General features: G+C 36.7%; 2 protein-coding genes, 2 long non-coding RNA genes and 1 other non-coding gene across 6 annotated transcripts; 3 read left to right on the top strand and 2 right to left on the bottom strand.

The window, feature by feature from the left end:
* The first annotated feature begins 14,246 nt into the window (after positions 1-14,246).
* Positions 14,247-16,940, top strand: LOC120282725 (putative disease resistance protein RGA4). The gene is made up of 2 exons (XM_039289577.1): positions 14,247-14,711; positions 14,824-16,940. The coding sequence occupies exon 2, from the start codon at positions 14,832-14,834 to the stop codon at positions 16,938-16,940; it is 2,109 nt and encodes a 702-aa protein (XP_039145511.1). The 5' UTR covers positions 14,247-14,711; positions 14,824-14,831.
* Positions 16,941-18,460: 1,520 nt separating this feature from the next.
* LOC120282626 lies at positions 18,461-22,969 on the top strand. Of its 2 annotated transcripts, none has more exons than XR_005543001.1 (3): positions 18,461-19,150; positions 19,249-19,372; positions 22,662-22,969. It is a non-coding gene; the product is annotated as an uncharacterized LOC120282626 (long non-coding RNA). The 2 variants fall into 2 exon arrangements; XR_005543000.1 differs by having other exon boundaries at positions 18,461-19,158.
* Positions 22,970-26,520: 3,551 nt separating this feature from the next.
* On the bottom strand, positions 26,521-27,738 carry LOC120282724 (secreted RxLR effector protein 161-like). Its single transcript, XM_039289576.1, has 2 exons — positions 27,389-27,738; positions 26,521-26,587 (listed from the first exon to the last, which is right to left on the bottom strand). The coding sequence occupies exons 1-2, from the start codon at positions 27,736-27,738 to the stop codon at positions 26,521-26,523; spliced, it is 417 nt and encodes a 138-aa protein (XP_039145510.1).
* Positions 27,739-44,178: 16,440 nt separating this feature from the next.
* Positions 44,179-45,995, top strand: LOC120281830. Its single transcript, XR_005542811.1, has 3 exons — positions 44,179-44,273; positions 44,645-44,734; positions 45,795-45,995. It is a non-coding gene; the product is annotated as an uncharacterized LOC120281830 (long non-coding RNA).
* A 6,214-nt stretch (positions 45,996-52,209) lies between these two features.
* LOC120283162 lies at positions 52,210-52,316 on the bottom strand. Its single transcript, XR_005543162.1, has one exon. It is a non-coding gene; the product is annotated as a small nucleolar RNA R71 (small nucleolar RNA).
* Between the last annotated feature and the right edge of the window lie 19,773 nt (positions 52,317-72,089).

Here is a 72,089-nt window from a genome sequence, read left to right as displayed (position 1 = left end):
TTCTTTTGCTTTTGTTTACACACATATCACTCCACTTTTTAGGCTATTTTTCTGATTTAGGATTACTACTAGTATTCACTTTCTTCCATGTGGACTGACACTCTACATTTTACTCACACTTTATTATGTGATTAGCGCGTACACTTGCATTCGTCCCCATCACATTCCTTTGCCATTTCACAAATCCTCCTCTGATTTTATTTTTTGTGAATTTACATATTATATTTTTATAAATTTAATTTTTTTATAATTTATATTTTATATTTAGTTTAACAAACTATACTTTTACGGGTTGTGCTTTACAATTTTTTTTTATACATTATTATATAATATATATATATTAAAATATATTTTTAGGAAACATACTTGTTAAAAATCTATTTGGCCCTCTTTGGCTATGGTTTGGCCCTTGCTGTTTTAGTAGTTCTATTATAAAATTTTATAAAATATTTGTGCCTTTCACAAAAAAACACCCGGTACATTGCTTAGTACAAGAATGGTCTTCTCATGGTTTATTGTTGTGGATCAAATGAAGCTTTCAATACAGTTTCCCAACAAAAATCCATGTCTAACCAGGTGTATTTCCATCATTAAGTAGCATAGGCCCAAGACAATCAAAGACGTTTGCCATATTGAGAGATATTACACTTTAAAAATCAAGCCAAAATATAAAACCTAGTCTATCAAAAAGATATTGCAAAGGGATCTATATGATTCAAGAACTCTCTGATTAAGTCAAGCCATAAGCTTAAACATCTTTATGAGATTCTCTTTTATCAAAGCCTGCAAAATCCACAACCAAGGTGTGATATGTTTGGAGAGGCACATTCCCTGACATTGACATCTTTGGTTGCCTTGCTTGTATTATGCATTCAATTGGTTTCCTCTCATATATCATATTGAAAGTTATTTATTTATTAAAAATATTTTATTTTTAAAATTAAAAAAAATTATTTCGTTAAGTAAGAGAGTATAAGGAAGCCCTCTATTCGTTAAAAAGAATGATTATAAGTTTCAAATCTCATTCCTCACTAACTAAATATATAGCTTCATGTCTTAATTTATCTATCACTCATTTCAGGTGTGATCATTCATGCCATAAGAGTGTTTTTTGAGGAGATAAAAATGGTGATTATGCTTTTGAGACTCACACTTATTCACACTAAATACATAGCTTTGTGTCTTAATTTATATTGTTTTTGAGTGTTTTTATCTTAATATAGATTGTCTTTGCTTAGAATTATAATAAGGTAACATATTAACCCTCACCTTCTAAATCAAAAAAGATAAAAGGAAAAAGGCCATATAATAATGACTAAAACTAAATTTGTAGATGAAAATAGATAAAAATGAACATCTACATGATTTTTTTTATATTCAGGGAAAACTATAATGTATATAATCTTACAATTTTCTTATATTTACGTCATGAGTTTTAAGTAACATTTGGTAATTTTGGTTGATTGTAATTGGCTATCCAAATCTACATATCTAGTAATGGAAAAAAAAACTCTATTATTTATTAGGAAAAATTTCAAAAAAAACCTTGTAGTTTCATGAATTTGCAAAATGAGGCCTGTGGTTTAATTTTTTTCATTTTAATGTTATGTGGTTTCCTAGACTAACAAAAAAGAGAAAAACTGATAACGTCCTTCATCCAATGTTAAGTGGCAGGAGCAAAGCCGGTATTTCGTCCTATGTGGCTTAAAAAAACACTAAAAACAAAGATGCCCTTTCTCTCTTCCCATTAAAGCTTTCCCTTTTCTCTCATTCAACCCAACCTTTGAATAATGAAGTCAGTATATTACAAAATGTGACCCTTATAGTCATTTACATCCAAAACAGCCGCAAACAAAAAATATGGAAAACTTAGTATCTTTACTTCAAACTGATGCATCTCTATCTTGACGATGGAATAGGTGGTCCTTGTTGCCTTGATGTTTTAGTAACCCTTTTTTGTGTACTCGAGAAAGTAGGTGCCTGCAACTTTGATATTCTGCTTGCCTGTAGTGCATCATTACCAAGTGACTGCAATTAGAGAAAAATGAAGTGATTATGCTCCATTTCCAAATGGCTACGAGTATTATCCACATAGAAATAAAAGAAGAAATTTGGTATGGAACAAATGTAACATATTCTACTTACTTGAGGTTGTGTAGTTGCCCTTTGCTAATGAAGTAAAGTTTGTTGTACATTTGAAGTTTGTGGTACTTTCACTGTGCTTGTATTTTTCCTTGGTCTCCCTTTCTTTTTTGGTGGACCCTGAAATTGAATATAACGTGTACACATTAGCCATTAATATATTAGGCATTCAACAAAAAAAAAAAAAGACACTAAGTTGCAATTCAATATAACATGTACCTGGCTTGGAACATGTGTCCAGCTTCCTTATCTTTTTAAATTAGACTCCTTCTTTGCCATGATGTTTCTCCTGTAACTACTGTTGTAGAGCCTCTTACATTATGCCCAGGTTTATGACAATTTCCACATACTACATTCCCACCTGCTCTAGAAACCTTGTAAGGGTTCTTTGGCTCATTTGGTTTTCTTGCCCTCTTTCTCTTAGGCCTACCTGGGGGTTTCTTCACAATCCATGGATGGATATTAGGCAAATTTATTCTCTCATATGCATCTTGCCTGGGAATAGGCTGGATTGAATGTTTATATTATTCAAATATGTTGTTGTTGTTGTGAAATATTCATGAACATATTCTTTTGCCTTGTCCCTGTTAATATAAATGATAGCAATGACATGCTTGCAGGGAATCCCTATCAGTTTCCACATCCTACAACTACATGTTCTAGCATCCAAATGCAGCTGCCCAAAGTAATTTCTTGTATTAAACTCCCTTGAATTTTTTGCTTGTAATTTTCATACATGTGTTTAACACAAAATTTGTGCTCCATATTAGGCATTAATTCTTTGAATGCTTGTATCAAACCCTATATATTAAAATAAAGAATATTAAATAGCAAGAACAAGTATATTAAATTATAAGAATTAAGTTATTCACTGAAAAGATTAAACATATTCTCACCTTCTGTTGATCAGACATGAAAACCCACCCAGTTTCTTCTGGCCTTCCAAAATCTTCACAAAGAACATTCACGAACCATGGCCTTGACTCCTTACACTCAGAATCAACACATGCAATTGCAAGAGGCAGCATATTCTCATTTCCATCCCTAGCTATTGCACACAACAAATGGCCTCCTAATGAAGTCTTGAGAAAGCAACCATCTAAACATATGAGAGGCCTTATACCTAAAAAGTAATACTACTTCTGAGCCCCAAGTCTCATGTACATGAATTGGAAGACAACAATTTCCTTTGGCATACTTGTCATTTCACCATCTGCCTCTGTTTGCCCTTGTTGATTCCTATTTTTTTTTTGGCATTAAAGAAGTTTTAAATTTCACTAAACTCCCAGGATTTGTTTTCCTAATAGTTTATGCATAGTCATAAAGACTCTTATATTGGGTTGATATGTCTCTTGATATGATAACATTGGCCTTTGCTTTAACCCTATAACATTTTGATATGTGAACATCTGCTCCATAGTCTCTGCTTATCCTTTTTTGCATTCTTGCTGCATTTTAGTGAGGGTCATCTCTGATGTCTTCAAGAAATCTAGATGCTATGTATTTTGATGGACTAGATTCTTTTTAGGATAAGTATGCTCTGGCCTAAAAGTTATGATTTGAAATGAAGATGTGTCCTTATACTGTGAAGCATGGATTCTGAACCCACATTTTTCTTCAGAGACAGTAGTGATTCTTTTTTTTGTTATTCATTGTAAACTTAAATGAATATCCTCTTGCAATAGCCCGTTCTCGCAACGATTCTCTAAAGCCACGATGAGTAGAAAATTTCATGCCCTTTTCGAAATGTGAATTTTTTATATCACCTTGTTCATTGTACTCAGTATATGCATGTCTTCTTTCATTGTTAGAACTTTGTATACTGTGTAGGTCATCTTCATAATGTGTACTTTCATTAAATTAAGCCATTACATCTTCACCCAAGTATGTATTCTCAGAAGGTCTTCAACAACAATCCACATTGGCAGCATTAGCATTGTTCATTCCACTATGTTCTTGATGTGGATCGTTTGGCATGTTTGGAGTAACTGTAGGCTCATTTGGGTCCAAATTGGCACCATGATCTGCTCCCTCACTATTGAATATGTTATCTCATCTCCCTCGAAGTCATCATATAACCAACTTGCATTGCTTAAGTCTCGGTCATTCCCAATTTCTACATCTCCTGACTGCCCTGATGGCCTGTATGTTTCATTTGATAATTCACTGCTGCTTTCATTAGGTTGAACAGTTTGCACTCTCTCCCCTTGATCATGTCCTGCATTTGCCCTGTTACTGTAATTATTTGTATCATCATCAGTACAGAAGCTTTGTTGCCCTTGCATTCTAGTTTCAGTTTGCTCCCCTTGATCATGTCCTGCATTTGCCATGCTACTATTATTATTTGCATCCTTGTCAATACGCATCACTCCACCATGTGAAACTGCTAGTGGAACCTCGTGCTCTACCATGAACACATCAATACTATCATAACCCTTACTGTACTCCACCATGTTTAGAGTATTATCATCATTAAGGATCTCCTCTATTCCCTCATTTCCAGAAAGGCCATGAATATGGAACCACATTCTTCCCCCTCTTCGACAACCAACATATAAAAAAATCCCATAATGTGATGTAGGAAATATGGTCAACATCTACTGACTCTACCTTATGAACATTACCACCCTCATAAACCATCTCATCCTAATAATTCCATTTCTCCCCATAGTGTAGTATAAGATCAAAATAAGTCCCCATTATACTGCATTACAAGAGAAGAATATCACTGTAGTTATTGTCAAAGAAATCAGCAATGGAAATAATCGTCATTACTCATCTACATCCTCAAATTCATGTTACCATAGTGCTGGACAATATAAAAATAAGATATGATAATACTAAACCATATATCTATACAAGAACACATATACATGGTGAATGAAAATGTTGTTGTATGCTCAATGAAAAACAGATCACGCCACCCCTAGACATCAATCAGACATCTTAAGCAAATCTCATACAAATAACACCAAAATTCAGCGGTTCATATCAATCCATTTGAACACAAATTCCAAAGAATAGCAATACTATAATCTGAGCATATCTAAATATAGAACGAAAAAAAGAGCATTCAAAATATTTAAAAGATTTGGTGAATGGGTCACTTCTGAAATCCTACGCGATATATAGAAGAGCGAATAATGCAAACCTGGGAATCAATGGTTGATGGAGAAATCAAACAGCTAGGGTTCATCCATGAGCTTTTCTTCTTAAATCCTTGTGCTGATGGAGAAATCAAAAACTAGGGTATGGAAGTTGTGCTGAATGATAACGGGAAGAGAGAAAAGGCATCTTTGTTTTCAGTTTTTTTTAAGCCATGTAGGACGAAATACCGAATTTGCCCCTGCCACTTAACGTTGGATGAAGGACGTTAACGGTTTTTCTCTTTTTTGTTAGTATGGGAAACCACATAAATAAAATAAAAAAAATTAAGCCACATGCCTCATTTTGCAAATTCGTGAAACCACAATGTTTTTTTTTTTTTAAATTTTTTTTACCTATTTATTATAAAGTATTTCTTCTTAATTACATGGTATTTGATAATACAAAAACAATTCTCATAAAATGTTTTATATCTTCACTTCTAGCAACATGTACATATAATGGGAATAAGTTGAAATCTTAATTTAATGTTAGGCTTTTTATAGTAAAAGTGATACATTTGATTTTTTTCCGTTGTTTATCATCACATATTTTAAATATTACTATTACTATTTTTCTCCAAATTTTATTTCTTCTTATTTTTTTTATAAAATCTTAATTCTTTGTTTTAATATCATCATTGAGGATTGATAAAGATACGCTCATTTGGCTAATAGTTTTTTGGCCTATTAACACCTAATTCTTTATATAAGGTGGTCATTTTGGGAAGGACTTTATATCAAACCTCAAAGCCCACGCAAGATGAATGCACGAGTGCATTGATGTATTAATACCACTTTTTTGTTTTATCTTCAATCATTAAGACATTATTTTATATTGGTTGATTTTAGTTAAAATTGAAAATTACAATGGTATAAAACTCGGTTAAGTTCACCGTCTTATTTATATAGTAAAGATAATAAGTGTGCTTACATCCATGACACACAATCAAACACAAATTTTAAAATTCAAACTTTCAAAATTTTCCGAACAAACAACAATTGTGTAAGCAAAATTTCCTCACCAAAACATAGATACCATTATCTTGAAATGAATTTCCAAATTGATGTATATTAATTACACATAAATACAAATCCATGTTAGTTCCAACTACTACCAACCAAATGCCCTTTAGTGAAACATCAAGAGTAATTTTGATGTGATAAGCATATATTGAATAGATGCTAAATAAATTAAAATTATTGAGAATTTTTCTATTGGATCCAAAATGTTAATGTTGAACATTTAAATTTTCAATATTACAATAATTTATGGCAATACTATATTTTTTTCGCATGAAATACTTTTTTATACAAAAGTGGGTGGAATGTGGCTTGTTAGAAAAATAAATTAATAGTACAATATTTTGTAATTACTATCATTTTTTAAACAAAATAAGAGATGTGGTATTTAAAGAAATCAATATGACAATATTTTTGTCATTATCTATCTGCGTAATAATATTCTCTACACAAAAATAAGTCGAATGGGGACTAAACTATCAAATGCCTTTTGGAATTTATCAAATTAAGCAAAATGTTAATCTTGTAATATCTATTAAAGAGTAACCTCATTGAGTCATAGAGGGGGCTACTAAGAAATCCTTTGAAAGATGTGTAATTTATTTTCATCTTCCGGTATGTTTGTTTAGAGTCTATGTTATTGACTACTTTAGTTATGTAAATAGTGGTGGATCGTGACATTAATTATCTTGAGCGTGCAAAAAAATTTAATAGTAAATAATAAAAATCACATGAAATTAGATATTAAATAGATGAGCAAAGAAAAAATTCACATGCACTGAAATTGCAAGCAGTGTTCTTTGACCAACACAAAATCTTGAAGAATTGAATTTGGGCTAAATATCTCAGCAATTTATCTTTCGATGTTGACCACTAAATTATCTGCTAGAAAGTCATCTTCCATCTTGTTTCGTAGCCTTGTTTTAAAGATTTTCATAGCTGAAAATGCTCACTCACTAGTTGTACGTTGTAGAAACTAAAATAGTTAAAATAAATCATATCAATGTGTCAAAAAGATAATAAATATCCAATTTTCCTCTATCTTTCAAAATAGTGCATAATTGTGAGAAGGAAGATAGGTTTTGTAGCTTCTCATCATTTTGCTTATCATATTCAAAATGCTTCAATTGAAATTTCAAGTTCAACATTTCTTGCTCACTAAAATCAAGAGCGTAATACTTCTCTACAAGTGTGTGCAAATATCATCAATATTAAATGATTTATACTTTTATCTTGGATCCAAAGCAGTGTTGAGTGTCAAAAGATCCATGGCTTCCACATTGAATGTACTATTTAGCTCCTATAATTGAAAATCAATGACTTCATTAGATATGTCAAAATGGTGGTGATGCTCTATAGTGATTTGACTTTATTGGTGTTGGCGCTAACCTTCACCAAATTGAGAACTCAAATTTAGAGCATTCAAATCATGTTTCACAAAATGATAACACATTCTCGAGCAATCTATTCCAACCTTCTTCTCTCAATTTTTGAATCAACATTTTTGTACTTGAAACTAGTGGCAGAGTCAAACAATTTATTAAGTGGGATCAATGTATAAATATAATATTATTATCTACAATGCAAAAAAAAAAAAATCATATATGCATATACAATTATAGTTAAAAAAATATAAAAAAAATACAAATAAAAAAATAAAACAGAAGAAAATTTATATGTAAAAAGTATCTCAAATAATTAAAAATTAAAATTGATATTTAGAGCTTTATCAGATTCTTTAATGTAGCTTGAAAGGTAAAGAGGAAAAAATATTGCCTTCTTAAGAGTTTGATTTTTTTTAATTAAAAAAAGACTAAGGTTTTGATGTTGTTTTCGTTAGATTGGATAAAATAAAAAGAAATAGCTTAAAACTATTGAAAATGAAGAGGATAAAAGGTGGTTTTAGTTTTATGTTTTCTAAAGTTATTATAAAAAAAACACAAAGCAAATATATAGGAATTAAAATACATGCGCTTTTAAATTTTTAATATTTATATAATAACTCACATATTTCTTATAATTTTTTTCAATATTGCATATTGACCCCTAATTGTTTAATTTAATAGGATTAATTTAACAAATTTTCCAAAAGCATATATATATATATATATATATATAATACACATTTTTAAAATTGTTGTGTGGTTATTTGACCCCACAATTCCATATGTAGCTCCACCACTACTTGATACCAAATGCGTAGCATTCAAAATGCCTCGAGACTTTTGTTGCAAAGCTTGGCATAATATATCAATAATAACCATGATCACTTTCATTAAGTGCAAATTGAAAATGAATTTAAATGATCATATCATCTTCAAGGCAACACTAGCTTCCCTATTTGAGAATAAGTAGATAGACTGAGCAAGTAGTAGCATACATTCTTATAAGGCTGCATATAGAATAAAAATCAGAACCCCAATGGGTATCACCTGCTCATTTAAAGTGCTAATTTGATCGGCACATTTTCCGGTGATAAGCTCATTAATAGTTATCAAGCTTGCAATTTTAGTTGCTTAAGCAATTTGCAACTCTTCACTACATTTACATGTGGCATCAATAGAATTTATAATAAAAGTCAAATTATTGAAGAAATCATGAATAGAGTGCACCTCTCTAGATGTAGCAATTGGAGTCAAACAATGCACATAATAAGCAAAAGGATAATCATTAAGAAACAATGCTTGCATTCCTTTTCATCTCCACACATATTGCTAGCTCCATTGAAACCTTAACCATGAATGTTCTGAACATCACGGGTGTGATGAAAGAGAATAGCACATATTTTATTCTTAAGAGTTGATGCAAATGTATTCTTAACATGAATAATATCAAAGAAACACTCTCGAATAGTGCCATTTCCATAAAAAAATCTCAATATAGTAGCCTTTTTTTTTTCTTTCTTAGATTTATCATGTGCCTCATAGACTACAATAAAAAAAATTTTAATCTCCAATATCTTCCTGAATCTTGTTCCACACCTAATTTGCAAGAATGTGCAAAATTTCTTTTTGAATTGAATGCAATATATACTTTATAGATTTTGGAGCACTTTCTAACGCAACTTTCTTAAATTGATCATTCTAAAAAGCCAAAAGTTCAATCAACTCAAGAAAATTTCCGCGGTTCTTTAAAACAGGTGTCTCGTCATGACCTCTAAAAGCATAAGCTTGAAATGCTATCCATTGAACAACATCAATTGAACTCTTTACTAGTACTTGATTATTTAAAAATTTGCTCTTAACTTTACTTATGCATTACTTTATCAATGTGCCACATTGCCTTTTCAATTCATCACTAGATCTAACAACATTATTGTGTGGTGAACAAGGATCATCTCCAATATGATAAAAAAAAGCACAATCTTTTTCTAGAGTTAAGTCTTTTTCCAATTTCTAGATTTTGTAATTGTGAATACATCTCATCTAGGTCGCCAGTCCTCTCAATGCTCTAACGCCCTCACCGGATATGGACCAAACTGTCTCACGACGTTTTGAACCAAGCTCACCTACCACTTTAATGGGCGAACAGCCCAACCCTTGGAACATACTACAACCCCAGGTGGCGAAGAGCCGACATCGAGGTGCCAAACCTTCCCGTTGATGTGAACTCTTGGGGAAGATCAGCCTGTTATCCCTAGAGTAACTTTTATCCGTTGAGCGACGACCCTTCCACTCGGCACCGTCGGATCACTAAGGCCGACTTTCATCCCTGCTCGACGGGTGGGTCTTGCAGTCAAGCTCGCCCATTGGGTTTCATGTTAAAAAGGTAACATGGTAGACAATATGCAACATCTTTTGTTGGAGAATTCTCAAGCAAGCAAACCAAGAATATTGAAAATGCCTAGGATGTTTTTTTAGGAAGGTGGGGGATCAATTTCAAAATTGGGGTTGGGGGATGGGGGGTTAATGTCAAAATTGGGGTTGGGGGAGGATATCTATACATAACAAGTGGAAACTTTTCAAGATTTAGGCCCCCACAATTGCATACTATGCTCCGCCATTGACTACCGCATTGCCACACTACTATATTCAACCACACTTTAAATATTAAGCCAATCATACCTATTTATAGGCTTATAGTAGTATTCAAATATTCTAATAAAATAAAGATTTACTTTGGCTAAAATTTGAAGGTAGCTTGTATATGGGATAAGCTCTACCCTAACTAATTTATCTAAACTAAGAGTTATACTCAGTTTATAATCCTAATTTGACTGAAATTAATATAGAATCATCTATTTTTTTTTATTTCTTTTACTTTTTTTTGTTGTTGATGTTCCTAACATAAAATCTTCTGGCTTCACTACGTACCCATTTGCACAAGGTTAGCTTTACATCTATTAGCTCAGTCATCAACTAAAATACTTGTTTTGCTTGAAGACCATTATCTCTTTCTCCATTACTTTCCTCTGCTTGTTGCTTTTGAGTGCTTCTTAGCAAGTTACAAGTTCTTCACATGAGCTCTTCATAACTATTGCAACATTTGCATACTTTAGATTTGGATGCTTAGGTCTCGAGTACCTTTGTAAAGGTGGAGGCATTTTTTTTCTTTTTACAGATACATAAGTGTGGATGTTCTTCTTCAGTTTCTTCTTGAACTCCCATCTTCCATAGGCTCTTAGGCTCTTGGTCTTTGATGATCTTGAGCTTTCGTCTTCTTTATTTATAGGTGCTAGTGTCTTATATCTTCAATCTCTGCCTTGAGATCTTTTATATCTAGTAGGATTGAGTCTTTGGATGGCCACCATATAGAGACTTTGCCAATGACCACATTCCTTAAAGTGTGGATATACCCCGTCATAGGATCATAACATCTTTATCTTTTTTGTTCATTGACATAGACAATGAAGATGAATTATAATACTTTCTTTGAGTTTAAGATGGTTTGGTAGGAAAACATGCACACATATTTAAAGATCCCAAAATAACTTACTGTGGTTTAGTCTTCCATATTTCCAATGGAGAAACAAAACCCATCTTACCTCAACCTCGTGATAGACGTAGTTGTAAAGATCTAAGGAGAGGAATGATGTGTTGTTATGCAAGATCTAAGGATTTCCTATAAAATCCTTATGTTAAACTAGATATTCAATAAAAAAAACATATTGGCGCAGATCTAACCTTAACCTCGAGATAGAACGGAGGAGAATTAATGAATGATGCACTTGTATAGTTGCTTTAACTAACAGAGATAGAGAAAATAATGAAGTCGGAGAAGGTAAGGGGATGAGAAAGAGCAGTTCATTTGAGTTATGGGGTTAGCATACTCTTCCCAAACCTTGCTGCAAGCCTCACGTGATTCACTTGAAGCTGGGATGTTGCTCAAATCTGGACTTACATCCAATTTGAGTGTAAGTTCAAATACATCCTATAAAGTAATTTGATTTATTTGAGTGTATTAATAGTCTCCAAATCAAACACATGGTTTTAAGAATGGAGTATTTGAAGTTACAAGTAACTTCAAAAAACTTCAAACAAACCAATTTTGTAAAAACTGGACCGGACCGGCCGGTTCAACTGGTTGAACCCGGAACCGGTCGGTATACCGGTCCGATTAGTCACACAAAACACCAAATAACCGGATCGGCCTGTTCAATAGGTTCACGTAGTGAACCGGTTGAATCGGACCTGCCGGTTGATTTATTTATTTTAAAAATTTAAAGTAAAACCCATTCCAAAAAACAAAAAAAAAAGATATTATATACTTGTATTTTATTTTATTCCTCATTTTTATTGTTGTTTTTGTTGTTGTTGTATACTCATACTTTATTTAATTATTTATTTTTGAATATTTGTTGTATGGTTGTATCCTTGTATCTTTGTAATTTGAAAATTTCAATTTTATGTAGAGTTCACACTTTGTGACCTTATAAAGGCAATATAACTTTGCAATATGTAATTTTGTATTTTTTTAAATTTTTTCCTTATTTTTTTACTTATTTTTTAATTTTTAAAATTTTTAAAATTTATTTATTTGAAAAATATTCAATCCGGTAGAACAGGCCGGTACAACCGGTTCAACTGGTTGCCTAACCGAGTCAACAACCGGTCCGGTTTTTAAAACATTGAAACAAACACAATCTAATATTAACTGTGGAGCTCTTTTTGCAAGAGGAAAAAAAAAATCTGGGCCTACATGAAAATTTAATATAATTAATTTATCAGTATAAATGCATGCATTTTTAACCATTTAAAAAAAACAAAAGATCACATAAGCAAGCCCTCCAAAAACTGAAAACTTCAAAGGGTTAAATGAATAAAACCCTCTTCCCAAAATTGCACAAAAATATGTATATGTGTAACAAAAAAAAACCTCAATTAGGGGTTTGAGTGTTAAAAAAACCGCAATTTCAGAGTAGCTTGACATCGCGGCCCACTGTGCCAAGTGATGCGGTCAGAATACGGCTCGCACCTCGCCACGCTACGTTCGGTCACGCTAGTTCCTCCCCTACTGTCCCAAATTCCCAATGACCTTCCCCTCTGCCCCACTAGACATGGGCATGGGCCGGTTAACCGGGCCCGCCGGGCCCGACCCGGTGGGTCCGGATCAGTCTTTGACCGGCCGGTAACCGGCCCGTGCAACAGTACTGACCCGCCGGACCGGGTTGACCCGGCAGACCCGGCGGGTCACGGGTCGGTTGAAACCGACCCGGACCCGGCCCGGTAGTTCCTCAAACCCGCCAGATTCGGGCCCAACCCGCCAGGCCCGGCGGTTTTTTTGATTTTATTAATTATTATATTAAAATATTAAAAATTCAAAATAATTGAAATGGAATCGAACCTGGGCCACTTCATAAAGTTTCCCACCTCCTAAGTCCTAACCATCCTTTCAGCAATGTTTTTCTATCATGGTTGTTAAAACAAATTAAATTATATTTTATATTAAGTTTTTTAAATAATTTTGAAAAATAAAATTCTTATGAATTAGATAAAGTCAAGACAACTTAAAAAATTTGAAAATAATTTTGAGCAAAAAAATATTTCATTAAATTCATTTATCTATCTAATTAAACTGTTTGTACAATTTTTTTAATGTGATAAATATTAGTTCTTTAATTTTTTATTAGAGTTGTCACACACTTATTTATCTATATATCTATTAAGATCTATCTAAGTTTTACTTTTGGTCTTGAATTCTAAGGAGTTATTTTTTATACTTATTTATGTTTGTCGATGAAAAAAATAATAAACCTCTTGTCTAATGTACGGAGTGGTGAGGGTTCTAATATTCGTTGAAGAAAATAATTCAAGAGTGATGTTGCACCCCGCATTGACATGCCATAAAAACATATGCTCGTCGCCCTTTTTTTTTAAAAAAAAAATAATACTAAAACACACTTTTAATTATTTATATAAATTTATATTTCGATGAAAATAATTAAGAATTTGTTAAGTCCAACACATGTTTACTTGTGTTAAATGTATGTTTATAAGCACAAAATACACATTAATGTGTTTTACAATTAATGATGTCTAACAATTATATAGGTATATATATAAATCCATAATGATGGTCAACTAATAAAACTTGGTGGAGTTGGTTTATGCATCACTTAAAGTTAATAGAGGTGAAGGGTTCCAATCTGTGGAGAGGCAATTTTATTATGAAATTTTTTTGAGAAATAATAGCAACCCGGCGGTTTGACCCGTCGGTTCACCGGGTTGAGAAAACCGGACCCGCTACAGTGCCATCCGGTTACGGGTTGGCGGCCCGGCCCGCCGGGTCAGATGACCCAGCGGGTTTGGCCGTGCCGGTTCCGGGCCGGGCCAAATGACCGCCCCCCTGCTTTAATTATGTGCCAGTTGAGTTGTTACTTTTGTCAACTAATCTTTTTTTCTTTATTTTATTTTATATTTTATTTTATTGGATACTTTCGTGTATATAGCAAGCTGCCAAGCTGTCTTCTTCTGTGTGCTTTTCGTATTTCTCCTTGACCATTAGCCCTAGATACTTGTGCCATGGTCTCTGGAATTGCATCATCTCTCGCCGGAGCATTGTGTGCTCCAGTGTGTCAATATGCTGTGGACAAGCTGGCCAATGGTGTCATTAATCATCTCTCCAAAGACAAATCATCATCATCATCATCATCAAACCATGAGAACGATAATCAACAAGTGTTGTATGCCATGGTGAAAGAACTGCAAGATGTGAGTCAGAAAATCAAGGTAACTCTTCGTGTGGCCAAGTTATTGCGCAATCAAAATGAGAGTATGCTGTATTTCTGCAAACAACTCAAAGATGCACTTTATGAAGCAGAGGACATTGCTGATGACTTTGAGTATCTCAAGCTGGAAGCACAAGTGGAGAAGATGAATAATGATTATGAAGCTACTGCCTCAATTCACCTGTCTAAAGCATAAAAGCCTCGGATTTCACCTACAAAGCCATTGGAGCTGCAAGGTTAATTTCTATTCTTTGCTTTTATATTTTACCTTTTTGTTAACTAGGACTTGTTGTCTCTTAAGTTTGTTTTTGTTAAAAATTAGTGAGCTATATGGAACTTCTTGTGCAGATGACACCATGATTACTAATATAAGAGTGGTTATTGGAAAATTAAATTGTATTAATGATGATCTCAGTTCTGTTATTAGCATGGCAAGGGTTTTTATGGAGTTGGGAAAGAAAGATGATGATAACTTTGGGGTGGTGCTGCAACATTCAAATCAAAATCCAAGAGTGACTACATCTTCAGTTAATGTGAGTAAAATTTGTGGCCGAGATAGAGAACTACAGATACTGACAAAATTACTTAAAGAACAAGGAACCAGTGTTGAGTGCAATGTAAATGTCATCCCAATAGTTGGGATGGGTGGGATTGGCAAGACAACTCTGACTCAACATGCATTCAATGATGAACAAATTGCAAAATTTTTTGATGAAAAGGTGTGGATTTGTGTGTCAGATGATTTCAATCGGTTAAAGATTCTTCAAGACATGGTGTGCTCTCTTACTGTTTCTAAATCTGAAAAATTCGCTCACAACAGAAACTTGGACCTTTTAGAAGGTGAACTCAAAAGAAATTTACAAGGGAAAAGTTTGTTATTGGTGTTGGATGACGTGTGGTCTTCAGAATGGGAAAAACTCCTCATCCCTCTGCAATTTTCTCAAATGAGGCTGGCAAAAATTGTGGTAACAACCAGAGAATCAAAATTATTGAGAAAGCAAGATGAAAAAAATAAAATTGTGCTACAAGGTTTAGAGGATGATGACTTCTGGGAATTTTTTGTTTGTTGTGCATTTGGTGGTTCAGAGGCTGATGAACGTCAAAGTTTGCAAATTATAGGTAGGCAGATTGTAAAGAAATTGAAGGGATCACCTCTTGCGGCAAAGACAGTAGGAAGGCTATTACAACAGAACATGAGCAATGAGCATTGGATGGATGTGTTGAGGAGCAACTTATGGGAATTAGGAACTAGTGCAGATGATATTATGCCAGGTCTAGCACTAAGTTATAATCATCTACCTGAGCATCTCCAACAATGTTTTGTTTTTTGTTCTACATTTCCCAAAGATTATAAATTTATGGCGGTTGATTTAATAGAAATGTGGATCGCACAAGGTTATGTTGTTGAATCAGAAACTAGTTCAAAAACAGTGGAAGAGATTGGACATGCTTATTTTAATGAACTGCTATCTAGATCGTTTTTTGAAAAGAGTTATTTCTCAATGTACACAATCCATGACTTATTGCATGATTTGGCACAATCAGTTTGCTTGGGTGAGTGTGTTGTTTACCACGGTCAAACTATAAAAGAGAAGGCTAGTATTCGTCATTTGTGTTTGCAAAGCATAGTCAACCTAAGATCGATATGTAACATTGAGAGCTTGCGGACACTTGTGGTATCCAAAGGTGAACTACGCCAAGAAGATTATGAAACTCTGAAAAGCATCCGAGTATTGATCTTTCTTGATTCTCAAGCACAAAACTGCTCATATAGTACTGGTCATCTAAGACACTTGCGTTATTTGGAAATATCTGAACCTAGCATCAACTTGTTTGATGAATCACTATGTAAGCTTTACCATCTAAGAGTGTTACCAGATTTGGATGTATTCCCTGAAAATTTGCATAATCTCATAAATCTTAGAACTTTGAATTCAGACACATATCGTATGTACACTAAATTTGATCAACACATATTGATGAGATTTGCTCGGTGGACAAAGAGGCAGTATATGATATCACAATTGAGAAACATGAAAGAACTAAGAGGAGTCCTTTGTCTAAACGACCTTGAGAAAATTGAGAATAGGGAGGAAGCTGAGAAAGCCAATATAAAGGAAAAGTGCCACCTTGAGGTCCTTATCTTAAGTTGGAATGATTCCAATTCATGTAACAGCTTTGCCACTGCACATGAAGTGCTTGAAGCCCTAGAACCAAATCCAAATCTTAAACATCTTTACGTAAGGGGATACAAGGGTTACACAAGTCCTAGCTGGTTTATGCCATTTACAGTTCATAATCTACGAATCTTAGAGTTAATGAATTGTAGAAGCAAGCTATATCTTCAATCAATTGGCCAACTTACATTCCTCTTACGACTGCGCTTATATAGAGTGGATGTTAGAATTGATATTAGTGATGAAGTGACCATACTATTCTCACCGAGAGAAGCCTGGAAATTGTGAATATCAAGAGAGATTGTCGAGGGTGCATCATTGATCGCTTCCCAAGTGGATCATTAAGTAATACCTCGTGCAAAGACACGAGGATCGTATTCCACGGGTTAAGGATCTCCTATTACCTCCTTCTCGAAAGCATATCTAGCAAGATCTTAAGTGATGGATTTACCTACTAAATACAAATAAAACTAAACACAAGATTTGCTAGCAAATTAGAGAGAACAAGCAATAAGCAAGCAAGAGAATAACGAAGTGCAAAGGCCTATGGATGTGGATCCCCTTGAGGGGGTTACCGCTGTAACATGGATGATGATTTAAAGATGCAAGTGTAACTGGACCAGTTTAGATTCCAAGATTGTAACAAACCCCAATTTCTCAAGGACAACCCTAATCCCATACTAACATAGAGCATAGTAGAAATTCTCCAAATCTATATCTCTAATGATCATAAGTATACAAGGAAATCATTAGGAATAAACCTACTTCTCTTGATTAAACCTACATGGTGAGGGCTACCAGACCCAATTTCTGCTGTGATGATACAAGTATCCCCTCTAATCCATTCATGACCTAATACATGCGAGCAAGTCACATCTACATGCATCATTCATAAAAGAGCTACGGATTTCTCCTTGGTGTAACACTTAGCATGAAAACAATGGATTAGATCTCAAAATTACCCAAGCATAGAATTAACAAGTAATCATCCAAAATACATGATAAACCCCCCCAAGGTTGACCAACACCCGGTGGCCTTGGGGGTCTAGTGTGTCATCATCTCATAACAAACCATACAATCAAGCAAATCATGAAATACAAGCATAGTAAGACACTCCCTAGATGAAATGATGAAGGAAGAGGTAAGAATGTGCCGAATGACGCTTCCCCCGCCAAAGGAATGCCGAATGACGCTTCCTCTAGCCGCGGGTCTCTTTCCTTCAAGTCGTGATAGATCTCCCCTTGAATGATGTTGCTTTCTTGCCTTGAGAGCTTTGGACCTTGGGCTTGAATGATCTTCTAGCTTTCTCGCCCTTCTTCTCCTCCCCAAGATCGCCCAAAATCTCCCAAATGATCTCCCAAAAGTCGGCCAACAAAAAGTCCTTTTAATCAGCCCTAAAAGTGAGTATATATACCCCCCGAGGCATACGGGCCGTATAGGGGTCGTATGGGGGTCGTATAGCACTACGAAAACCCTAGATCCGCTGCTCCATACGGGTGCATACGGCCTCCATACGGCCCCCAGTATACTGGGTAGTATGGAAATCGGACGTAACACCAAATCAATCCATCAGCATACAGATACATGGCCCCCATACTTGGGTAGTATGGGGGTAGTATGAAATTCTGCTTTTCTTCTCTTTTTGCCAAAATGATATCTTCTTGTTCTCCATGGCTTCCATATGCCCTACAAAGCAAATAATAGACGATTAAGCGCGAAACGGGCATCAAACCTCACAAAATACATGCAAAGTGCATACGATATATATATGAAAACACCTACATTTAGACACTTATCAATCATTATCGTTGTCCTCACAAAGACACAGCAGCTTCCCCTGCATTTCTTATATCCAATATCAGGATTGTTATGGAGATGGATTTGGATTGCCCTGGGACATGTTTTCAACTGTGAAAAATCTACATATAACCTGTTCTCAAGGGCTCTATCACCATTTTTCAAGAAGCTTGATTCTTCTTAGGCAATTGACTATTCATTCTGAAACAATGGTATCATTCATTGGAGAAATGAGCACTTTCAAGACATTGTCTCACCTATTCATCAGTCGCTGTCAGGAGCTCATTTTCATTGGGGGTTTACATTTTATGCCCTCCTTATGTTCCTTAGAGATCAGTTTTTGCTCAAAATTCACATCCTGGTTGAGCAAGGGAATGGAGCAGGCAGCATTGCTACATAAGCTAGCTTATATCTATATAGAAAGTTGCCCAAAACTGGAATCTCTGCCTATTTGGTTACCTCATCTCCCTGCTCTGGAGAAACTGGAAATCGCTAATTGCTCTTTGATTCAGTCATTGCCAGAGAATGGCTTACCTTCTTCTCTTAAATCATTGCACATCAAAAAATGTGACCAAAGGTTCACCCAACGGTGCCAAGAAGAGGGTTCTCACGAATGGCTCATGATCCAGCACGTACCTGATCGGAAATTTACATAAAAATGATTGACATATATGCTTCAAATTTCTGCTTCCATTTGTTGGTATGAATGTAATGCAACACATCTCTCTTCTTGTCTTGGATTTGTTTTCACATGTTTTACTAGTTAAAGTTGATCATTTCCCCAATCATTTACTATAGGGAAATTCAAGGAAGTGCTCTTCCCACGTTAGCACCAGTTAGAAAGGACTTCATGGGTTTCTAACTTTTAATACTCATTATCTGCGAGTAATATCCATTTTCTTTGCTTCATTCAACCAAATCTGTAAGTAATTTTTCCCCTTCAAATGAAACATTTAAATTCAGTTATATATCTGCTTATGTTTTTCATACCTATTGTTTTCTTGGTCATACAATATTCTTGGCCTTGCTATGTATGCATGGTTATGCTTGTAATAATAAACATATATCGTGTAAGTATGCTTGATGATTAGCTTTCACCATCTACTTGGTAAGGATTTTTATTATTTACATTATGCATTCTTATTCCAGTGATCTAAGTTCCTACCTCAACTTAATTTCTTTGATCAATGTCTGACAAATAAATTTATATCCAAGGTTGTTGGATTCTGGTTTTTTTTTTTTTATGTCTTCCAGATTTTTTCTCTCTGGTTACCGTCATAATTACTAGTTCAGTTAATCTGAATGTTGTATAACAGAAAAGAATTAATTTCTGAATTTTTGCATATAGGATTATGGAATTTCTCATTCAGATTAGTATTTATTTATTCTCAATATTGCATTCAATGCTCTCCAGTTTGGAGCTTGCTGAACAAAGCTTCAATTCATTGATCAACTTAATTAATCAAGTTCGGGCCACTAGAAAAAAAAATTTTGATTAAATTTATTTCTTCATATTTTTATTATTTTTATTTTTTTAAACTGAAGATTCCAATGCAGACTCGTTTTCACTTTGATATGCTTGTGTGTCCTGGGTTTTATTAGTCCTTTTGATATATGCCCCTCTATGCAGCCATCTTTAAAATTCAAACTTTAAGCTGTTTTTCTTGTACTTTGGACTTGTGCTAATGTTATTTTCATGCTTTCATATGAGAGCTCAGTCATTTGCTATCATCAATGTTGTTGTAATTAATTGCTCAATCTCAGTTTCAGCTTTTCTGATTGTGTCCATATTTTCAATAAGAAAATTTCAAAACAAATATGTGGTAATTTTCTCTTGTGAGACGATGACAATATCTATGTTGTATGTATTTTGCCATTTTTTTTTAAGTTATTCATGAGCCAGTGAGCAAGGAGAATTGGGATTTCCTTGTCGCTTATTAGAACAATGACCATGTTTGTCATAGTACCATGGATTTGCATTTATGAATTGAGCACCAAGACACGTGCATTATTTGAGTATGCTGGAAGCCAGTATCTAATTGTTTGATGAATCTTCATGTAGGTGTTACCATCTAAGGGTGTTGCCATATGTATGCTTTGAAAACTTATATATATATATATATATATATATATGTAAGCTCATAAATCTTCGACATCTGAATGCAAACACAAACCATACTTATACTCAAAATGTGAACTATACGTCACCATTATTGTGTTGGAGGCAAAACAAAGGACTTATAGGGTATAACAATTAAGAAAATGTGTTAACTAAGAGGACTACTTGTCATAAACAGCCTCTAGAAAGTTGGGAATTGGAAGGAAGCTGAGAAAGCCAATGAGAGAAATTAAATAAAAAAATCCACCTTGAGGAACTTGCAACCAACTGTATCTTCAATCAATTGGTTAACTTCCTTTTCTCACTTCCCTTTCCCTTGCATCTCTACTTTCGCAGAGTGGATGTGAGGATCATTGTTAGTGATGAAAAGACCATACTATTCCCTGCACTTGAGGAGCTGAAAATATTTGGAGCATCAGCATCATTTGAGGGCATGCCTTAATCAGTATCATGCAATGTTTCCCCCTTACACATGTCAACTGCAAACTAGATGCCAGTGGATTGCCCTGTCACTTATTTTCAACCATACAAACACTAGAATTAACTTGTTCTCAAGAGGTTTATGATCAGATTTCAAGATGCCTCATTTTTTTTTTAAGCAATTGACCATCATAGGTGGAACACTGCATTCTTTGTTAGAGAAATGGACACCTTAAGGGCTCTGGCAAAACTATCCTTCAATTTCTGTGAAGAGGCTACGTCCATAGGGGGTTTACATTTCATGCCCTCCGTATGTTACATGAATATCAGGAATTACCCAAAATTCAGAACTAGGTTGAGCAAGTCCAGGTAGCATGGAGTACTATTTCAAAAGCTATATTATATAAATATATTAGATTGTCCAAAATTGGAATCTCTGCCGACTTGGTTGCCTCACCTTCCCTCTCTGGAGAGTTTGACAATTTCTTATTGCCCTTTAATCAAGTCATTGCCTGATGGTGCCCTTCCTTCCTTGCTCAAATCGTTGCACGTTAAAAAATGTGACCAAGGGTTCATGGAGCGGTGCGAAGAAGAGCATTCTCTTGAATGGTTCAAGATCCAGTCCAGACCTGATGCAGTGCAACCCATCTCTCTCTTCTTTCTCATGTTGGGATTTTGTTTTCCCTTGTTTTACCATTAGCTTGACCATGCATTCTAATCATTTACCACAGGGAAATTCAGGGAAGTGCTTTATTTTTAACACGAGTTAAAGGACTAGGTTTATTACTCATTATATGCAACTAATTTTATCCATTTCCTTTGCTCCATTTAACGAAATTTATAGGTATATATATACCTATATATTAATGTTTTCTCTCCATTCAAACATTTTGTTTTTTAGTTATATGGCTCATTCTGTTTTCCATACTTAAATATCATTTTGTTGTTCATTCAATATTCTTGCCCTTGCTAGTTGCTATATATGCATGGTTATGTTTGTAATAATGAAAATGGTGCAAGCAGATAATAAGTTTTCCATTTTCATTTTGAATTATTTGTTGTTTCTGTCATTTGCCAAACACAGCTATTGCTTGTTACAGGACAATCTTCATATATCACCCCAAGCATTCTTGTTTTAGGTTTCATCATCTCCTTATGACTTATTATTTACAATGTGCTTAACTCTCACCTAAGTTCTGAAGCCAAGTTAATTTCTTTAACTGATTTCCAACGATGTTGGATTCTGGTTTTGGAAACTTTAATGTCTTCCAAACTTTTTTTTCCTTTGGTTACGGATGAAATTACATGTACACTTAATCTCATTGTGCTAAGATTTTGCAGAAAAAACATTGATTTCTTCAATTGTTGTATATAGATTAATGAATCTCTTTCTGATGAATTTGTACTCTGAATATTTCTTAAGATGTGAAATCCTATTGTAGTTATGCCACAAAATGTGTCATTCAATGCACTCAAGTTTGTAGCTTGCTGAAAAAAGCTTCAAGCTATTGATCAACTTAATGAATCAAGTTTTCCCTGCAAAAAATATAAAAGATTTTAAATTCTATTGAATTTGTTTTTGTATTGTTTGTGTGTGTGTGTATCTGCTGTGTTTTAAATTATTAACTCAATATTATTATGTGGACTCATTTGCACTTTGATATGTTTGTAGGTCTGGTGATATCATCTTTTTTGATTTGTGCCCCTGAATGCACATGACTTTTGGTTTAAGTTTTAAACTTCGAACTGCTATTCTTGTCCTTTGGGCTTATATTGATGCAGCTATCATTCGTTCAAATGAGATCTGAATCATTTGCTATGACCAATATTGTTGTAACTAATTTCGATGAGACACAAAAACTTCCTCTAAATTTCTGGGTTTCAATTTCTGATTTTCTGGTTGTATCTATGGTGCACGTTTGGTTGAACAGTTTCCAAGGTCCAATATGACGATGTTTGTGTGTTGTAAGAGCTCATCAATATGTGCATCTGGTGCTCACCACGGCTGTATCAATTCCAGGCGATGCATATATATATATATATATATATATATATGAAGCTGTGGCATTTTCTGCAGGTAATGGTGATTGACATCCAGGCTGTGGTGCGCCCCATGGACTTGAGAAGTGGTATGATTTTTTTAGAGTTTTCATTCCGAAGTATGGGCAAGCAAGAGGCATTGCAGGAAGGCATTGTTGCTCAAATTGAAGGCAAGAAGGGATAGATTAAAAGGAGAAGAACTTGATTCTTGATCGCATTGAATGGTTCTTAGTCAATTCAGTTGATTGGAGTTTGTTGAAACTGTTTTTAAGTTCTCACCTTCAAGCTTAAATAGGAGATAAATGTTTTCATCTTTCTTGTTTCTGAAAATGTAGAACTGCTGGTCATTGTTGATTGTTGTTTTTATCTCTTTGAATGCATGCTCCTTGTAGAGTTATCATCATCTTAAAATTAGAGCACCAATTTGAGATTAAGAACTCTGTGTTTTTTTTTTTTGAGGGAAAATGCTGGTGTTTTGATCAAGGGTTGTGATGAGTTGATTTCTAGTTCACTGCAAAGAAGCTAGATTGGTGTGTTAGGCACAACAGTATTTATATTCTTTGGGAAAAAAAAATTGAAACAAATATCTAGTTTTGTTTCTTTGTGAGAATATGACAATATCTACCTTGTATGTATGTTCCATCCTTTTCCCTTCATTTGTTTACATAACTACGCTGGGCTTGAACATTTGTCCACCTAATCAGTATATGCATAATCAGTCCACCTGATCAGTTCCAATGACATCTCCATCAAAATTTTGTCGCCAGTTAATATGGAAAACGAATTTCACACATCTGCAGATCAAAGGTGACATGCTAGGTGGGTTTCTGTGGATTAAAATTAATTGAGCTTTTTCTTCTGTGAGTTTTTGCAGTTTCAGATGCGTAACGGTTTAGGCTTGAAGATTCGATCCGCATTGTTAAGTAGAGCCTGGAATTCTTGGGGTCCTACATGAGACGTGACTTCTAATTTGGATGCCGGCTAATTCATGTATCTATTCTTATTGGCTATCTGATGAGGATAGTCTTTTTGGCTACTTCCGTGGATTTTACTGTATTTCTCCTTTTAGTGGATTTTGTTGTTCTGTTTTTTTGTTAGTTCATTTTGGTGTTTTTATTTTCTAATATGTACCTGTGTTTTTATATTGTTTAATAATATCTTATTTTAAAAAAATTATATCAGCTAAAATAAACGACGGTAGTAAGAATTTGGACTTGATTTACCGGTTTTAAAAGTGGAGAGATTTAATATACATAAGCGGAAGTGCAAAGATCAAAAGAGAACAGAGAGAAAAGATTTTTTTGTTATAATGAATAAATTATAATTTATTAAATAAAAAATTCATGGACTGTTTTAGTGATTAAATCTCAATAAAATTATATTTTATTTTTTATATTAAAAAATGCTAGAAGCCAATTCTCGCAGCATGTTAAACAGGATTTCAGCAAGAGTAACTAAAATATATAATACATCTTCCCAACATCATATTTTGTATTGAAACCCTACACAAAAGAGATTTTCGATACTTTGATGCGTACACAGGATTTTGTTTTGCAGTGTATGATCCATAACTCGATTATTAAAATGTTTAAAAGAAAAAAAAGAAATTGTACTTAGTAAAAAAAATTTAAATAGTCTCCAACAATTCTATACGAGCGAGTTGCATAATACTTAATTACACATAAAGACATCAAAATTTGGAGGGTGAAAAAAGCCATTAACGAACTACTGCACAACTGATATATTCCGCACACATATATATATATATATATATAGAGAATCCATCATCTAGGGACGTCACTAGATTTCAAATCTAGGGATGTCCATAGTAGCCATCGGATGAAAATCTGACGGCTCTTATCATTATGAACAGTAGAAACCGCGTTCTACAGTGTTGTACAGTGATCATAAACAGTAAAAAGGTGTACAGTGTTCCTATAATCAATCAACCATCGGATGATGATCCAACGGCTTAGATTTAAAACGTCCCTAGATTTCAAATCTAGGGACTTACTTAGATGATGTTTTCCCATATATATATATGATGGTTCCGATGGGGGTGTGAAGTGCTAAAGTCACTCAAAAACTCACTCAAGGTTTGAACACACACACACAATCAAACAAGAGAAAGGAGACAAGCAAATTGGTAACCCAGTTCGGCACAACCTTGCCTACATCTGGGGGGGCCAGGCCCGGAGAAACAGTCTACTAAAAGAGTTATAAGAACAAGGAGTACAACACTCTCTCAATAGAAAGAATATCCTCTCAAGATTGCCCGACGGCCACACACTCAACTCTCACCAAAAAGTCTCTCACTGGTTGGCTCATTCTAAATCTTCGAGCTGGATCTCTTATATAGACACACCGACGTCCAATACAGTTACCACTTTTAGAATTCTCCGTGGCTTCTTAACTTGGACACCTTCCAAATTTAGATGTTCCAACATAGCCCAACTTACTGAACATGACTGAGTTCTAGCCAGATGCACCCGAATCTCCGACCTTCAATCTCCCGGTTCCTTCAGTCCGTCTCATAGCACTTGACTCGACCCGAGCTCCTCCTGCCTGCAGCTGCTTCCTTCCTCATGTCACTTCAGAAGGTCTCCCTCTCCTGAGAGACGTGCCCACCAAGGCACACGCGACCATCTCACCAAAGATAGTCACCGAAGATCTCCCGATCTTCTTTCCAAACTTGGCCCAAATTTGGTCTTCCCAAATGATCTTCGTTTGACTCATGGAAATATTGTTACTAAACTTGATCTCATCTTCATCCAAGTTTAGCCTTCAATATCTTCAAGCATGATCTTCAATCATCCATGCTTGGATCTCCAAATCTCTAATCATATCTCATGCAATCTTCAATTAATCTCCTCACATGATTAGTCTCCACAAATAGTTCCGCCCATAGATAACTCTTGGATCTTCCTTCAAATTGTGTTGCTAAATATGGTCTTGATAATCTTCTTGGCTTGTCCTTACCTTATTTAGTTTGTGTCTTCAAATAGCTTCACACCAAACTAAACCTTGTGTCTTCTAATAGCTTCATACCAAGTTTAACTTGTGTCTTCTAATAGCTTCATATAATCTTCATGATCTTGAATTCTTGCCAATGATAGAATATTTCTCTCTCTTCAAATAGATCTTTCTAAAAAGGATTTCTATCAAAGATATGAATTTTCATCTCGGATCTTACCAAGGATAGACAATCATACCTAAAATAAAACTTGCCTTTCTTAAATAGATCCTTTAGACTTGATGGACTTTCCAAAAATAGTTGATCATCACATGATTCCATTGAGAGAAATATCTTCTAAATAAAATCTCCACCTTGATCTTCATAACCTTGTAGCTTCACATGTCATGATATCTCCATTTGCCACATCATCATCCTAGTCAATGCTTCCTTTGATGAGTCACCACATGCTACATCACCTTCCTCTTGCCATGTCATAACTTGGCTTGTCAAATAGTGCCAATCCACATCATCAGACTTAACAATCTCCTCCTTTGGCATTATTTGACACAACCTCCTCGATTCTGCTCCTGTCAAACTGATGCCTGTTACAACACCATGTTACAACATGTATTGACAACTGGACATGACCTTAGGACTATTACAAGACTGATTGAATAACATATTACAAGCAACTAGTTGATGAATACATGACATAACAGAAGAACAATCAACTAGATATTAACATACAAAAATAGTAATCAGTCCAATCCAACACAAATGGCAAATAGATTGTTCGTGCAATACTAAAAAAAATGAATAGCAGCAATCTCATATATCTCCTCCTTTGTGGCAGAATTATGGCAAAGTGGTCTTGAAAGCTCCCCCTAAGTTGCTGCAGTGCTGTTGGAGGCTCCCCCTGTATGGCAAAGAATGATAAGATAAAGCACCACCATACACTTTCCTTGACGGTTTTACTGCAAATGAAAAATAAGATGTAAGAGAACCATACTCGTTTGCAGAGCCCGTCGTCTAGCAATTACATTTGATAGAGACCTAAGGCAACCCTTAGATATTCATATCGGGAAGCCTTAAGTGGTTTTGTAAAGATGTCAGCCAATTCCTTGTCAGTTGCAACATGATCTAGCATGATAGTCTTGTTTTCCACTAAGTCACGTATGAAATGATGCCGAATATCAATGTGTTTGGTGCGAGAATGTTGGACATGATTTTTGGAGATGTCAATTTCACTTTTGTTATCACAAAAGATAGTCAGTTGTCCCTATTGTAGACTATAATCTTCAACAATCTACTTCATCCAAATGAGTTGTGTGCAAAAACTTCCTGCTGCTATATATTCAGCTTCTTCAGTAGAGGGTGAGATTGAACTTTGCTTATTGCTGTACCAGGTAACAAGATTGTTTCCCAGATAAAAACAACCTCCTGAGGTGCTTTTCCGATCATCTACATTTCCAGAACAATCAACATCACTATAACCAGCCAAGTGTGTATTTGAGTCATGAGAATACCAAATGCCGAACTCTACTGTGCCACTGATATACCTAATAATGCGTTTAACTGCTGTCAGGTGAGACTCCTTTGGTGAAGCTTGATACCGAGCACAAACTCCAACGCTGAAACAGATGTCTGGTCGGCTTCCTGTGAGGTAAAGCAGACTGCCGATCATACTTCTATACAGGATGGGGTCTATGTCTTTCCCATGCTCATCCTTGGTAAGTTTCTCAGTGATACTCATCGGTATCCTGACATGTCTTGCTTTTTCTAACCCAAACCTTCTTACAAGATTCTTCGCATATTTACTCTGAGAGATGAAGATACCATTCTTGCTTTACTTGATCTGGAATCCCAAGAAGTGACTGAGCTCACCTACCATACTCATTTCAAATTCCTCCTGCATGTGTAAAACAAATCGATCAACTTGATCCTGTGATGTGGTGCCAAAGACAATATCATCAACATATATTTGGGCAACCATGACGTCGGACCCGATCTTCTTAATAAACAAGGTCTTGTCTACGCCTCCTCTTTGGTAACCTTTTTCAAGCAGGTATTTTGTGAGATGTTCATACCAGGCCCTAGGTGCTTGCTTTAACCCATAGTGAGCTTTTTGTAATTTGAACACATGATCAGGATGATGATAGTCTTCAAACCTTTTTGGTTGCTTAACATATACTTCTTCATTCAGAAAACTATTCAGTGAGGCACTTTTGACATCCATCTGATAGAGTTTGAATCCCATGCTGCAAGAAATGCCTAACATTAGTCTGATGGATTCAAGACGGGCTACTAGGGCAAAGGTTTCATCAAAGTCTCTCCCTTCCACTTGGGTGTAACCTTGAGCATCTAGTCTTGCTTTGTTTATGGTAATATTCCCTTTGTCATCAGCTTTATTCTTGAAGATCCATTTTGTCCCAATGACATTCACATCTTCTGGACATGGAACAAGAGTCCAGACATTATTTCGGGCAAATTGATTCAGTTTTTCTTACATAGCTACAATCCAGTGCTCATCTTTCAAGGCTTCAGTCACATTCCTTGGCTCTACAAGAGAGGTATAACACATGTATCCTGCTAGCTCCTGATAGTCTATTTTCTTACTGTTCCTAGTGCGTCTACTCGCATTGATGCTATCAATCATATCCTGTATTGGATGATTCTTCTTTACTGTGGATGATGGTTCCCAATCATTGTCTTCTTCATTGTCTTCATTAGATTCCGTGGTAGTGTCTTCTGCTATTTCTTGAGTTTCAACAGTTGTTGGTTCCATTTGTCTGGCGGTTTCAAGAGCAACTTCAGGTGAAGGTGTTGAAATAGGTGTTGCAACATGGTGTTGAATATCATCCTCATTAGAAGTGATAGCCTAATGGTTATCTGGTTCTCCTTGGCTATTTTGAGATTCATAGCTAGTTGCTTCTTCATAAAAATCATCAGCTACAACATTGTAGGTTTCTATTATTTTTTCAGTTCGTGAATTGAACACACGATAGGCACGAGTGTTTGTGGAATAACCCAAGAAGAGTCCTTCATCACTCTTTTCATCAAATTTTCCTAGTTGTTCTCTGTCATTTAGAATGTAGCATTTGCTTCCAAACACATGGAAGTATCTGAGATTAGGTTTTCTGCCTTTCCACACTTCATACAGTGTCTGCTCAAAACCTGAACAAAGATAAACTCTATTCAGAATGTAACAGGCTGTATTTACTGCTTCTGCCCAAAATTTCGTTGGAAGTTTCTTATCATTCAGCATAGCTCTTGCCATCTTTTGGAGAGTTCGATTCTTGCGTTTGACTACTCCATTTTGTTGAGGTGTTTTTGGTGCTGAAAATTCATGATGTATCCCATGCTTTTCGCAGAATTCTATAAAATGATTATTTTCAAATTCCTATCCATGATAACTTCTGATTCTTATGATTCTGCCAATCTGACAGTCTTTTTTGTTTGAACTTGAAGGCACATCTTCTTGAATGCTGCAAAAGCTTCTGATTTATCTTTTAAAAACTCAACCCAGGTAAATCGGGAGTAGTCATCAACACAAACAAATATATATCTACTTCCTGACATACTTTCTTCTTGTGTAGGACCAACCAAGTCCATGTGTAGTAGTTCCAGGCTTCTTGTGGTAACAACATCCTGTAGAACCTTGTGAGATGCTCGTTTTTGTTTGTTCTTCTGACAAGTACCACAAACTTTGTTTTCTATTTTTTTTTAACTTGGGTATCCCTCTCACAGCTCCAAGTTCGATTATCTTTATTAGATTCTTGTAGTTAACATGCCTAAGCTTCTGATGCTAGACTTATGTCATGTTACAAGAGGTGTTGTAACATTGATATGGCTTTTAAAGTAGACATCAGTTGTCTGAAGACCTTGTACCTGATAGGATACACTTGTCGGTAGTATCATATGCATTACACTTGTCTTTAGTGAATTTCACAATCATATTCTGATCACACAGCTGGTTGATACTCATCAGATTTACTTTCAAACAATCTACATGTAGCACGTTCTTCAGATCTGGTAGACCGGGTAACATCATTGTCCCTTTACCTACGACTTCACTCTTCTGCCCGTCTCCAAACGTAACCTCTCCAACTGTGCACCGTTTGTAATTCTTAAGCAGACTTTTTTTACCTGTCATATGTCTTGAGCAGTCACTATCAAAATACCAGTCTTCTCTTGAGGGTTTCCTTGCAGAGGTGTATGCAACTCCGCACAAGGAATTATGCCAAGACTTCTTCTGTCTTCTTCGACTTAGGTGATTTGAATCAGTCTGTGTCTTGAAGCTAACATATCTGATGGAACCTCCATTTTTGTCAGGTTCAAATTTATATTTTTCTCTACAGTTGTTTTGAAGATGACCACTTTTCTTACACTTTCAACACTACTGCTTTCTGCTCTTCTTCTAAACCTTCTGTTGGATGTTGCTGTAACAGCTATTTTTGACAACTTGTTGTAGAAGACTGCAAAGCCTTTTTAAGCACAAAACTAGCGAATTTTCATATTTCCTTACTTCTTTTCTTGGCACATCATCCTTTGGTTTTCTCATGTTCGTCTCATATGCTTGAAAAGGACCCATCAGCTCATCTAGTTGTATAACAGTAATGTCCCAAGCCTCTTCTATTGCTGCTACTTTTGCTTCAAATCTCCTGGGTAGTGACCTTAGAGTCTTTTGAATTAACTCCTCGTCAGAATATCTCTTGTCAAGTTGAAAAGCCTGATTTGCTATGTCCATCAGCTTGGTGTTGAAGGCAGCAATAGTTTCATCCTCCTCCATCTTCAGATTTTCGAACCTGCTTGTTAACATCTGGAGTTTAGAGATTCTCACCAGCTTTGTACCTTCATGTATTCTTTGGAAGATGTCACATGCTTCCTTTGCTGATTCACAGGTGGCTACGTATTTGAATTGATTTTCATCTACTCCTCCGAAAATAGCGTTGAGAGCCTTCCCGTTTGCATTAGCCTTGCTCATATCTTCCAAACTCCACTTGCTTTTCTTCTTCTTGATCTCACACTTCTCATCATCAAGCTCTACCGGAGGAGACCATCCTTCTTCAACTGCTGTCCACATGCTTTCAACAAGGGATTTGATGAACATCCTCATCCGTGCTTTCCAATATGGGTAGTTGGAACCGTTGAGTAAAGGTGGTCTAGTCATCGATGCTCCTTCTCTTGCTGCCATCTTCGGAACTTCTGCTTGGATCTCGCCGGCCTTGACACCAAAGCACACAATGACGACCAACGCTCTGATACAACTTGATGGTTCCGATGGGGGTGTGAAGTGCTAAAGTCACTCAAAAACTCACTCTAGGTTTGAACACACACACACCCACACACACACAATCAAACAAGAGAAAGGAGACAAGAAAATTGGTAACCCAGTTCGGCACAACCTTGCCTAAATCTGGGGGCCAGGCCAGGAGAAATAATCCACTAAAAGAGGTATAAAAACAAGGAGTACAACACTCTCTCACTCTCTCAATACAAAGAATATCCTCTCAAGATTTCCCGACGGCCACACGCTCAACTCTCACCAAAGAGTCTCTCACTGGTTGGCTCATTCTAAATTTTCGAGCTGGATTTCTTATATAGACGCACCGACGTCTAATATAGTTACCACTTTTAGAATTCTCCGCGGCTTCCTAACTTGGACACCTTCCAAAGTTAGATGTTGCAACACTCAGTTGCAACATGGCCCAACTTATTAAACATGACTGAGTTCTAGCCAGATGTACCTGAATCTGTGACCTTCAAACTCCCGGTTCCTTCAGTCCGTCTCGTAGCAATTGACTCGACCTGAGCTCCTCCTGCCTGCAGCTGCTTTCTTCCTCATGTCACTTCAGAAGGTCTCCCTCTCCTGAGGGACGTGCCCACCAAGGCACACGCGACCATCTCACCAAAAATGGTCACCGAAGATCTCCCGATCTTCTTTCCAAACTTGGCCCAAGTTTGGTCTTCCCAAATGATTTTCGTTTGACTCATGGAAATATTGTTACTAAACTTGATCTCATCTTCATCCAAGTTTAGCCTTCAATATTTTCAAGCATGATCTTCAATCATCCATGCTTGGATCTCCAAATCTCTAATCATATCTCATGCAATATTCAATCAATCTCCTCACATGATTAGTCTCCATGAATAGTTCCACCCATAGATAGCTCTTGGATCTTCCTTCAAATTGTGTTGCTAAATATGGTCTTGATAATCTTCTTGGCTAGTCCTTACCTTATTTAGTTTGTGTCTCCAAATAGCTTCACACCAAACTAAACTTTGTGTCTTCTAATAGCTTCATACCAAGTTTAACTTGTGTCTTCTAATAGCTTCATATAATCTTCATGATCTTGAATTCTTGCCAATGATAGAATATTTCTGTCACGCCCCGACCTGTGGGCCCACAGAACGTGACAACCGCCGCAACGATCCCGAATAGGGATATCTCACCACTCAACCCTCGGGACGTCGCAAGGCTGCCCAATACACCTTAAATTCCACAATATCTAACACGGATATAGAGTAGACCACAACTAATGCTAGGGTTCTTAAGATACAGAAATGAATACATAAATATTAACAAGAAGTTTACATTAATGCAATTAATACACTATAACTTAAGAACTGGAAAAATACACAAATAGCTAAACTAGCTACCCTAAAACAAATTCTTGCCATGCACTTCACATCCGCATCGCTTCGCTGAACTGATACCTGGGGAAAGAGAAGAGGGGGTGAGCAACTAAAGTTACTTAGTGAGGGGAGGTTAGCACAACTTTAGCAGAAATACACCAACAACAATAATAATAAAAAATAAATCATCAAAATAAATGCTTTACCAAAACAATACTAGTTTAGAAACATTATTACATATAATAGAAGTCTTCAAAAGAATTAAAATAACATAATAATACCGAGAAAACCCTTTTTACCCCAACTAGGGTTTACAACACAAAAATCATAAAACATGGTTTCAAATACAAGTAAAAACAACCAAATGTCATGGTTTTGAAATAAATAAGCACAATCCACAACACTCACCCAGCATAACGTGGTCTAAAAAACTCTCTAAACCTTCGCCGTGGCCATGGCTAGGTTCAGAGCCGCCAAGGTACTCATGCCATTGACGTTGACCCATCAGTTCACGAGTTGGTGACTCCGGCTACCCGATGAATATCCAGCCAGGGCTCTACACTCCCACCTGAACTGGCCCTCGTAGTAATCAGCTGGTCAGCACGCCACCTCAACAGGCTGGTCGTGGAGACCGCCTACTGCAGTAGGATATTACCATACAATCACCACAATAAACACAACTCCACTCGGAGTGCAAAAGCCATCCATATCATAAATCAATAACACCTCGGCCATTTGCACGAGGACAAGATAAACACACAAGCAAAGCTCAAGCTCTTAACAAAAATTAATTTACAAATCCCAACACAAGAAACAACATGGGAATCCTTTCCTTTCAACAATTCAAAATTAGTTTCAAGCCTTAGATTTCACAAAATTAAATGATTTTCACAACAAATCCCAAGTTTCACACAAAACAAGGATTTCGCAAATTCATTGAAAGATATCGATTACAAATCCAACATTAACAAATCAAATATCAAATAAAACATTCAAGAATTTTAACAATAATAACTATCATTAACCAAAATGCCAAACAGGTAAAAACTAATAAAGATTTACTTAAACCATGATAGAAACCAATATAAGTATATGTATATATATAATTATCGGTATTCTTCTAATAAAGCTATGCTTTTCAATCCCACTCACTGAATTGGCGATTTCTCTTCCTCGCAAGCTAATCCTCGGTTAAATCTTTACCTCGAGCCAAGACTTCTTTTCCTTGTCAAAGCACAACAATAATTAGCAAAAATTAAATCAAGCAACGAAACCCTAAGTTTTCTAACAAACAACCCTAATTCGATCCTAGGATTGACTCAAAGCTAAGTCTAAAGGTTACCAATGAATTTCAAAGGGTTTTAGCTTCACTCCAATCCAAAGAAATCAAAGAAACAACTAATGATTGTCGTTGTTGCAGTAACTTCGGGTTGCTACAGTAAATGCGGGTTGCTACAGTAAATTAAGAAATTTCTTCCCAACTTTCTCATACATGAATCACAAATCATTGGCTTCAATTTGAGCCTATAAACAACTAAATCCATGGAGAAATCTAGGTTTTAAAAAAAATTCTAAAATTAAGGAAATACGAGAAAAATTACAGGATAAAACTTAGATCAAGGGTCATACCGTATTCAAGAGGATGGGAGAAGGAGAATGGAGGCTTTAGTTCGCCGTAAAACCTCGCCGGAAAATTTTTAAGAAAAGAGTAGGGTTTGACCAACACAAGGAAGGAAGATGAAGAAGAAAGGAAGAAGGGTTTTAAGAGAAGAAAATTCGTGCTGCTACAGTAACGGACTGCTATAGTGTTGGATTGAAAAAAAAAAATCTACATCAATGGGCTAGTTCAATCTACAGTAAATCTGGTTATAACAATTTCTCTCTCTCCAAGTAGATCTTTCAAAAAGGAGTTCTATCAAAGATATGAATTGTCATCCCGGATCTTACCAAGGATAGGCAATCATACTTAAAATAAAACTTGCCTTTCTTAAATAGATCCTTTAGACTTGATGCGCTTTCCAAAAATAGTTGATCATCACATGATTCCATTGAGAGAAATATCTTCTAAATAAAATCTCCACCTTGATCTTCATAACCTTGTAGCTTCACATGTCATGATATCTCCATTTCCCACATCATCATCCTAGTCAATGCTTCCTTTGATGAGTCACAACATGCCACATCACCTTCTTCTTGCCATGTCATAACTTGGCTTGTCAAATAGTGCCAATCCACGTTATCAGACTTAACAATATATATATAAGGGACGGATATAGTGGGTACGAGTCTGGTAGTATTGAATGAGTCTGGGGATTGAGGTGGAGATATTAAATAGATTTGCAGGAAGTTTTAGTTTGACAATTTTAACTAGTACATTGCGATCCCTATTTGTATGTGAAGGTGAATTATCAGTAAATATTGATAACAAAATAAGACTCATCAACTCACCCTTTATCTAAGTGTGGAGCAACTAATGAAGTCTTATCTATGGTTAACAATCTCGGTTTATTCGTAACCCGTTTGTATTAAAATACATTTATAATTCTGTTAAGTAAAGATGTGTACCGATGAATAAGGCTAGTTGTATTTTTTTTTTCATATACAAAATGAGCAAGTCATGTCAAGAGGGTGCATTGACGAAGAATTACATATATCAATTCACTTGTACCCTTATTTTGTGAAAAATGAGTTTTGAACTTTCTTTTTTTGGCAAGGAAACAATCACACTACATTGGGGACTGAAGCATAGTACCAGCCCCAAACTAGTTGGTATGTTGTATCTGACTTTTGGCTGTAGTTAAAATGTAGGTCTTATACAAATAAAGCTGGATAGCTGTGATTGATTCAATTATTGTTACAATCAGGATCTACGGCTCAAATCCAAATATTGTGTATTATAATTTTCATCGCAAACTATTTATAAGCACAGTAATACTGTTCTATGAACAATGCACACTTGTTGGATTGAAATCCGACAGTTGATAAAATCTACTAATGTCCATAGATGATGACGCGTGTATATATATATGTATATATTAAAGATATATTATAAAAATGACTTGTCAAACCATGTGTGTTATTTTTTTTACGGTGTGATGTTATACAAATGTTTTAACAGGACAGTGATCAAGTGAAATTTTATTTTTGAGTTATTTGTCTTGGAAATTATAGTTTTTCTATTGTTGTTACAAAATAAGCTGCGTTTGTTATGCTTGCTTCAAATGGGATAGGGATACTTTAAAACTCGGATGAGAGCCGTCCCGCCAAAACCATAGGATGCCGGCAAACCAACTCGTTGTTCACACTTCAAACATGATTATGAATTCATTCACCAAGCTTAATTTCAGTGATAAATTATTGTCACATAATTATCACACACGCGTACACACACTTCATTGCAAAATTGAAGAGCAGGGTTTTATAACTATGTAGCATACATTGCCGTGCCTGGCACCTCTTATAGAGAAGGGCAAGGGCTGGTTAATAGGGGCCATCGGTTCCTACCTAGCTGGTACAATCTGGTCTAGGAGCCTGCCTTGGCCAACAATGTCGAACCCCTGTGCAGGGTTGTCCCGACGACCCGGGTCACCCTAATATGACTCTGACTCGGCCCGAGCCACACTGCAAACTGGCGGGCCGAACTTGAATCCACTGGTGCACAAGCCGGCCCACCTTTTTTTAAATATATTTTTAAAATATAATTAAAAAATAATTTTAAAAAGTAAAACTAATATAGAAAGGTTGGGATGGCTATCACTCCTTTTATATGCAATTACTATATTATTCTCCATAAAATAATCGATGTGGGACTTAATGTAAATAACATAAGGTTTATGTATTATTTATATCGTTTAGAAAAAGAATAATGTTAATTAATTACTTATAGCTAGGTTGGTTAAAGTAGTGGTGTTAAAATTCATAAGAATACTAGTGTCTCAAGTTCAAGCATTGTTAACCAAATGTTGATGTCAATTTTGCAAAACCGGTATTAATTGGTATGTGATTAAATTTAAATTTCTTTGAGAATCATTTGATTAAAAAAATAATTCATTTGACAGTAGGGAATACTAGAGAACATTAAATTAAAAATTTATTTTTCAATAAAAAAGTTAAATATAAAAATGATAGATCTAAAAAAAATTTACAAATATCAAAGGCTATTTTTCATTGAGACAATTGTTAATGTTAACTTATAATGAATATTTTATCATAGTTTATTTTTTTTTAAAACATATTGCTAATATGGACAGGAGTGGAACCAAGATACCATCATCCCCGGGGGGGATGTAGTTAAAAAAGCATAAACTACATTTTGAACTATTGTTATTACTAGTGCAGGTCAAGTGAAGTATCTAACTAAGAGAAGACGGTGCATCTCCTCACTAGTTTCAATTTTTTGAAAATATTATAGAATCAATCTCTCCTGATATAAACAATCAAATTATTGTTCATTCACTTTAACATCTATATTATTATACTATAACAACTATCCTAATTTGTCATAGTACATCATCAACTCAAATTTTTTAATTACTAAAATTTTTAATAAATTTTTTAAAAATTTAATATTTTTTATAATTTTTTATAATTTTTTTAACATTATTTAGAAAATTCCTGCAATGTTTTTAAAATAAAAATTGGAACTTAAAAACTACCGAAATTAATTTTTTTTTTTACATTACTAAATTTTTTTATAAATTTAATAACATTTTCTATAAGGTTTTATAAATTTTTATTAAAATTTGGAAATTACTATAATTTGTTTAAAATAAAAAAATGAATTTAAAAAATATTAGCTGATTAGGAGTGACAGGATTCACACCGGTCCCGATAAAATTCACATGATTTGTAACAAAGCCCACCAGCCACTCTTTCACAACCATATTTCTTTAACATAACTATCAGAAAAACATATTATCAGATTAAAGAAGAGTCATAAAAAAAATTTATGACTACTTGGTAGTAAACTCACAGATGCCAGTGCGGCGCGGGGGTGAAGCCCCCTCTCACCCCCCCCCCCTCGTTCCGCCCCTAAACATGGAAATGAATACAAATTTGTAACTAATTTTTTTATTTAAATTATTTATTAATCAAAATTTTATAAAATATTATGATTTTAAATGAATAACATGTTATAGTGCTGATCATAAATGAAATTATGTTGCTTTATATACCAATATCTTTTCTATATAAATAACTTGATATAAATTCTATTTAATTTAAGTAATTTTAATAATGGAGATGATTAATAAATATAATAACAATGGATTTTACTGTTGAATGATGAACTTTTCTCTATTATGTTTGTTAGTAATAATTAAAGTAAACAAAGCAATACTAAATACAAACTAATTGGATGAAGAGGGGTATATATAAATGTATTGATTGAAAAAAAAAATATTTTAGAACTTGTTTTTATATTTTAGCTTGCTGCATGAGATTGAATGAGGCCTTGGGATCCATTTTTGAGGAGGTTTGATTTCATTCAATGTTTTCTCTTTTAATTTAAAAAAAAGGGGAAAATGGGCCAACCAAGGTGACCATGCAGGTCAAGGATAGCTCAACACGTAACCAAATCCACTATAGTGCAGGCCGATTACAGGTTACCGGCCTGGTTTGTCGGGGCAGCTGAATCCACAGGTTGGGCTGCCAAGCCAGGCCAAAAGTTGGCCCATACCCCTCTCTATCTGCTTAGGCACTTTATCTTGTTTTTAAAATTTATGTTCAATCCAATTTGTGATTGAGCTGGTATGACTGAAATGCACATGAGAAAAATTGTTGTTGCACTTAATAGATATATATTTAAATAAAGTGGACAAGCAATTTACCTTAATCTATATTGTTAGAGCGGCTTCATCCCTAAACTTTTAGCTTGGTAAGAGAAAGAGCTACATATTGCTAATTAACATGAAGATGGCTATTTAATAGATTTATTAAATAAGCCGTTGTCAAACTAAATAAACAAATAAATAAATAAATAAATTCAAATACCCACTTCAAGCTAGTAGTAATATAAAAATATACTGAAATAACAAGCTTATCATTTAGTATTTGATACTCTCCAAATCCTACACTTAACTAATGATATCTAATTCATAAGGGTCATCATGGCAAGGGGAAAATTAAAGAAGAAAGAGCATTGATAGCATTTGTTTTATTTTTTGAAATAATGAACAAACCATATTGATTAAAAAAATTCTAGAAAGTATAAATTGACAACACCATAGGAACAAAAAGAAAGAACGACATAAAACAAACACCAAAAACTACAGTCTACTGAGTGTGGATCCTGGCATACAACAACAACAATAACACCACCACCCTAGCTAGCTAGATGGACAAACTCCTGTCTAGGCCATTCTCTTACATTAATCGATTGAATCAGTGTGGTCCACAAGGAACTTCAAGCTGTGTATAGCTACGACAACTATGTCTACCAACCTCTCTTTTTTGGTTTTTGAAGCTGCATCAATTTATGACGGAAACATGTGAATACTTTTAAAGATAATTGATGAATGTGGTGAGTATTTATCATTGAAAATATGATTATTCTGTTCAAGCCATATATTCCAAGTTATAACCCTAAAAAACACATCGCCAACATCCCTAAGTGAAAGGGAGAGCCGAGGTCTCCACGAACACCACATCTCTAGCAAGAAGTTGGGAGGGAGGGAAGTGTTAGGATCTTATCAACAAACAAGGGAATTATCATGCAAAAATATACATGCCGATACGCAAAAGATTGCAAAATTTAGAAATAGAGAGATTGACTTCTATCATATAGATACCTGAAGTAGAGGCCTTGCCTCCCTTATTCTATCTACTCTTCCAAGAAGATTAGATAGTTTCTCTTCCAATAACCAGCTTCATTGCAGTGATAACACATATCCTCCTTCTGAGGTTTAGGCTTGGGTTTCTTAGCCTCCTTGCCTTTGGAATAAGGTCCAACCTTCTCCTTGGGCTTGAACTTGGCTTTACCCTTTCTCTTTCTACTTTTGCCCTTGTCTTTCCATACCATAAGCACCGGGATGGATTTCTTCATACTCTACTCAGCATTTTTAAGCATCCCATGCAAGTCGATAAGTGTCTTAACCATACCATGCATGTTATAGTTCATGACAAACTGATCATAACTATGTAGAAAGGACCCTAAGATAAGGTCCACCGCAAGTTTCTTTCGGATCGATGCATTAAGTTTCTCGAGCGTATCAATATACCCCTTCATCTTGAGCACATGGGCACTTACCGAAGTGCCCTGAGCCATCCTATAGGAGGTCAATGCTTTTGTGGTCATGAACCTTTCATGCCTGGCTTATTCTTGGAACATTTCCTTAAGATGCACTATAATATCATAAGCCTCCATATCCACGAAATGCTTTTGCAATTCTGGACTCATGGTGGCCAACATGAGGTAGGTAACATCATTAAAGTTATTTTTTGCCTTGTCGAATACCTCTTTAACAACAGCCATAGCGTTCCTTGCCTAAGAACAATTCTTAGGTTTTGAGACCAATCAAGGAAATTGGTTCCATTGAGCTTGTTCTTCTGAAGGACAGATCGCAACCAAAAATTTTGTGGATTTGCATTATTGGTTGTCATTATGATCTACACAGAATTAAAAGCAAGATTCAGTTATGAGGTCTTATAAAGTTTCCTACAATTATGAATTAATATCCCAATGTAAATAATTCATTGTTAGTGACTTATTGAGGGCCAAGATCCATATTTTAATTTCTCTTTGTGTTGAGCCTGTACATCCAAGACTAGGTTATTTAGGTAGGAACTCTTTCCAATCACATCACATATGATTCTTGGATATAATGGGGTTAACATTTAGTGTTAAAGCACACCCCAATCTTTTCAATGCCTAGGGCTAAGGATAGTCCCACTACCTATGTTAAGTCAAACCTTTACTCGAGTGTTGGACATAACCATTATCCCAACACTTGCCTCACAAAGAAAATCTAAACGCGCTAAGCTTTGGCATGCCCCGCATTTCGATGATCGATGCCTTGACAAGTTTCGAGTAAGGGAAGGCATTTTCATGACTTACTATTATTTGGATTAATTATGGCTTACAAGGCAATAGAGGAATTCCATTCATCCAAACATATATAAGGAATAAATAAAAAATAGAAATAAATGTGACATTCATGGGCCAGAAAATCCTAAGCCTAGAGACTATCTCCGGTACGTTCCTCTTCTAGTTGTGTCACGACGAGCTCTCCCACCGACCTTTGGGGCGCCGTCTTCATCAAGTCGCATTGTCTTCAATTTTATACAATATAAAATAAAAAACAAAATGTATTAAATCCTAATCCAATCAAGATTTACAAATGGGAAATAAAATCTTTCTAAAAATTTAAGCATGATCAATTATTTCCTAATTATATTTGAAAATATTAACTAGTTAATCAGATTAACAAAATTAATTGAATACAGATCAATCATCCTATTCTATTAGCATGCGATGTCAATCAAATTAACATTATGAATAGATCTAACATCTAATCCTATAAGCATGCAAAACCTGTCTTTGGTACCACTGTTAGGATCTTATCAATAAACAAGGGAATTATCATGCAAAAATATACATGCCGATATGCAATGGATAGCAAAATTTAAAGGCAAGTAAACATAATAAAGCCTTATTGCATGCCAAAACTAGGATTAAAAGTTTTTACCTTTTTCTGATGACGATTCTTAACATACCCTTGTTTTCTAAAATCGAAAAGGGATTGTGAATTGCGACTTCCCTCTACAATCACATACACATGAATGCCTCTGGGAATCAAGTAGGTATGCTACCTCGAGAAACAACGCTTCTTTCTTGGTTCGAATAGCAAGCAGCCGAGATCAATCAACGAGACTCAAGAGAAAACAATTTTCTCTTTGTCTCGAGATCTGATCTATAAAAAAGAAACAAAGGGGCTGTAGGCACAACGATAGGTTTTGGTGGTGGGCTCCGATGGCCGGCACCGGCGACAGCGGCCAAGGGAGAAGAAGAGTGGGTGGTGACTAGGGTTTCTGAAGAGACTATCTCTCAATCACTTTATTTTTCCTCTCTTTCATATTAGGGTTAGACCATCTATTTATATTGGAAACCCAAAACCCTAATTTATGATAAAACCCTTCACTCCTAATCAAATTAGGAATCTCTTCTTTACTTGATTAATTAAACCATTTTAATTAACCGAATCGATTAGATTGGATCAACACTTAATAAGACCCAACGAGAATAAGCTATTCGGTCCACCTAATTAGGTTTTTCACCAAAACCCTAATCAGGTGGTCCAATAAGTAACAAATACTGAACCTTGATCCCGGCATTCTTAGTGCACGACCTTGTTGGTCCATTTAACATTGGCAATGAGCTTAAACAACTTTATCGCTCATAAATCATAATTATTCTCTAGTAAGATAATACGATTACCCAATATTAAATGAAGGCCGGTTTCGAGAATTAACGGAACTTATCACAACCTCATACAATCCTTTGCCACTAAATATCTTAATTAGCATAAGGCATGGAGCGAGTCACCCTTATTTTAATGCTAATTAAGTTCTTGATCTCTTAGTGAACTGACTAGGCCAATTAAATGATAACTCTTATTATTTCCCTTGGGCATGGTCACGGACTACTTAATCTCACTAATCAAGTAACCTGTGATATTCACTCTCTCTACAAATAGGGGTAATTCCTTTACTTCACTCATGTCTCTTAGCATGAACCATGACATGTCCAAACAAACCTGTACTTGCCACTCAGTTACGAATGACATTAGGCGTAAGTCAAAGCATGTAAGGATTCACATGATATCTATAGTAATTTCAGATCAAAGGATTATAGTACAAGAATTGCTTAAGAAAAACACTTATGACTTTACAGCCCTGTAGTGTTCTTAAGAGCGGATTGACCCAGGTACACTGTTCCCTAACATGTATCTACGTTCTTTGATTGATATCCCATATCCTATGACCGGTAAAACAATTCCATCTAACAAAAGACATACTAGTCTTAATTTATTTTCATTCCCATGAAAATAATCGACTAATGACATTTAGAATATTGTTCTAGTTTATACTCCAAGGTTTTACTATCCAAATCACGCATTTGATAACTTAAGTAGAACCAATATTCAAGGATGTTTTATCTTATTAACTATGCACAGAAATAATAATAAATAAAATGATGCTTCATACAAATTATCAAAATAATAAGAGTTCATAGAACGTATTGGGGCTAGGGCATACACTAATAAGAAGGGGGTTATGGTTCCTAAATATCTAAGCAAAAAAGTTCTAGATGGGATCTACTATAGGGGGAAAAAGATCAGGTGGCATGTTGACTCAATTACCACATGATAAAATATGCATAATTGCATATTTTAGCATCCAAATTTTCCAGAGTGAGTATGTGATTCTCCTATGCTAGCTAGTTTTAAAAAAATTAAGTTTTTGAGAGCACATTTCATTCTAAATCAACAAGATTATCGAACAAACTGTATCACTATGATTGACAAAGTTGTAGAAAGATTCGATGGTGTATCTGCCATTTGCTATTAGACACACCATTTACATCATGAGAATATTTGGTCGAAGTTACATTTCTGCTTAGCTTCTTGGGGAACATTAAATCTATTTTAATTGGGAATGTTTGTAGTAAATACAAAAGATCCCATATAGTTGCAAGAGGCTATTGTAATGTTTTAAACAACTCTGGCCAAAGGAACCTGGGCATGCAATTGTTAACCCACTTTTCAAAATAAAATAAGGTAGCACTATCGTCCTGAATATCAAGGGAGATACAAGATATGAAGGTAGGTAAGAAGTTGAAGACCCCATTTCAGAAGAAAGATTACTTTATAGGAGTTTGATGGTAGAGATTCCAAGTGGGGGAATGTTCGTAATAATTATATTGAATTCCTTTTACTCCACACCAAGAAGTACCACTTGAAACTTTCCACACCATTTTCCAAGAAGTGCCATGTTGAATTCATCCTGATCCAGAATGCCTTACCCCTCTCCCCTTTATTCTTTGGATTTACATAGTCATTTCAAACTTACCAATTAGGATCCAAGGTGGTCGATGTCCATACTTGTGGAAGTTTGACTTTTCCCTACTTCTCTTGTGTTTTGTTTCTTGAGTGTAACTTGTGTGTTTAAGTTCCTTTGAGTGCCTTCTGGTGTTAGGACCTTAGTTAAAGTATTTAATAAGGTTAAAAAGGGTGGAGAAAACCTTTAAAAAGTGTAAAAGCAAGGTCCAAGCCTCGCGGGCACTTGGGCACCCGTAATGGGCTGTTTTGGGGAGCTTAACGGCCTTGTTTATGGCTGTCAAGCCACCCATAAAGGTTTATAGGCTCCTCACAGCCATAAGGGAGCCCGTGAAGCTTTCTAGAGGGTCTTCGCGGCCTCCCTTACTGCCATAAGGGAGCCCGTTAACATCCTCGGGTTGAAGGCTATTTAAAGCCCTTTCTTGGACCTTCTAGGGCCTTCTTTGGGCTTTTCTTCCTCTCCTTCTTTCTCCTCCTCTAGAACCTTCATTCCTTCTCTCCAAACTCCTCATCCTTGACCTCCAAACAAAGAAATAAGTGGAGATTTCTTCTCCTTTCATGAAGAAGAGCTTGCTTAGTGTGTAGAGAAGATTCGGTGGTAAGTTGATTCTCTTCTTCTTCATCCTTTTCTCTCTTCTCTTTCTTGTTGAGTTTCTTTGAAACTTTGGTGGGAAATCTTAGTTTTTGAATGGGTTTAAACTTTAAAAGAATTTAAATTTGCAAAACCTTGAATTCATTGAGAATTGAGAGAGATCTTTCATCTCTTAGATTAGGGTTACTGTAGCACAGAATAAAGTTGAGCTTTTTTTTTTTGCTTTTCTTGTTAGTATTGAGAGTTGAGTTTCATTATTGTTAGATCTTCTTGTTAGAGTTCTTAGCAAACCCTAGAAGAAATTATTTTTCCATTTTGAGCATTTTCCTAAATTCAAGTTGATTAAGGTGTTGATGATGTTTGGTTGTTCGTTTTAGGTTGTTTAATTGCTTCTAGGAGGTGAAACTTCAAGCAAGGGAAAAGAGCCAGTGGAGTAGTGACACCAGAGTTTATAGCTCGCCAAGTTTGTGAGTGAGATTTACTAAATTATGGGCTATAAATCATGCATGTTTTCTAATACTTAAATTGATTACCTTTGAATGATAAACTTCTTGTTGCTAAAACTCTTGAAATGTTTTCCATGGGATTTAGAAATCATGATGATTTATGACTTGGCTTATTTCTTGAATATTGGTAAATTTTATATATTACTTGTGGTTTAGAAACCCTATGTTTTGAAATATATGTTTCCAATTTGTGTATTTTCAAGGGACTTGATATTCTTGTTATAATGAACAAAAAGGCATGTGTAAACCAAATTGATATCATTGTGATGATGCAATATTTGAAGTATATTTTCAAAAAAATACTCTTGTATGAAGTTCTTGATGAAAATGTTTTCATTGAAGATGTTATAATCAAGTTATACACTCTTGGAGTGAAAGTTGCATATATGAAAACTTATGATATCTTGATGAGACTTATGCTATCATATTGATTTATATATTGAACCTATGGGCTGTTGTTATTTAAATGTTTTGATGGTGACATAGAAGGATCCCCAATACTTACTGTAGTAAGGGTTAGAGTTTCCATGGGCCGACCTAGTTGGGGTGGCGTGGAGTACTCAGATGAGGTATCACCCTTTCAGAAGCGCGTAAAGAGCCTGAAAGGTGTGTAGGGTTGGGTGCCCGGAGTCACCACACGGGTTCCCCAACAGCCAATGCCAAGATACGCACATCTTGGTAGCTCCTGACCTAACTACGACCACGGTTAGCAATGGAGGGTTTCTGAGGCTATTTGTGAAATATCGACAGTTGATTTATTTATTTATTTATTTATTTACATTATGAACATTTGAATTGCTGAGCTATTGTTGATTTTAAAACATTTTATTTTGCATTCCATTGAGGAAGTTAAAAATTTTCTTATGTTAAGCTGGGTATTTAAGTTATCTTATTTATGGATGAGCATTGAAAAATATATTTTTAGCATTTCATTTTATTTATTCATGTATGAGATATAGATCCATGTTTAGCCCCTCACTGAGTAACTTAGTTATTCATCCCCTCTCCTTTTTCCTCCCAGGTGATAGCACAACATTGGGGTGAAAAGCGTGAAGTGCTTGGTAGAGTTTATTTTGTTGCTCTCTTTGAGTTGTGTATGATACTTAAACATTATTGGAATGTATTAGATGGATCCACTAGGATGTTATACTTTCATGTTATGTATTACTTTCCTTCAATATTCCTAAAAGTGTCATTCAGGACTATGTGATGTATGATGAATATGCCCTGTGTTTGGGGTTGTTGCTATCATGGTTAATATGCCAATCATATTGTGATTACTTGCATTCATGTTCTTGGGTAATAAGATTGTTGTATGTCTTTATTATTAAATTATTCTTTGTTATTATAGTAGTTCTATATAGGTAACATGTTAGCCTTATGGCAATCTGGGGCTGAGGCAGGTGTTTAACCTCCCCTAGGTTGTCCTAGTGGTATGCCATGTGTGGGACCCACGGGATGGGGCATGACAATACTAGACCAAAGGAAATTCCTCATGATGTGGTTGATAGCTTTGATCACTCAACATGGAAGTTTAAAGATCAGCATCCAATGTGTTGGTAATAAGGAAAGGATAGAGTTGACTAATGTCAATCTACCACACTTGTGATAAATATTTGATCTTCCAAGATAAAAGTTCATCTCTTACTTTTTCTATGAAAATCTCCTAATCCTATTGCCTTAGATATATGCTCAAGATGGAGACCTTTAGGTATGTCATTGGGTGTAAATCTATAAAGAATTTGAGAGTTTGAGAGTGTGATCCAGGTGGCCTTTTGGCGACTTCCGGTTGTAGCAACATAAATGCTTATATTGTAAAAATTGATGGAAAACCAGATATATCTTGTTACAGATACAAGATGAGTTTGATTATCCTCGAATCCTCCACCTTCCCAACAATCTAGACTAGGAGATCATCACCATATTGCAAGTGACACATTTTCCCAAGGGTGTCTAAAGGGATTCCATAGAGAACCCTTCCATTAAGGGTAAGATTGACATCACACTGGGAATGTTTAAGATAAGAGCAAAAGAGGAAGAGAGTGGGTTCCCTTGTTAAAGAACTTGAGATATCTAATGTAACTACATTGTGAGCCATTGACCAAGAAATTTGCTTTTAAGGATGTCAGTATTAGCTTAATTAATCCAGTCCATTTTGTACAAAACCATATGCCTCTAGGAGATAGCTCAGAAAAATTCCAGTCTACCATATCAAAAACTTTAGTAAAATCAACTTTGATTATATGGCTTTGATTCTAAGTTTCTAATGACTACAAATAAGTTCTTTGTCAGTAGCTATGTTATTAAGAATGGAAAAACTCTTGATGAATGCAGATTGGTAGAAGTTAACAAGAGAACAAGAGAATTAATGACTTTACTGAGTCTGGTGGCAACAATCTTTTATAAGATCTTAAGGGTCGAGTTCATAAGACTAATCAGTCAGAAGTCCTAAGATTTTTCAGGTTGTCCTTATGGGGAGCAGAGTGATGCTGGCCTAGTAAATTCTCTCAAAATTAGAATTTTCATTAAAAATAAACTCCTGAACATTTTAATTATGTCTTGTACTACAGTGCATTAGTAGTTTCAGAAGAAGAATAGGAAAAAGCCTTCAAGGCCTATAGCTATATCTGCCATTAAATTAAAAGTGGATTTCTTGATCTTCTCAAATAAGACAGGCTCTAAAAGGAATGTTAGATCAACCCTTTGGTTATACTATAGCAATATAGCCCAAGAGAATTTGATCCAAGATTCGTGTTCTATCCTAAATTATGTCTTAAAAAGGGAGACCAAAATTTGATTGATGTCATTGATGCCCTTGTCTATTTGGGCACTTTTTATTAGGTGAGGGATGAAATTCCTCTTTCGCCTCCCATTTGACACCGTGTGAAAGTACTTGGTGTTTCCGTTGTCGTATTTAATCCACTTGGTTCAAAGAATGATGTTCTAGTATTGCTTTTCTTGCTGCAGCAGAGTATCTATAGTAATATAGAATATGATAGATCACCTAGATTTTTTAATTACATTTAAGGAGGGCAATCTTTTTAGTTTGATGGATCCGAAGCTGTATTTTACCAAATGGAGTAGCCTAGAATTAAGGTGCATTGGTTTCTTTGGAAGCACAAATGCCCCACATCCCACTGGTATAATATCATTACACTATGTTTGGATTAGATCTCTAGGATTATCATCTAGGCACCATGCTTTCACTTTCTTAAATCTAAAGTTGTTGGGTTTAGAGGTATGGCCTCTAGATTCTAGATATATAGGTGCATAGTTAGAGCCATGTCTAGGCAAGCTAGTTTGCATCACTTTCGGATGGAGTGTAACCCATTTTGGGCTAACTAAGAATCGGTCCAATTGCACCTTGGTAGGGTCTACTTGACCAATTATTCATGTAAATTTTCTTCCAATGAGAGGTGGCTAAAAAAACTTTAAATATTACAAAAGGTCTTGAGCACTTTGAATTTCAAAAAGGTTAGAGATACCAATTTTTTCTGTATCTTGGTCAAAAATAAAATTAAAGTTTGCATAAATAACCCAAGGTAACTAGGTTTGGCATGTCCTGATCTCATCTTAGAATGCTAGTTTTAGAGATCAGAAGTTGGGTCTGTATATCGTGGTGTACAACAGTTGGTATTGATCTTTAACATTTAAAAATTCCACTGAAAGGCAATAATTATCCACATGGAAATCCTCCCTTTAATTAGTAAATTATTCCAATAAAAAATCATGCCTCCTAAAGCTTCTTAAGAAGGGGTGAAATAGTATTGATCTAGGGGTGAGCCATAGAATGATCTCCATGTGGTTTGGTTTACGTCTCTTAGCTTAGACTCTTGAATGCAACAAATATCAGCAAAGTGAATGTCTGGGAAGTCATTAACTTGAAATTTTTTTGGTTGGCCTATCAAGGATGCTAGCATTCTAGGTTAAATGTTCATAAGAAAGGTGGGTTAACTAGAGTTGCGAACTAATTAAGCGGTCTTTGCTATCCCTTTTTTAAGGCAGAGTGACTAGATTCTAATTGGTGAACTTTATCAAAGGAAGTGATATTATTCTAATGTAATTCATCAAATATTATTCCAAATGGAATGCAATATATATCTAATTGAGCATTTGACCAATTGGGAATACGAAGAGGGGGTAGTAATTTACCTCCATGGGACTAGTTGTCAGTGTCCTGCTGTGCTTCAGTCAATTAGCTTCCGGGTTAACTTGACCTGTAAATCTTATTTTGAGCCCATTAGTTGAATCTGGATTCAGTTTAGTTAGTTTGTGGTTGTAATCATCTAGTTTATTTGGCTCAACCCAATTGGCTTCTTAGGTTCCAACACACTTGAAGATTGATTTGGCCTATTGCTTTGTATTTGATTGTAATCAACCCACTGAGTGTTGGGCTTGAGTCTATCACATTCAAGTAAACTTAGGTCCTGGTCTATTATGGATTCAATCAATTGATTGGTGCTGGGCTCTGTCATAAGCTTCTGAGTTGGTTTAACTTAACCCTTCACACTTACCCTTATTAGCTAAACCAAGTTGGTGTTGGGTGTGATCACATTAACCTAGTTTGACTTCTCCAGCATAAGATGAAGAGGTCAATGAATTTATTGGAGGATTCAAACTAGGTTAATTTGGCCAACCATTTGACTCTAACACCTGAAGTTAGCTTGTGCCAACTAGTTGATGGTTCTCCTCTAGTGTCTTCTCAAAGAGAGGTTGCACCATGTCTCTTGTCGCCAATCCTTTTTCCTTTTCTGAATAAGGTATCTCAAGTGTGAATATATGTTGTTGTCATGGGAGTTAGTCTCCTCGACCATGCCTAATGGTGTAGATGTAGTAATGCATTTATCAAGGTCATGCCAAAAATCGGTAATGATTCCATGTCGGTAATAAGGACAACATATCATTGAATGCCGATGTTCAATTCTACTTCATGGGGTAGTTTTACTTTGTTACAAAGGTAGATGGACACACTTAGAAAACTTTTTTATAATCATTTTCTCCTTTCAAATGGCTACGAGCTCTTCAATAGGGCAGAAGGCATTAATAAGGACTTGCTTGCACTAGCAATGTAGTGGAAGGATCCAGAAATTCACCCAGGTTCTAGGCCCTCTTGATACACCTTCTATAATAACACCACCGGTCCACAAAGAGACATTTAGTATGTGTAGGCCATGGTGGAAGGAGATTTTGAACTCTCCCAAGCTACAAGCCATGTTTACTTCTTTAGTGTTGGCGACTAGGACAAGTACCTCTAAACTATAAAAATATTCCCACGTTTTTTTGCCCAAATGCAAAATCTTAAAACTTGCAGTGTTACTGATGAGTGCTTAAAAGTGCATACTTTATATATCATTTATACTGCATTTAGCATGAAATTTTACATGTTTAGAACCAAACTAGTACATGATTTCATTCTTTCGTTCACCATGACCTTTTATTTCGTCTTAGGGCCAAAGAAAGGAATATGGAGGCAATTTGAACCAAAACAAATCAACTTGTTGAACCAGAGCATCAACACAACGGTAGTGGTGACATTTTACCACGGTCATTGTCCATTTATATCATGACCATTATCAGGCCGTGTCAGTGTGGAATCGTAGAGAATAACACCAAAGTCATAACGGGCTCCACAACTGCTGTTGTGAATCACAACACTCATGACCAATCTACACGACATCAAGGCAAATCGTGCTAGGACGCAACTTATGGCCCAAGCAACAAAACTTACTCACCACAACCTTCACAATGGGTGTGGTGAGGTCATGGCAAACTCGGATTATAAATATACTTAGATTTTACAAGTTTTGTGGGGATACTTTTGCTGAATTGAGTAAAGAAGGCCGAAATTCTGGAGACCTGTGTGGCTGGAAATGAGTTTCATCAAGATTTTATTAGATTCCAGTGAGTTTCTCAAGGTGAAGTCAACATGCATCGATAGTTGAGGGTGCATGAAGAGATTTGGCCTGTCTTTACGATCTTGGGATCCTCTCAACCTCAACCATTAGAGATCTATTGAGGGAGTTAGTTTTAGGAGTTCTTTATTCTTTATTCTTGGATCTTTCATTATTTAAAATCTTTATTCTTGATCCATAGGACCTCACTTTGAGGGGAATTGTATATCTATGTGCCTTGATTATTTCTTGTGAACCTTTATTGATAATTTAATTAATATTTCTAGTTGATTGTAATTCAATGCATGATTGTTTAATAGTATTTTGTTGACGTTGTGAGGAAGAGATTACCCTGCATTAGAACACACATGTTTTGTAAGATCTATGCATTCGCTAAGAGATAGGTATTGCTAGATTTATGGATTAGAGTTTGATTTAGCCCTTTTAGAGGAGTTCTTGATTTTAATGTGAACATAGGAGGCCGGGGTGAAAGTGATACCATCTTAAGTTCCTAGTACTTAAGGCTTAATTGCCAAGAGATTGGGACCAGTAGGCCTCTTAATTTCTCCAGTTCAACACTAGAGCATAATTGTCATAACTCAACTCAGATCATAAGTAATTGCGAAGGAAATTCTCATACAATCACTCACTCTTTCTAATTACACTTAATGATCTTCATTTGTATTTTATTAATTAATTTAACAAGTGAAATTAAGAAACACTGTAGATGTTTTGGCTATTGATTAAGCGAAAACAAAATAATAGGTGCCTCTCATCGTTCCCTAAAGAATACGAATCTTATGCTCACCCACGAGGTATTACTCGAAGACATGTGCACTTGCAGTATATACAAACTTAATCTATGCGTCTATCAAATTTTTGGCACCATTACCGGTGAGCACTTGGTCGAGAGATTCTACAAAAACTCATTGCTTAGTGTTTTAGCCAATTATTACTTTGTTGTATTTTATGATTTTATTCTTTTATTACTTTGTTAATTCATTCTTGCTATCCTCATTTACAGGTAACTAACTATTCATGACCAGAGCTAACCCTACTGATTTAATAGAAGGAGATAATGAGGTCAAGAGAACGTTGTTGAGAATGGTCAGAGAGAATTCAGTAGTCAAGAGAAATTGATAGTGATGACAGGGAATTTGTCATGATGGATGAACTAAGGAGAACACTTTTTGAGTACAAAAGGCCACAGTTTATAGGAGAAGAGTTCAATGTCCAAGCCCTAGCAGTAATAACAAAGAACTTCAAAATCAAAGCTATCACTATTAGGATGATTCAAAACTCTTGTCAGTTCAATGGCCTAGTAGATGAAGACCCAAATGCCCATCTCTCAAAATTTTTGCAGATCTGTTTGACATTCAAGATGAGCACAGTTACAAATGATGCAATCAGACTGCAACTCTTCCTGTTTAGTTTGAGAGTTCGACATATCGGTGGCTCACTTATCTAGCATTGGGGTTGATCAAGACATGGAATTACTTAGTGGAGAAATTTCTTGGGCGGTACTTTCCACCAAGTAAAGCAGGAAAAATCATACAGGTGATCTCAGCTATCAAGCAAAGAAAGTCTGAAACATTATTCGAGGCACATGAAAGGTTCAAGGATCTTATTAAGCGATGCCTTCATTATGGGTTCAGTTCATGGATGAGATTGCAAATTCTGTATAATGGACTGAACTACCAGACAAGACAAATCATCGACACCGCAGCTGGCGGGTTATTGAGCAACAAGTATCCTGATAAGCAGAATAATTATTTGAAGACATGGTTAACAATGAATTATATTAGAGTTCAAGAGGCAGGTAGCCAAGAGTGGCCAAATTGCATGAATTAAACACAGATACCACTTTGGCAGCAAAAGTGGATACGCTCACAAGGAAGTTGGATCAACTCATGAGCAATGGTCAGGGTGTCAACATGAATTCCATGGTCATTTTGTTTTGTGAAATATGTGGAGTAAGACATGGGGCATCTTAGTGCCTAATTATGAGTTCAGCTATAGCTCCTATGTTATAGGTTGATTATATTGGAGGAGATCAAAGAAATTAGAATAATCCATATAACAATACCTACAACCTTGGGTGGAATAGTGATCTTAACTTTTCCTGGAGTCAGGGTTAGCAGTAGAACTACCAGTATTAGTCACAACAGTAATAGTCTGAGAGAAAATTCTCCACAGAAGACATGTTGGCCAAGTACATGACAAGAAATGATGCTAGGATGGATGAGTTTGGTGCTACATTGATGAATGTCCAAACATCAATCAAGAACTTGGAAAATCAGGATAGGCGGTTAGCAAGAACTAATATAGAGAGATCTCAAGGTAGCCTCCCGAGCAACACTGAAGCTAATCTAGGGGAGAACCTTAAGGTAATATCACTCTGCAGTGGTAAGACTATTGAGGAAAGGACCGCCCATGGTCCAAGTACCGAGATGAAGAGGACAAATGTAGAAGAAGGCCCTAGTGCTTCACAGGAACCCATTAAGAAGGATGAGCATAGAGGTGAGAAAAAATCTAGAGATCCATCACCGGCTTGACCTATAGTTTAGGATTATAGACCCGAGTTCCATACCCCTTTAGAATGAAAGCTAATAAGGAGGATGCACAGTATAAGAAGTTCATGAGCATCTTTAAGCAACTCCACATAAACATCCTGATTGTTGAAGCATTATCTCAAATACTAATATACGCTAAGTTTTTGAAGGACTTGCTCACCAATTAAAGGAAATTGGAAAAGGTAGACAAGGTGGCTCTTAATGGATATTGTTCTGTAATTTTGAACAAAAAACTACTGACAAAGTGGACAGATCCTGGGAGGTTTGTGATCCCATGTCTGTTAGGTGATGGTGTGGAAGAACAAGCAATAGCCGATTCCATGGCTAGTGTTAATGTGATGCCATACACTATCTATATGAAACTTGGATTGGAAGAACTGAAGCCAACAAGAATGACTTTGTAATTAGCTGATAGATCAGTGAGACGACCATGGGGGATTATGGAAGACATTCTTGTGACCGTTGACAAGCTGGTGTTCCCTATGGATTTTGTGATCCTGGATATAGATGAGGATGTAGAAACCCTGTTCATTCTTGGAACATCTTTTCTAAACACATCCGGGGCTCTCATCAATTAGAAAGATGGAAAGATGACCCTCAAGGTTAGGGAGCAATAAGTAGTGTACATCCTCCCAAGCGTAATGAAGCATTGCATGGATCAAGATAATGAATGTTATTATTCACATGAACTTGACTTGTCTATTTCTCATTTGTGTAGGATGTATTCATAGTGAACCCTCTTTGAGAATACTTCAAGGGAAAGCATATTGAAGAATCAACACAACCACTAAATCTACCTCTTTAACAAGTCAACAAGAGAGGTAATTTGAGAACCACAACAACAAGGAAGGTATGGAGAAAGGTAGGACCTAAAGATGAGAAAGGTAGGACCTAAAGATGAACATCCTATCGAGGTAAAAAAAACTCCATCATTATGAAAGCAGGTAATAATGACACGTTCTATTTACTTACTCTAAGCAAGCTGAAGCCATCTTAATTTAAGGGTAGGTATATCAGGCTCGCGACATAAAACAAGTACTTCTTGGGAGGCAACCCATGTAGTTTTCTATATTCTTAAGTCTTCTAGTTTCAGTTGTTAGTTTTTATTGCTTTAGTTTCAAATAAAGAGTGATACACTATTTAATGGTGTGAAGTTGAGTCATATTCATTGGTTTTAATGCATGAAATTTATATGTGGAGTCCATTTTCATGATTAGGAATTGTTTTCATGCCGTTTTGTATAGGAAAAATCCATAATTATTCACTATTTACATCACAATATGCGTTGTACATCCATTGTAATGTTTAGGAAGAGAGTTGTAAATTTATGAATAAATTGAGTGAATTTCTCACGGGCTCACCACGGCCTTTCTTCAGAGTGTGCTTATTCTTTGTATTTTTAAGAGATACAAGCATGGCCTCACCACGCTCGTGGTGGCTATTATCAGCACAACGAGCTCTAGAATGGCAGTGATCAACACTAAAAACCTTTTGAGGCCTAACTAACTTGATAATGGCCTCATAACAATCCTATAACAGGAGTTGTGCCCCGGGGAACTAAAAGGATGAACAATAAGCATTATTCACTTGTTGTCAAGGCCGTTACGGAAGGATATAGGGTGTCACTAGCCGTCTCTTGGCCTTTCTCACTCAAAACTCTCCTTTCTCTCTTCCATTTCACCGGAGAACTCTACCCATCATTCACATAAGCTCTCCGAGAGCTTGGCTTTCATTTTTTGCACGCTTAGCACAAGATTTCTCATATTTTCACCGTAGATTTTTCCTCTCTTCTCTGCTAATTTCATAAGAAAACTCTAAATCATTTTAAATCGTGTTTTTACTGTGTAAAAATGGCATGAATTAGGTTAGAAGTATGTGGTGAATGTTTTCTATTGATTTGTAATCAAATACAACAATGTATGCTAATTCTTTCACCATAGTCATGCTTCACAACGGCCGTTCCATGACGAACAACGGTCATTGTGAAGACCGTTGTGTTCAAATTTAGTAAACAAGGGTAGATGAGCCTTAATGGGCATTGTGTGCTAGTTGTGACCTTTCTCCTATTGTGTGCTTGTTGCCCATTATCATCAAGCCGTTGCCCCATTTTATAACACAATGGATACACAACAGGCATGGTGAACTCGTTGTGACATGAAAATAGTATACAAAAAAGCTGTTGACACAAATAACTGGACGTTATGTACCCATTGTCCCTTTTAAGAGGTAGACCATGGTCATGATAACGAGCATGTTGAGACCATTATAGTCCCATAACAGCCGTGGTCTACCCATTGTGCTCCCGTTGTCCATTCCTACATTGCAATTTTTGTATTTTATTGATTGATTTATCATATTTTTTATGAATTGTAGGATATGGGTCAGAATAAGAAGATAGATGAGTCTTCTCTATCGGTGATTCCATAGTTTGGTGATTTAGAGTACAGAGCATGCTCTCGGTGGCTCATGGACCAGTGCTTTGTGGAGGGCCAATAATTGCAGGATAGGTCTTGCCCACGAGGTACGAGATCTTATTTTCATACAGGGCAAGGAGTAGTTCTTTGGCATTTGCGAGCCAACGTACTAGGAAGTAACACTAAAGGTGATGAGCTCATTCGAGCTAGACCGAAAGATCATCAGCCTCAGCCACCATTAGACCATCAGCTTCTAGATGTTCGGGGTGGAATATTTGATGTCGTACATGGAGTTCTCCATGTTGATGGGGCTAGTCGACGTGGAGTACACTCGCACAGAGTCATACTCCTAGTGCCACATCAACTTGTTGATCCACCTAACCCAGATCAGGTATGGACCTAGACATTTTGAGGCTACGATCCTTACGTAAGCGATACCTCTAAGGCATCTACCCTTGGATGAGCAGTGTTTAGGTACCTGCACGCTATGTTATCAAGGAAGCTTACCTGTAGGGGAGACAACACGAAGGTTGTTAACCTTTAAGACCTGTACACATTAGCCATGCCTTTGGCTTCCAGTTGTGTCACCAGGCTCAAGATCCCAGGCATAAGAGGTCTAGGTTTAATTGACCGTTACATAGGCATATAGCGAGTTAGAGGCATACAGCAGCTTGGAGTCACCACATGGGCAATACTGAGTGGTCCATAGGTCTGACTGAGAGTCTTTGGACGATGAGGAGTCTCTCCTGGAGACCACTCCTATTGTTGTTTCTTCCCTGACCACAGCTCCACTTTCTATTGATGCTGCACTTCCTCCACCAACTGAAACACCGACTCCACCCATTCAACTAGCGATTGAGGAGTGCCTGACACATCTTGAGGAGGATCAGACAAGGATTAAGGGTCTGCTCTTACAAATTTTGGCGCATCTATAGGGATAGGATCCTCCATCCACTCCAGTGCCTACTTCACTAACTATCCCAGCTCTAGTGGCGTCGGAGTCTCCTCCTATTCACAGACACCATCAGTCTTTCACCATTCATACACCACTCTAGAGTTTCCTTGTTGACATCCACCATTTTTATTCTAATTTTATCACATTTGTATTTTTATTTTTCAGTTGTATGTTTCATTTTCTACTTCAGCAATGGATATCTACCTTGATTCTTTTGTACATATATTTTTTTATCTGGTTATATTTAATTCTTTTCATTTATTTCTCCATCAAGGTTTGAGGTGATCTGGTGTTGTTTTGGCCTTCACAATTCGAAGCCTGGACAAAGGTAACTTCATTTCCCTCATCGGCCCAACTAAGAAACCAGGGGAGTACTAGTGTCTACACACTCTTTTAATTTTTTTTATTTATTCTATTATTATTGCTTACACTTATGCATACATGCCTACATTGGGGAGAAGGTACATCTTTAAGTGTGGGGAAGGAGCGTGTGATATCTTTATTGTACTTTGCGAAATTTTTTTGAAACTATGGTGCTCGTGCTTTATATACATTCTAGTGTAGACCTTTGAAGACATTGTACTTACTTGTTGGAGTTTCTCTAGTCTAAGGACATGATATGTGTTAGTTTAGCATGTTTTCCATGCTTCTCAAGAGTTAGGCTACTTTGCATGTTCTTGCTTTGTCCTATGTCCCTTTTGGATACACTTTGCACCTTATTTCTAGAAAGTGATGTTTTATAGTAGGGGTATCTTTAGTTCTATTAATTTCCTTGTTTTAGTTAAAGTGTATTTGTTGTACTTTGACTTTTTCCTACTTCTCTTTTGTGTTTTGACTTTTTTCTTAAGTATTTTTCATGTATGAGGAGCTTTCGGGAGTATCCCAATTTGTTACACCAAAAAAAGGGAGTCAAAAATCCACCAAATGGGTTGTTTAACACCCATTTTATAAGGGTTGAGAGACCATGATGGGGCCCATACAGGTTTTATAGACCCAGGCATGGAAAATTTAGAGAGTTTGAAGGTTTATGAGGATCCTTGTAGATGGTGGTATAGGACCCGTATGGAACCCGGCATAGGTCGCGATTTTAGGGTTTAAAAGCCTTTTTCCTTGTTTCTTTCTCCTCTTTTCTAGACTTTTTCTTGAGCCCTTTTCTTCTCCACTTTCCTCCTCCACTAGAACCTTCATCTCCACCTCTCAAACTCATTATCCTTTGCCTTGAATTAAGAAGAAATTTGAAGATCTCTTCTTCCACTTTTGAGAAGTGCTTTTCCTTGGGGGTTTTGAGAAGCTTTGAGGTAAGGTTGGTCGTTTCCTTGTTCTTCTACTTCTTCATTTTCTTCTTTGTGAGTTTCCTTGAGATTGGTGGTGTAATATCTTGTTGCTTGTTGGATTTAGAGTTTGAAAGAATTCCTTAGTTGTATAACTATGATTTTGTTGAAGTTTAAGAGAGATCTTTCATCTCCTAAGTTAGAGTTACTGTAGATGATAAGTGCTTGTATGACCTTATGTTGAGCATTACTTTTCTCGGGTTTTTACACTAACATGTGTGTTTTTATGTTACTTTCGTGCAGGTAGGGTTGTGACGCCGAGTATGAAGGAAAGAAGCCAATGTGGATCAGAATGCACCGATTTTGGAGGAAATCTTGCTAAGGTTCAAACGCGAAGACATAGGTCGGGTGCGAGATGCTAGAGTGTGTGCCAACCTCCTCGTATTTGAGTTAGCACAACCATTTGGAGGGGCACAAGGGCAGTCACACTCAAGCATTCCGACTTATGCACATAGAACAATATCTCCACCAACTTGTACGTCGTTAAAGAAGCAAAGCGATCCACAATGTGAACGTGTGGCCGTTTGCGTCACCTCGATGAAAGAATGGACTCGGGAAGTACTTTAGGACAGGCACTGTAGCGGAACACTGTAGCGAAAGTACGGTAGCAGTACTGTTTACAACCGGCCGAGAAAACAGGAATTCAGAGAATCCACACGGGCGTGTGGAAATTATACACGGCCGTGTGGAAATTCCAAATGGGCGTGTGAAAAATCCACAGGCCCGTGTGGTCGCCCGATTCCAGCCCTATTTAAAGCCGATTCAGCCCCGATTTCAGCATTCTTTTCTCCATCTTTTCCCCAACTTGAGAGAGGGTTTCGGCTAGGGTTTTGAGAGGTATTGGCCAAGGTTTTGGAGAGGTTCTACGGCTCCGACATCATCATTCCTTAGGAAGAAGGTTGGTTGGGGAGCTTCCGTCGAGGCGTATCCTATACCGGACGAGGGAATCCTTGGACGACGAGTAGAGGACTTTCCACAAGACCATCGACACGACTATCGAGGGGGTTTCTCTATGGATTCATTGCTTTTACATTCTATTTCTTTGATTGTACTTAGCTCCATGGAGAGCTAAACCCCTAGTGGGTACTTGGGTATTTGTGAACCCTATGATTTATTTGTTTCATTGAATCTCTTTATTATGCTTTCAATAAATTGATGTTTGTTGTGAGTTCCAACCTTGAATGCTTGATTGTATGAACATTTCCCCTAGAGTGACATTAGGGTTGAGAGTTCTTGTTGGTAACCTTGTGAGTGAGTGACACACCACGAGCGTTAGACAAAGCTAGGTTGGAGAGGGTTGAGAGGGTGAGTCGAGAGGTACAAGAGCGTCCCCTTTTCACTTCGACGTGGTAGATTCTACCTCCGTTCCTCGAGTTCTTTGCGGCCATAATAGAGTAAATGGTCTAAGGGATGACCCTCCGCTGGGGCTTAGTTGCTCGTGCAACGGAGTGAAGCGTTGAGGTGATCTTAGTATTTATGGCTAAATTGTGGTCAGGGACCTTCCACCTGGACCAAAGGGTTAGGTCTATAATTAGGAAGAGATTTATCACTTGGAATCCGTAGAGCTCATTGCAACTCTATTCGAATGTGAGGTTGAGAGGTTATCTAATCTCTCCTCCGGGACATGTATAGAGTTAGGCATAGTTGACCGTAGATTTGGGGCTATGTATTTAAGGATTTTCACGACTCACCATTGCATTGATTAGGAAGCATAATAGAGGGTTCTTGCACTTGAAACAATTATCCTAGGCAGAGCATTATCCGAGTGCCCCATCTTTATCGATTGCCTTACCTCCTCCTTTACTTGTGCTCTCTTACTTGTTGTTTTTACTTTTGAGAATTGAATCATTGTCATACTTATCACTATTGATCTTTCACATAGCTAAGAAGCGAATTAAGTGTTTTTATTCCCTACTCCCTGTGGATTCAATACCCGCTCATCCGGGATTATTACTTCGACAAACCCGTGCACTTGCGGGATATACGCAAGGGGAACTTGTCAAGTTTTTGGCGCCTTTTCAGGGGAGTAGGCGTTTAGAGATACTTTGTACTTTGTTTTCTTAGCTATTTATCATTAATTCTATTTCACACTTTCTTATTCTTCCATCATTCTCATTTGTTTTCTTTTGTTATGTTTTACTTTTTCTTGCACGGATTTTAAATGATGATTGACCCAGTCGTTGCTCTATATTTTCAGGTCGAAGCTCTCAGTAGAAAAGTTGATAGTATTGTTACTTCACGACAACAAAACATTCTATGTTACAACGCATATCAACCAATTGAAGTGGGCTACCCAAACTTATTATGGAATAATGGTGAACAACATTGGGAGGCACCTCAAGAGGAATGTCAAAAGGGTGAGATACTCGGCGAGGATGCACTTCAGTTACAAAGAGTATTAGCTAACTTTATTGAAGCATCCGATGTCTGCATCCAAAATATGGAGACCACATGAAGATGTCATGAAGCCTCCTATAAAAACCTTGAGCATCAATTAGGAGGGATACTTGACACACTCTCCAAGGAACAACAAGTATTTGAGCAAGCAAGTCAAGTTCCTTGTAGAGAAGATGTGGTATTGAATGACAATGAAGAAGTGGGACGGAACGAGTATGATATTGTCAAGATTGAGAGGATACATGAAGAACCGTTCATTCAATGTGATGATTGTTTGAGTGGACAGTATGTTTGTGAGCAAGAAATGATGCAAGGAGAGTTGGCGAAGACAGATTGTTTCCAAGTTGAAATTGAAGAAGAAGCAACTCCTAAGGTAATGGAACACGCATCTCTCTTTGGGATTGATCAATTCATAAATTGCAAGAAAGAGATTTTGGGTTTGGAAGAAGACGTGGGTAGGAGATTGAAGCCATCCAATGACCCACCTGTTCTAAGCTTGGATAATTCCCAACCCAAATTGTTTCCTTGGAGGCCGAAGGTAAGATGGTTGGACTCTCCAACAAATATTCCACCTCGGCAAGCAAATTTTTGGTTTAAGGGAAGTAGCTATGCAATGTCTAGTCAGGAGGAACATACTCTTTTCAAGCCTCCATAAGGTAAAGAAGAGGTACGTCAAACTTAGTGACGTAAAACAAGCGCTTCTTGGGAGGCAACCCAAGTATCTACTATTTTCTAGTGTCTAGTTTAGTGCTTGCATGAATAAGAGCTTGAGTGTTGGTGTTTTGATTCTTATATGCCATTGCTATGCTTTTCTTGTGCACCGTTGGTGTTATCTTGTGCTTTCATGTGTTTTGGTGAAGTTTTGGTCGTTTGAGCTATTTCTCATGTTTTTCACTGGTAAAACTTGCATATTAGGGCAGGCTCTGAGTGTGTAAACATGTTTAGTAATTTTCTGCAGAGCCTGTAGAATTTTCTAAGGCATCCAGAGAAAACGCACGGGCGTGTGGAATTTTCGCACACTCGTGGATTTGTATTGTGAGCTCATCCAGAGAAGGCGCAGGGGGGTGCGGCTACCCCTGTGAATGACCATGTGATTTTCGCACGCCCGTGGGTAATTTCCACACGGACGTGTGAATTCCTGCAGAGTGTGGCAGATTATCCCGAGAACACACAGGGGCGTGAACTCGCCCCTGTGGGTGACCTTGTGAAAATCGCACGGGCGTGGGTAATTTCCGCACGCTCATGCGAATATCTGCAGAGGAGCTCTCTCCATCCCGAGAAGACACAGGGGCGTGCGTTTGCCCCTGTGAGTTGGGCCTGTGAATGTCCACGCCCGTGTGGAATTTTCGCACGGGCGTGGGTCTTAGAAATTTTTCTTGGTTGCATGGAGAGTCCACAGGGCGTGCGTCTGCCCCTATGGGTCTGGAATACGGGCGTGGGTAATTTTCACACGCTCGTGTGGATGTACAGAAATACTAGAACCGCAGGTTTTTCTTTAAAATCTTTTCAATTTTCTTCATCTTTTCACCCTCATACGTTTTGAGAACACATCCTTGCTCTCTCCTGACCTCTCACCATCGTTTTAGAGGGTTGTTAATTGAGTTTTCCGGCTATTTTCTAGTTTTTCATTCTCATTTTGTCGGTAAGCTTCTCTTTCTCTTTTCTTTGCCAATCTTCATTTATTTTGCAGCACCAGCGTCATCTTCACCAGCAGCGAAAAAAGATGTACTAGCTATTGACACCGACACTTGAGGCGTCTTTACCTTCTTTGTTCTTATTTTTTGCATTTTATTTTCTGCATTTTATTTTTAGACTTGTTCACTCAGAAAAGATTCTCCTTCTGAGTTTATTTTTATTTTGCATCTCGAGTTGTATTCATTGTGTTATCTTTTATATACTTGGGTTGATTTTGTTTTTATTGAGCTTCACTGAACCCCCTCGTGTATGCGTGCAGATGGTCTTGTCATCATGGGAATTGAGACTCTGTCATGGGCACGGCCAAGGTGCTTCGGTACTTGGCCGTGTGAGCTTCACAACCCGTCGGAACATTACTCCCAAGGACTTAGCTCCATCAAACGCGACACTAGGATTCAGGGGAGTATTGTTTTGATTGCTTCTCCCACATATATTCTTCATTAATATATATATTTTGAGTGAGCTTGCATGTGTACATTGGGGACAATGTACAACTTAAGTGTGGGGGGGAGTTTCATAGTGCACACATCCTTTTTATTGTTCTTGATTGATATACATGCTCACATAGCCAATGGCGGTTCACCTTAGTTACAGTGATTGTATTCTTGAGTTTAGGAGAAATTTTAACATTGAATGTTTTCATGCTCTAGTTCTTGCTTGAATTTCTAGGAATTTTTACCCGATTTACACTCAGTGCACTACTCATTCTTTAAACTCTATTGGAAACTCATGTTCGATGTTAAAGGGACTAGTTATAGTTGTTTCTTGTGTTAAATTCTAAAATAATAATAATAATAATAATAATAATAATAATAATAATAATAATGGAAAATGAAAAGAAGGAACAAAATAGTTTTATTGTTTATTTGTGCTTTGTTGGATGGAAAGAGCTACCACCTATGAAGTATGAAGCTACTCTCATAAGTCGGATACAAGCTATGCCCTAATGAGAGAAAGAGCTATCTCATAGGATGAGTGAAAGCTACCACTCCGGTAGAAAGAACTACCACCTCGAAAGTGTGAAAGCCACCTTAGCGGCCGCTTTGGAAAGGGCTACCTTAGAGGATGTGTGAAGCTACTACCATCTTTGAAATTGTTGTCACTTTTGTAGATAAATAAGTCCCTTGTACTTAGAACTTTGAGGAGTATACCTTGGGTTGTTTTGAGTGAGTTCACACACATATATGATTTCGGGTTTGTTGTCCTTTTTGATTCAAGTTTTTAGCTAGAGCATTGATTTTTTGTATTTAATGTTGAAATTTCCCTTACTTGTAGAATGCTCTTTTTGTACACTTTGGTGAACCTAAGGCCAAGCACTTCTAATATTTACTTCATCTATGCACAGAATGTTTAATTTTTGCTTGAGGACAAGCAAAAGCTTAAGTGTGGGGGAGTTTGATAAGTGCTTGTATGATATGAATGCGAAACATTCTTTCCTTATGTTGAGCATTACTTTTCTCGGGTTTTTACATTAACATGTGTGTTTTTATGTTACTTTCGTACAGGTAGGGTTGTGAGGCCGAGTATGAATGAAAGAAGCCAATGTGGAACATAATGCACAGATTTTGGAGGAAATCTTGCTAAGGTTCAAACACGAAGACATAGGTCGGGTGCGAGATGCTAGAGTGTGTGCCAACCTACTCGTATTTGAGTTAGCACAACCATTTGGAGGGGCACAAGGGCAGTCACACTCAAGCATTCTGACTTATGCACATAGAACAAGATCTCCATCAACTTGTACGTCGTTAAAGAAGCAAAGCGATCCACGATGTGAACGTGTGCCCGTTTGCGTCACCTCGATGAAAGAATGGACTCAGGAAGTACTTTAGGCCAGGTACTGTAGCGGGAAACTATAGTGAAAGTACGGTAGCAGCACTGTTCACAGCCGGCCAAGAAAACAGGAATTCAGAGAATCCACACGGGCATGTGGAAATTATACACGGCCGTGTGGAAATTCCACATGGGCGTGTGAAAAATCCACAGGCCGGTGATCGCCCGATTCCAGCCCTATTTAAAGCCGATTCAGCCCCGATTTCAGTATTTTTTTCTCCATCTTTTCCCCAACTTGAGAGAGGGTTTCGGCTAGGGTTTTGAGAGGTATTGGCCAAGGTTTTGGAGAGGTTCTACGGCGCCGACATCGTCATTCCTTAGGAAGAAGGTTGGTAGGGGAGCTTCTGTCGAGGCGTATCCTATACCGGACGAGGGAATCCTTGGACGACAAGTAGAGGACTTTCCACAAGACCATCGACACGACTATCGAGGGGTTTCTCTATGGATTCATTGCTTTTACATTCTATTTCTTTGATTGTACTTAGCTCCATGGAGAGCTAAACTCCTAGTGGGTACTTGGGTATTTGTGAACCCTAGGCTGTATTTGTTTCATTGAATCTCTTTATTATGCTTTCAATAAATTGATGTTTGTTGTGAGTTCCAACCTTGAATGCTTGATTGTATGAACATTTTCCCTAGAGTGACACTAGGGTTGAGAGTTCTTGTTGGTAACCTTGTGAGTGAGTGACACGCCACGAGCGTTAGTCAAAGCTAGGTTAGAGAGGGTTGAGAGGGTGAGTCGAGAGGTACAGGAGCGTCCCCTTTCCCCTTCGACATGGTAGATTCTACCTCCGTTCCTCGAGTTCTTTACGGCCATAATAGAGTGAATGGTCTAAGGGATGCCCCTCCGCTGGGGCTTAGTTGCGCGTGCAACGGAGTGAAGCGTTGAGGTGATCTTAGTATTTAGGGCTTAATTGTGGTTAGGGACCTTCCACCTGGACCAATGGGTTAGGTTTATAATTAGGAAGAGATTAATCACTTGGAATCCCATGAGCTCATTGCAACTCTATTCGAGTGCGAGGTTGAGAGGTTATCTAATCTCTCCTCCGGGACATGTATAGAGTTAGGCATAGTTGACCTTAGATTTGGGGCTATATATTTAAGGATTTCCACGACTCACCATTGCATTGATTAGGAAGCATAATAGAGGGTTCTTGCACTTGAAACAATTATCCTAGGCGGAGCATTATCCGAGTACCCCATCTTTATCGATTGCCTTACCTTCTCCTTTACTTGTGCTCTCTTACTTGTTGTTTTTACTTTTGAGAATTGAATCATTGTCATACTTATCACTATTGATCTTTCACATAGCTAAGAAGCGAATTAAGTGTTTTTATTCCCTACTCCCTGTGAATTCGATACCCGCTCATCCGGGATTATTACTTCGACAAACACGTACACTTGCGGGATATACGCAAGGGGACCTTGTCAGTAGCACCAAACCTAATTGATCTTTCCTTGTTTTTCTTGTTAATTTTGAGGGTTTTGAGAGGTTCATTCTTGTTAGATCTTCTAAATAGCATGTTTAGCAAACCCTATAAGCAATCATTTTATATCTTGAGCATTTTCTCTTCATTTAAGTTGCGTAGTTGGATGTTATTGCCTGTTTGCTTTATGTTGGTTTGTTTAATTGGTTCTAGAAGGTGAGGCTTCAAGCATGGGCAAAGAGCTGGTGGAGAAGTAACACCGGAGGCTTATAGCTCGCCAAGTTTGTGAGCGGGATTTACTAAATTATGGGCTATAAATCATGCATGTTTTATCATATTCAAATTGCATTTTCTTTGAATGATGGTTTATTAATTCTAAAGCTATTAAAATGTTTCTATGAAATTTGGAAACCATGGTTGAATTATGATTTAGCCATTTTCAAGAATTCAGCAAAAGAATATTTTACTTGTATTTGAAATTCTTATTTTAGATAATATATTTTAATTGAGTGTTTTCATGGAACTTGACATTCTTGTTATAATATTAAATGAGATGTGCAAACTATGTTGAATTACATTTGAAGGATGTTATACTTGAAGTGTATCTTCAAGGAGTATTTATAAATTGATGTTTTCTTGATGAAAAGCATTTCCTTGAGGATGTTATACTCAGTTTGCTCACTCGCCTATTTTAAGAAGTTTTACATGAACATGACATATTGAGTATGATGTTTTAAAATGCATGTTTTCATGGAAATTGATATTCGTATTATGATATGGAATGAGTTATGCAAACTAAGTTGAAATACATTTGATGATGTTATACTTGAAGTGCATTTCAAGTATTATTCTTAAATGATGTTTTCTTGATGAAAAAGTATTCATTAGCTTTGGCAATGTTATAATCAGTTTATTCACTCTTGGAGTGAAAGTTGCATATATCAATACTTATAACATTATGATGAGACCACTGCTATCATGTTGAGCTATACATTGAGCCTACAGGCTGTATGATATTTATTTGTTTTGATGGTGACATGGGGGATCCCCAGTACTTAATGTAGTAAGGGATAGAGTTTCCATGGGCCGACCTAGTTGGGGTGGCGTGGAGAACTCAGATGAGGTATCATCTTTTCAGGAGGCGCGTAGAGAGCCTAAAAGGTGTGCAGGGTTAAGTGCCCATAGTCACCACACGGGTTCCCTAATGCCCAATGCTAAAATACGCGTATCTTAGAAGCTCCTGACCTAACCGAGGCCACGATTACCGATGGAGGGTTTTTGAAGCTATTTGTGATACTATCAATTATTTTGATTTGTTGATTTCTTATTTCTAAACATTTTGAGTTGTGAGTTATTGAAAGAATGTATGAATTTGGATTTCAGACTTGTATGGATTCCTTGATGATTTAAAAGGTTTTTATCATGCATTTCATTGAGGAAAGCTTAATTTCTTATGTTGTACTTGTTATTTAAAGTATCATAAATATTTTAAGAATTGAAACATGTTTTTGTCATTGTATTTTTATTTAATCATGTATGAGCTATAGTTCCATGTTTAGCCACTCACTGAGTAACCTAGTTACACACCCAACTCTTCCCTTTTTCCAGGTGTTAGATCAGCATAGCGGTGAGAATGTGTCGTGCTTGGCAAGGGTCTATAGTTGGTGCATTCATTCTAAGTTTTATATATGTATTTTTTTTATTAATCTTTTTGCCTTTGGCATGTATTGGTGGGATCCATTGGGGTATTCATGTTGACTCATTTGTATTTATTATTTCCCTTGGATACCCTTGTATACTAGTGTTGTCTAAGATTTGTACAAGAAAATATACCCAGGATTTTGGGATTGTATTCTGAATTTATGCCTGGAGTTGTAATTCCCTATGTTTCCCTGTATTATTATGGTCATGATGTTCTTGTATCCAGAGTTTGTGTATATATATATAGTTGAGTTCTTCCCGGTTGTTATAGTTATTTTGTGCAGGTAACATGTTAGCCTTACAATGATGTAGGGTTGAGGTAGGATTTGACGCCCCTTCAGTTATTGTGGCAGCATGTCACGTGTGAGACCTACAGGATGGGACATGATAGTATTTACAATACAAATAGCTACCTCCTTTATAATGTGTTCCCAATAAGTCAGATACAAAGTATGCCCTAGTGGGAGAGAGGGCTGCCTCCTGGGAAGTGTGAAAACTATTGACTATAAATGTAAAATAAAAAAACCAAGAGTATTCATGAATAAAGAGTTATGTAAAGTATAGAGGTAGATTGAATAAAACCCTGAAAAGTTTTTGCAACACTTGGGAGAGTAGACTACTCTTTGCAGAGCATGTTAATGTTATCTAGTATTTGATTGTTTCCTTGTGCTATTGAAACTCCATCTCTCGTTGCCTGAGGTCAAGCACTTATCATGTCTTCCATTATAATCTTTTTTATTTGCTTGAGGACAAGCAAACAGTTAAGTGTGGGGGAGGTTTGATAAGTGCTTGAAAGTGTGTATTTCATACATCATTTATACTACATTTAGCATGAGATTTTACATTTTTAGCACCAAACTAGTACATGATTTTATTCTTTTGTTCATCACAAGCTTTTATTCTGTCTTATGCCCAAAGAAGCAAATATGGAGATGTTTTGAATTAAAAATAGATCAACATGCTGAATCAGAGCATCACCTCAATGGTGGTGGTGACATTTTACGATCATTGCCCACTTCTATAATGACCGTTATCAAGCTGTGTCAATGTCGAACCACAAAAAATAACACCGAAGTTATAACGGTCTCCACAACTGCCATTGTGAATCACAACGCCGTGACCAATCTACACAACGCCAAGACAAACCATGCCAAGATGTGACTTATGGCCCAAGCAACAAAACTTACTCACCACAGCGTTCACAACAGGCGTTGTGAGGCCATGGAGGACTCGGGTTATAAATACCCCTAGGTTTTACATGTTTTGGGGGTATTCTTTTGCTGACTTCAATAGAAGCGGCTAGATTTCTAGAGACCTGTGTTGCTGGAGATGAGTTTCATCAAGATTCCAGCATATTCTAGCAAGTTTCTTAATGCAAAGTCAACATGCATTGATAGTGGAGAGTGCGCGAAGAGATTCGACACCGTCTTGATGATCTTTGGATCCTCTCAACCTCAACCATCGGAGATCCATTAGAGGGAGTTAGTTTTAAGAATTATTTATTTTTGGTCTCTTGGATCTTTCATTATTTAAAATCTTTATTCTTGATCCATAGGATCCCAATTCAAGGGAAATTGTATGTCTATGTACTTTCATTATTGCTTGTGAACCTTTATTGACAATTTAATAAATATTTCTAGTTGATTGTGATTCTATGCATGATTGTTTAATGGTATTTTGTTGATGTTTTGAGGAAGAGATTCCCACGTATTAGAACACACATGCTTTGTTAGATCTATGCATGCGCTAAGAGATTAGGTATAACTAGATTTTTGGATTAGAGTTTGATTTAACCCTTTTAGAGGAGTTCTTGATCTTAAGGTGAACATAGGAGCCTGGGGTAGAAGTGATCCCATCTTGCGTTTCTCGTGCTTCAGACCTAGTTGCCTAGAGATTAGGACCGTTAGGCCTCTAAATTCCCCGGTCTAACACTAGAGCATAATTATCATAACTCAACTCAGACATAAGTAATTGCTAAGAAAATTCTCATACAGTCACTCACTCCTATAAATTGCACTTAAAGATCCTCATTTTTATTTTATTAATTAATTTGTAAAAGTAAAATTAAGAAGCACTGCAGATGTTTAGCCTATTGATTAAACAAAAAAGAAGCAATATGAGCTTCTCATCGTTCCCCGAGAAATACAACCCTCATGCTCACCCACAAGGTATTACTTGACGACCTGTGCACTTGTGGTATATACAGACTTAATCCATGCGTTTTTCATAAACACAAAGGGCATACCATGTTTTTGGCACCATTACCGGGGAGCGTCATTCTAGGAACATTAGAATTCCATTAGTCTATCAATTTTTTTTTTATCTTGCTGTCTTTGTCTCTTATTTTTCTTGATTAAGAACAAATTTTATTTTTCTCTCGTGAAGGTGAATTTGCATGACACAAGGAATCCTTCATGATTGGTTGAGGAAGACTCAAAAATTGAGGGCACCTTTCACCGAAAGTTAAGAATTGCCATGTGAAGGGAAATAGGTTCAGTGTAAGTTAGTGTTGAGGTTAAGCAAACTGAGCCTATGGCAATAATTCAACGAAGCATTTCAGTTTATGTAAGGGCCAACATGGAGGGTTCTACCTCTAGCATTGTTCACCCTCTGATCATGGAAAACAAATTTGAGTTGAAGCCAGAACTTTATCCAAACAGTTCAACAAATGTGTCAGTTTGATAGATTTCAAATGAGTGTCCATATGTTCATTTGATAAACTCGGAACTTTGTGACACATTCAAGGAGAATCTACAATCCAAGGATGTAATTCGGTTCGAATTTCTCTTTTTTTGGTGTGAAGAAGGGCCAAGCAATGTCTAAGTTCTTTGGTCCAAGGATCGATTACCACAATGGCACAATTAGCCAAGAAGTTCCTTACACGTTTTTTCCCTCCACTTATAATCTAGGTTGGAGAAATTATCTTAACTTATCATGGAGCACTCAAGGGAAAGGTTAAGAGTAAAGGATCCAAGGACAAGCTCAACTAAATCAAGCCCTGGGGTTCCAACTATCAAATCAAGAAGGAGTGTGAGTTTTCAGAGTTTGATTGCCACATATATCCAATCTAATAGCACATGTCTCATTAAACTTAAAGAGAGATCACGAGGAATCAACAAGAATCTCTTTAGAATTTGGAGCATCAAGTGGATCAAATTACAAAATCATTGGCATAGCATCTATGAGAAAGCCTCCTAAGCAACACAGAAGTTAACCTCTAGGGCTTGCTTAAGGTAATCACTCTTAAGAGTGGCAAGGAGTGATCCCATCCTCATGAGAAGTAACCTAAGCATGGAACTGTGGGAATGAGATAGGAGATTGAGCTCTTCAGCGAGGAAGAGTGATAAGTATCTAAATGTACGTATTTTAGTGTATATATTTGATGTAGTTAGCATGTATTTCTATAAGGATTGATGCCCGTTTTGTGCTTAATCGTGTGTTATTTGCTTTGCAGGGCACAGAAACGCCATGGAGAACACGAAGATATAATTTGGGCGAAAAAAGAGAAAAAAACGCCATGTAGCAGTGACTGTAGCATCGACATTGTAGCTGCCACTGTAGCACCTACAGAGTTTTTGAGTCAGGAATTGAACCATGGCATATAGCCTCATTGCTGCCCTGGATTGAGCCGGAGATGATTACTGTGGCCAGAGAAGAGGATAATGTGTTTGAAGGCATACTGGCTCAATGAGGTGCTCATTGAGCCAGTATGGATACTATTACGTGAGCTGAAGTGCACTTTTGCCTACCCCAAACGGCCTTAATGAGGAGCTCATTGAGCCAATATACCTCCAGTATGGAGGCCAATTTAAGCCGGTATACCGCCAGTATAGAGGCCATTTTGAGGGTGTTTTGAGTCTATTTTGAGGGCATTCAGGCTGGTTTTGAGAGGGAGTATACCGGGGATATAAGAGGGCATTTGGAGGCGATTCTTTGCGGACTTTTGGGAGATCTTGGGCAGCCAACACTTTGGAAGGGAGAGGAGAAATGAAGACATCATCTGGGGAGAGTTTAGCTTGAGGCTTGGAGGTGATCAAGGGCTTGAACTTCAAGGGGAGAGCTTCATCATCAAGCGAGGAGGAACATTAGGCATTCCTTGGGCTAGAGGAAACGTCATTCGGCTGGCATTGTTCTTCTTCACCATCATGCGGACTAGGGAGTGCCATTTATGCTTTTGTTTCTTATGTTTCTTGAGTTTGTGATTCTTGTTTGTATGATGGCATACTAGACCCCCAAGGCCACCGGATATAGGTGAACCTTGGGGGGTTCATCATGTATTATGGATGCTATACTTTTATTTTTGGAATGCATTGGTGTGATTTATGGTTTGGCTCATTGTTCTTCATGTATCGAACTATAAAATGGAGAGATCCTTAGTTCTTTATTGAGTTGTACGTGTAGATGTGGCCTACTCGCATGTACTAGATCATTAATGAGCTATAAGGGGTATTCTTGTATCGATATACCGAGAAATTGGATGTTGGTAGCCCCTCTGAATTATAAGGATGGACTTAGGTTAAGTGTATCCTTACTGCGGGATTTCCCTACGCTTAATGCAATCATAGGAATGTGATTAGGGAGAGATCCTTGTTATTATTCGTATGGGATTAGGGTTTAACCGCCGAGAGATTGGGGTTGAACTAATTTTGAGATCCATCGGTCTAAATCACCCTTGCCATGTTGTTCTTATGCATCCGTATATCATGATGACCCCTCATGGGGATCCTCATCCCTAGGCCTATTTATAATCATCACTGCTCTTGTGATTTCTTGCTTGCCTTAGAATTGTTATACTTGTGATTTATTAGTATTGTTGCATGTATTAGAGTGAAATACCGTATTAAAGTTGTAAGGTTAGAAAGTAAGTGATGGAGGAGCAATAGGAGCTCCTTAGCCCCGTGGAATACGACCCCTGTGTCACTCACAGGGTATTACTTGGCGAGCCGTACACTTGCGGACAAGCAATCAAAGAGCTAGTGGTTGATCAAAAGGATTTGATTAAGGGTTAAGGGAAAGGAAGAGCTCAAAATAATGAAGTATCAACCAAGACTTTTTTACCCAGCCAAGGTTAAGAAAGATAAGCAAGATGAGAAATTCAAGGA

The sequence above is a fragment of the Dioscorea cayenensis genome, chromosome 18 (genome assembly GCF_009730915.1).
Source record: "Dioscorea cayenensis subsp. rotundata cultivar TDr96_F1 chromosome 18, TDr96_F1_v2_PseudoChromosome.rev07_lg8_w22 25.fasta, whole genome shotgun sequence".
Taxonomy (NCBI): Eukaryota; Viridiplantae; Streptophyta; class Magnoliopsida; order Dioscoreales; family Dioscoreaceae; genus Dioscorea; species Dioscorea cayenensis.
Note: the sequence above shows the minus strand (reverse complement) of the source record. Positions and strands in the feature narration are given on the sequence as shown.

What these genes read in the sequence shown, in the direction of transcription:
- LOC120282725 (XM_039289577.1), top strand. Translation starts at nt 14,832, where the DNA reads ATGATTACTAATATAAGAGTGGTTATTGGAAAATTAAATTGTATTAAT.
- LOC120282724 (XM_039289576.1), bottom strand. Translation starts at nt 27,738, where the DNA reads ATGAGTATCACTGAGAAACTTACCAAGGATGAGCATGGGAAAGACATA. An exon ending in GGAAACAATCTTGTTACCTG is followed by an intron (nt 26,588 to 27,388) that starts GTACAGCAATAA and finishes GTGTTGTAACAG; the next exon opens with GCATCAGTTTGACAGGAGCA.